Genomic DNA, 72,089 nt, shown 5'->3' with positions numbered 1-72,089 from the left:
CTGTTACCAAGGGTCCATCACCGCCTACCAGGGATGGGGTAGGGGACAGATGGTCCAAGGTCCCACCTTCCTTGGGAAATGTGTGTGTTTGAGTTTGTGAGGGTGTGTGTGTGTGTGCATGTATGTGTGTTGGAGTGTACATTTGGAGGAGTAAAGGGTGTGTGTACTAAGGGGGTGCAGTTAAAATTGGCAGGTAGGGCACTGAGGGGACATCTCCTGATTACTCACAGTGATGTCGCATCACCCTCCCCCCCAAGGGGCCCTAAATGTCTAAGGTGCAAATAAAACCGAGGGGGGGAGGGACTATTCCATGCGGCAACTATGGGAGGGGGACCACTGCCAAGTAGCTCCTCCCCCCAAGGTGCATCGCAGACTGAACCCCCCACCCCCTCACCCTGATATGAGATTATGTGAGGAAGGGGGTAAGTTGGGGACAGCTGGTAGACTGTCCCCCGGTGGTCAAACAGCTGTCCCCCAGCCCCCCCCAGCATAGGGCCCAGGTCCCCTCAGCCCAGGGGTCCCATCCCCGTAGGCGCCGACACCCCAGGCCCATTATCACCCACCCGACACAAAGAGAGAGGAGCCAGAAAGCTCCGGCTCTGGTCAGGCCTCGATGGGACCGAGGCAGCCATTTAGCCGGGGCGACCGCCGATTGCCTCAGCGGAGACCCCGACCCGTCAAACCTCCAAGGTCCCGTACCGATAGTGGACCCCTATTTTGTGATTTGTGTTTTTCGACAATATGGGAAAATTTAAAATAAATTTAACAATTTTCACAAAATTTTTAACACATGCCGCTAGCTTAAGTCTGCTACCACTGCTGGAGATTTGTTGATCTACTGTATGTCCTCGGGAAGAAGTCGCCATCTTGAATTGTCAAAAAAGCAACAACTCGTCATTGGGATTTTCATCGATCATCTTGTAAATTTTGGGCATCAATGGCAAGCCACTGTGGAATTTTTTTTACATGTTGTCGATTTTTAACGCCGTGAGTGTGGCGAGCTCACAAAGTGGCACAGTTATGACTCTTATGTTTTTCAATGTAATATAGTGAAAATTGAATGCATGCATCCGTGGCTGGAACTGAACATATTGAAAAACTCTGGATATGGACATATAAGGAAATGTGGGCGTGGTTAGCATAAAACCCTCTGTTGCTGAGTACATCCAAAAGTTTTCTTTGTCCGACTCATCTGAAACTGACGTTGATCTGTTCGTGATCAACAGGCGACCAAAACATAAAATGGTTCCCATGGTGATAAAATCAACAGAAAAGCCGCCATTTTTGAAAAAATGTGGATCAACTTGTCTCATGTAGCTATCACCAGTATGATCATCTCATCCAATGTGTTTTTCTGAATGAGTTGATACTGATCGCTATGCTAGCACTTTTAGCCAAGTGCATCTCAGTTAGCCCCACAGAAAGAGAATGGGGAGTTAGATGTGCTTAGTGGCTGTTCAGCAAGAGGAGTCGGGTCAAAGGTGGGTGGTGGGTACTGCGATGGTGCCTATACCCAGGCGGTGGTGGTGCGTAGAGGCGGGTGGCAAGGACGGGTGGCGCCTGTGGGCCATACTACACCGCTCATGGCTTTAACTTATAGTGCATTTGTGTGCATTTCTTTTTGGATCAGACTGAAGACAGAGGGAGAGTGGGGTAGCAGAGATGGGGGCAACAAAGGTGTAAGGGCGAAAAAGAGGAGAATGACTAAAGAAACACACAGGAAGGACATGATTACAAACAAAAAGAGGCAACAAGTTTCTGGAGGATTCTCATCATTGCTGCCAGGTGTAAATGTTAATCTAAAAGGGGCGTGGCCTGTCCACACACACTCCTAGGTTACAAACATACATGTTGTCTCCAAGCATCTTCGCGTACATACATGTCAACATGGACACAATACAACTTCAGTTCACACACACACATGCACACAAACACACACATGAACAGCATTTCATTCTGTCGTGTTCTCTTAGTGCACAGAGCCACACCTGTGCTCAGGTGAATGTTTGTGTTCTAATGTGGAAAGAAGAGAACACAGCTAAAGTGTGTGAGTGTTCTGCGCAGCAGCAGTCCGAACCATTTAGATACCCACACAGGGGCAGATAGAGGGATTCCACCCCCTGACCTGACGCAGCCTCCCAGACAAGAACCAGAAGGAGCACAGCCCCACGATGGCAAAGAGCAAGGGGGCAGAGAAGCATAGGGAGCAGAAGCCCCACCCCAGTCAGAGAATGTGTCCCCAACCACCCAAGGGACCCTGAACATTGGACGAAGGTTTGTGTTAGCGTGCCTTTGATTGCATGCATGAGCTGCTGTGTGTGCATCTATAAGTGTGCACATGTGTAGAATCAACACTAACAGTCCAGTCTCTGCTGCTCTTCCTCAGCTGGATCTGCAGACTCTTTCTGGTCTAGAAGGTCCAGCTGTGTTCTGGAAGCAGCAGCTTCTAACTAGCAGCAGAAAGTTCAGCTCCTGGAATCAGAACAGCTGAACTCCTTCTGTCCTCCTCCAGCTGCTCCTCTCCTCAGCCTGACCTCCTTTTCATGTCACCTCCTCCTCATCATCAACACCAACAGAGCAGACAGTCAAAGCGGACAAACAGCTTCTGTACTTACAGAGCAGACATTTTTCCTTCATCTTCCTCTCTGGTCTGATCTCTGCTTTCTGCTTCCTCACTCACACCACACACAAGCCCCGCCCCCTCCCTCACGTCACTGTCTTTAACCAGCAGCAGCGTCTGATGTCAACATTTGAGGCAGTATGGAAATGAAAACGTCGTCTGAAGCAAACAGAAACACCAACGTTCCTCCATCACCAACTTTCAGACCTTCATCCAGCTGGAAACCATCTTCTCCTCCAACAGCTGACTTTATGGGAGTGATACACACCTGCTGTTACCATGGAAACCCACATGGGAGTCAGGAGAAGCAGCTGCAGCTTAATGATTAGATACTAACAGTTCCTGAAGTGGATGATGGTGTTTTCTGTGTTCTGAGAATGGATGGTTCTCCTCTGACTTGGAGCTGAAGTCATGTGACCTTCAGAGCTGCTCTAGCTTCATCAATGACCATCCAAGCTCCTGATGTTCTACAGAACCGGTATTATAAAGCATATGAACCAACAAAGCCCAACAGAAGGAAGGAAGCAGAACCGAGTCAAAGCAGAATTGGATCAGAGCAGAACTAGAATGATTAGAATGAGGCAGACAGATGAAGGTTCTGACTGCAGACTCTCCTGAACAGGAAACTCTCTCTGGATGCAGTGATGGATCTGACCAGCAGAGGGAGATGTTTCATTTGGAACAGAACAGAACTTCCAGCTCTTTAGTTTAGTTTAGATAAGATAAGATAAGATAAGATAAGATAAGATAAAGATACTTTATCAATTCCAGCTTGGGAAATTGGGTTGTTGCAGCGACTGTGTACAGGCTCAATACAAACAAACAATTATTGTCAATCATGGAAACAATTTGTTCGGATAACAGCTCTGTGTTGCAGCTTTAACTGCAACAGATGAATGCAGGAGGAGCAGCTGCAGATCTGCAGGAACATGCATGTTCTTTAGAGATGAACAAAGGAGAGAGCAAGGAGCTCTGAGGAAGAGTTTTGACTTTGTTCAGTGGTCTGTAGCTGCAGAAAGCTGAGACAAACTGCTGCAGAAAGCTGAGACAAACTGCTGCTGAAAGCCTCTGCTGGCTGATGTTTGACAGACTGGAACTTCAGAGTCTGAAGAAGAATCTTCTGCTGCAGCCAGAGAGAAAAAGATGAACTCAGAAGATACAGAAATCACTTTATAAAAACAACAAGAGCTGAAAAGACAAACATTTCAATGTTATAAACATTTAATAAAGGATCATCTTATCATCTGAAGCTTCTGTTTTTACCCCAAAAACAAGATCAAACTTGTCTTAATGTGTTTCTGTTTCAGGAGGAGCTGACAGAAACTCAGCCCCGCCCTTCAGAGTAAAAGCCTCATTACCTGCTTTCCCTCCGTCTTAGACCAGGTGTGTCTGCAGGTTGGAGTCGTGAATTTTTGAGGCAGATTTAAATGATGGATGTAACTGAAAGGACGTTGTTCACCTGCAGCAGGTAAGAGTGACGACTTCCTGCTGTTATTGACAGATTCTGGATCAATGAGAAACGCTGCTGTTTAATTCCTTCTGTCTCCTGGTTGGTGGTTGATCTTTAGGTATCAGAAAGACCCCGTTAGGAAGGAGAACGAGTTCTACTAGTGAGGTCTGATGAGGCTGGTGTTTAGCCTACATAGCTTCAGGGGGACTTTAACCTCCTCGAACGTGTGAAGACGTGTTTGGATGAACAGGAACATGAAAGCTGCGTTCACACCAAACGCCATTGTGCGTCAGCTGCAGTTTCAATGTTATACCGTAAGCATAAGATGTCATAAATCACCAGGAGACACATCATAAACAACTGAGTTTTGGCTGTTAAAAAAGCCGTTCTTTAAAAAGCTGCACGTCTTGTCCCAAGACGGCCTAAATAGCAGCATTTTACCACGAGAAAAACACTCTCTGTGCTCTTTCTAAGACATGCCTCCACAACTTTTTTTTGTCACATACCGGCGTCAAAAATGCTGTTTATATTTGAACAAGGAGCCTAAAGTCTACAATTTTGAGTATATCTGCTGTGGAATAAGGGAAAAGACAAAATGATTTAAGTTTCTCCTGTGCAGGAACCGTTTGGAGCATACAGCAAATTCTTCATGTTTATCTTTTTCTTTTGCTGACTTTTTCCTTGTTGATGCTTTTGCATTTTCATTTCCCCAACTGTTACTGTGATTGCAACTATTTTGTTTATTTAAAGACAAATTATAATCATTAAAAGAAGTTGGTGATTAAAACCTTTACGATCAGTTTTTGTAAAGTCAATATTATTCATATTTATACATGCTTGTTGCCGTGTTTCTTACGATTATTTATATTTCTACACTTCAATCCTTTCTCTCTATTGTAACTAAACCACATAATTTTTTTAGTAAAACAGTATCAGAATACTAAAAATGTGACTTTCATTGAAAGATTGCATCTTAATGTTTTGTCATGTTTGTGGGCAGCTGAATATAAAATTCATTCCCATATTTAAATGGAAAAGTAACTGGAATAGTTAGTTGGCTGAGTAACTAATTTTAATATGCAGTAACTGAGTTACTAACTCAATTACTTTTTGGGCAATGTAACTAGTAACCCTAACTAATTACTTTTTATAGGATAAATACAGCATGTATATGTATAAAGAGTTTGTATGTGTTTGTATGGTCCTGTTTCTCACAGACAAAACCGAGTTAGTGCCGCTAAAACAAACTACTCTTTTCATTATTGTAATTTGTAATGTAAATTCGTTGTACATGTACAATGACAATAAAGATACTTCATATTTCATAAAAATACACTTTTTTTGGTGCCTGTCACAAGAACAGGCAGACGGCTGGATCCAAATGCGGCGGGTTTATTGGCTCAGCTCAACATCCACAAAGCTAAATCAGGGTCAGACAGGAGTCAATAACAGGCATGAGATCATCAGAGGAGATATGGTCAGAGTATGGTCAGGATCCAGACGAGATTCAGGGCAGACAGCAGCCAAACAGGGTCAGAGAAAAGATATGCAAATGAGAGTCAGGTGTGTGGCATCCAGTGCGCCGGGGTTGCTGGGAGATGAAGTGCACTCAGAACTCTGGAGACATCCACCAACAGGCTTCAACAGTGAGACATGGAAGGTTGGGGAGAGGCGGTAACATAGTTCAACTACAGATGGTAGGACACAGTGGTGATCTGTTTGATTATTTGGAACTGACCCACGTACTTTGGACTGAGGATGATACCCAGAGGTGAGACTCACGTTTCTATTCAGACCCTTGGACATCCAACGCCTCACGTGTTAGAGGCGTTCACCTTCATGATAAACTGATTGGCTGGGTCTGGGTGATGGAGGTTGAGGGCCTGAGTAAAATGCTTTTTCAGCATCCGGAATGCCTCAGCTGCCGCCAGAGTCCAGAGCAGACCCTTTTTAGCTCCCTTCATGAGAAACGTGAGAGGAGCCGCCACCATGCTGAAGCCACGGATGAAGCGCTAGTTAAGCTTAGCGAATCCAAGGAACCGCTGTGGTCGCCAGAGATCACTGCAGCACCGCCTCGACCTTGCCCTGTTCCATTGCCACGCCCCTGCACTGATTATATAACCCAGGATTGGGAGTGGAGCCGAGTTGCATGGGCTCATGATCTGAGCCAATGGCCCCTGGGATAAATGTTGAGATGGGCATGACGTTTGCTGAGGCTGGGTTGGACAACCGCCAGGTCCTTAGCAGGTTATCTAGTTTGATTGTGAGGGCAATGACTTGATCTCTACGGTAAGTCCCTAAGGTAAGCTGTCACTAGACGGCTGGATCCAAATGCAGCAGGTTTGTTAGCTCAGCTAAAAGTCCACAAAGCTAAATCAGGGTCAAGCAGACAGGAGTCAAAAACAGGCATGAGATAATCAGAGGAGAAACAGGATAGTCAGGATCCAGGCGAGATTCGGGGCAGGCACCAGGCATATAGAGTCAGAGGCTAACCGGGCTCAGGAAACTGAAGACCAGATCCAGATATTACACTCGGTAATGAGGGCATAGTGGCACAAATAATATTTCCCACCAATTGAGGCTCAGTGCAGTGCTTAATTAGACTGTGACTGATTGCACATGAAAGTCAGGTGTGTAGAATCCAGAAACTGCACACTGGGGTTGCTGGAAGATCAGAATACGAATCAGAATCCTTTATTGTCATTGTACATAATAATACAATGAAACTGTAGCAGACTTGTAGTGGAATGAAGCGGTAGAAGGTACCAGCAGCTCCTGGTTCACATTGTTCTTCCTGAGTCTTTTCAGGAAATACAGGCGCTGCTGGGCCTTCCTGCTGACGGCCATGGTGTTGATGGACCATGTGAGGTCAGCAGAGATGGTGGTGCCCAGGAGGGTGAAGCTGTGGACCCTCCCCACACAGTTTCCATTGATGTAGAGTGGGGGTGGGTCTGCTCTGTTCTTCCTGAAGTCCAGGAGATCTCCTTGGTCTTGGTGGTGTTCAGGATGAGGTGTGGACTCTGAGGACGGTCCCTACCAGCGACCAGAGGGAGAGACAGAGCTCTGACTTCTGACACTGCCATTAGGCCATTTAGCTGTAATGTGTAACTTTAAAAATATTACTATATTGAAACTATAACATTGTTATTTTTTTATTTATTTTTATTATTTAACATTTTTTATGTATTTTACTCTGACAGCAGTACATTCAAGTTCCTTTCAGAAGAAAAATGTGTCAAAGATCCTCCTAAAGCAATAAGTTTACCTGCACTTATAAAGAAATTCGTCATTTAATGACTTTGGTTCTGAACAGAAACTAGGTTCTGCTGTGCAGCAGAAGATAAAAACAGGTTTTAAACTGAATCTAATATAAACGGTTCTGACCGTGGATTGAATCATCATAAGTCATCTGACATGAGCATTTTGGAGGATTCATAAAACACGTGAGGCCTCTACATTTAGTGTCATGTCAGGAGGGGTTAAAAACAAGTTTATTTTACTAATATAAGATCATCTTATTAAAAAAACTTAAATGACAAAATGGAACCAATAAACCCATTATTTATGCACAAACAGGAATATCAGGATTCTTTGAAGCTGCATGCCAAAACTTCTGGTGAAATATTTTAACACAGCAACATTTTGAACAGAACAACTTAAACTCATGACTATAACGCCAGAACGTGTCTCTCTTCAGCTTGGAGGCTGAAAATTTGGACCTTTCAACATGACAAGGATCCAAAACACAAGACCACGTCCCCATGTCACTGGTTCCATCAGAATAAGGTGAAGGTTCTGGAGTGGAAGTGTAGCTGCTCCTTAGGTTCTTTAATCTGATCAGGAAAAAGCTACGCTTCAACTGTTGATCTCTAGGTAGTTTATTTTCACGTAACCAAACAACTCACCGTGAAAAACTAAAGAAAAACAAATTACACTTTCCAGAATACACAAATACATAAAGATTTAGAAAATAACAATATAATGAAACAATATTACCGTGTGCCCTCTGATCACATTTTAAGGAGTTGCTTTTCCATTTCAAAGTCTTTGCACCGTTCTGTGTTCCGTCTTCTTCCAGCTTGTTCGCTGCTTTATTTCTCATATCGCTAATGCTGCCCCATCAGACTCTTAGGCTGCATTTCCACTGCAGGTCTTGATGCCCAAATCCGATTTTCTGACTATATCTGATTGTTTTGACGACCCGCTTACATCATCTTTTAAACGTGAACCGTATTTGATTTTTGCATTTACACTATACAAGGCTGAAACTGTCAAACGTAGACGTTCTGAGGACTACGTAGCAGTATTTCCGCCTTCCGCGGACATCCTTCAGACGCACCACGGTTCGTCGAAACTTTCCCCGGGACTACCTTTGTCGTCATACCGGCAGCCGGATCACCGAAGGCAGTAGTGCTGCTATGCAGATCGGAGAAACTCTAAACCATCATATGAATTTGTTTTTCCGTTGTGTCCAGACATAATAAAGGCTGATGTAATTCCCACATGTTTACATCAAAGATGCTCACTGCGGCATTGCCCGCACTGAGTTTTGGCAGATACATTTAGAAGATGCGTGTTGGTCCAAACGGCAAACATTTAGCATGGCGAACCTCCCCCCTTTTTGTTGTGTTTCTCTTGTGTGACTGCGGTTGTCATGGAGGCAATGCAGCGACGGAAGGAGGCGTTGCCTTGGGTGCTCCTGGATGAGGCAGGAGAGGGGATGGAGCAGGAGAGGAAAAAGAAGGGCTGCTCGGCCGCCTTATGGTCTTTCTCTGAGTTCTGAATGAGGAAGTGTTTGCAGACGTTGTGCTGGACCAACAGTTTGATCCAAGCAAAGAAATAAACGGCTTCTAGCCTGTTCCAGACCAACGGTGTCCCGCTTCAGTAGTTACCGTTTGAGTCCCGACCTGGACCAGACCTGAAATAACAGCGGTTTCCGACTCCGGTCTGAAGCCTGAGGCTGAAAGGTAACAGCTGATGGGGCTCCAGCTGTCCTCCAACAGCAAATCAGCAGAAAAGCAACTTAATAAGTCATGTGATCTCAGTTGGTGTCCTAAGTTGACGTCACTGACATACGACTCGCATTTATTGGTGAATATCCGATTTGTCTGCTTACATGGCACACGCAAATGCACGTGTCCGATTCATATCCGCTTTATTTCCACATATGAGAGAGGCCTGAATCCGAACTGAGAAAAACGGAATCCATGCGCTTTTGTCCTGCTTACACGTTCACCTGTCATATCCCATCTGTGCCACATGAGAGGAAAAAATCGGACTGGGGTCACTTGAACCCTGCAGTAGAAATGGGGCCCATACAGTGGCGGTTTTTGAAATGGGCGAAGTGGGCGGTGGACGAGGGCGGCACTTCATAGGGGGCAGCATATTCCGTGCTCATAGCATTTCACATAATGTGCTACTAAATTCAAAGAGGCAGCTTTGAGCTTTTATTTTGATATATCAGACTCTTAACAATGTTTTCATCCTATTCCCTCTTCACACTTATGGTGCAAAAAAAAAAAAAAAAAAGGATGAAATAACTCAGAGAGAAACAACGTAAAACAGGCACATGAAAAGGAATTAGGCAGAACAAACACTTGTGCTCAACCCAATTTCGACCAAAGCAGTCAATGGGGATTATTTCCCACAATTCCTTGCTCTGACACAGCAGACCCGACGCGCACTTGACCACCGCCCTCTGCTGCAAGACACTTGCGGCCACACCTCTTTGCGGTAGTCTCTGGAACATAAGTCCAAAAACTCGAGAGGGGGGGGCAACTCGCCGGTGGCTGGCTGAATCACACTAACAGGTGATTGGGAGTCTTTTTCTATCTGACAATCAACTCTGGGCCGCAGCTGCGCCCCCCGTCATGGAGACGGAGCTCCAAATATTTTTGGAGTAATCCCAGTGATGAGTTCTAAGATTTAGTCTTTAATGTTTTATAAGACCTAAACATATTAATCACAGTAAGTTTTTTTTTAGATATAATCCCTCTGATGTGTTTCACAAAGACACACACAGGACGTCACACATTAAGAAATTATTGCTAAAAATGAAGCAGGAGTCCGGCTCTAAAAAAAAATGCTCTAAAAAATGATGAAAGAGCAAAAAAAACAGAAATATTTGATTTGTTATTTCTTATCATTATTATTTCCAGGCTTTCTTTGTTTTGTCCTGCAGCGTGTTCATATCTGTATAATTTTGACAGAATATATTTATATGGAGAGAAAAATATTACAAGTTATTTAGGTTTTAACTTGTGTTCCTGTTTTTATTCATATTTATGTTCAAAAAGTTCAGTTTAAAAGTTTTAAAGGTTTAGCTTTAGTGTCTTCAGTTAATGTTTATCTTTTTTCGGCCCAAAACCTTAAGCATGTTTTAACTTAGGCCCCTGTGTGACTGAGTTTGACCCCCCTGTAATACGAGTCTAAATAACTCATGCATTTTTTGAGTAAAATGGCTAAATAGAAGATAGGGAACACAACAGGATGTTGTTGTCAAATTTTGTATGTGTGCGGGGGGGGGGGGGGGGGGGGGGGGCGCCTGTGGGGTAACTCGCCCAGGGAGTAAGTTAGTGTAGAACCGCCACTGGGCCCATATGATAATAGAGGCATTCTATTCGATTCTACTCTATTCTATTCTATAATCAAACGCATGGACAGTCAATTTTTCAGTTCACCACAAGGGGTCAGCAATGAGACACAAAAAATGAACATATAGAACATTTACAAAATGAAAACATTTTTGTGACAGCTACATCTCAGATGACAAAGACACCCCAAGAATTGAAAGGAACTGGAGGTTTTCTGCAGAAAACAATGAACTGCTTTAGGTTAGAGAACATAAAGAACAGCATCCACTGCGACCACAAGACACTTCAGGCTGTAATTGAGACAAAAAGAGGAAATAGCAGGGACTAAGACTCAACGGGATGTCATCTTTTGACCAGGGTCATCTGGGAAGATTCTGTTGTCATCAGGATTTTAAAAGGAGGACCCTTCTGCTATCTACTATCGTCTTTGGCAGGGGTCTTGGTGGGGAGGTGACCGGATAAGCTGCCTCTTTCGACATGCGGGGTTACCTGTTTGGTTTAGCCACATTACCTATTGAATGCTATATTGAATGGTATGAAGCCAGTTGAAACGACTGTTGTTGTAATATTGGGCTAAATAACTAAAATTGAATTGAATAACACCCCCCCACACACACACAAACTTCTTAAATCAACCTCTACCTTCCTTAACCCCCTATTTTCTCCCCCCTTTCTTTGTACCCTTACCCTTATCTCCCACAAACAGGGAGATAAGGCTACCGCACCAGCCCTCCCATTTCCCTCTTTCGACCACCAATAGCTGCCCCCCCCCCCCCCGGCGACAGGCTGAGCGACAGAACTGAGGGCCAACCAGCGCCTCTGCCTGATGCGTTCAACTTTCTCTTTCTCTTTCGGCTTTTCCCATCAGGGGTCGCCACAGCGAATCATCGTTTTCCACCTCACTCTGTCATGGACATCTTCTACCCTAACATTAGCCAACTTCATGTCCTCTGTTAAGACATCCATATATCTCCTCTTTGGCCGTCCTCTTGCCCTCCTGCCAGGCAGCTCCATCTCCAACATCCTTCTACCAATATATCCACTATCCCTCCTCTGAACATGTCCAAACCATCTCAGTCTGGCTTCTCTGACTTTGTCGCTAACACAGGCAACATGAGCCGTCCCTCTGATGTACTCGTTCCTTATCCTGTCTAACCTGGTCACTCCTAAGGAGAACCTCAACATCTTCATCTCCGCTACCTCCATCTCAGCCTCTTGTCTCTGTCTCACTGCTACCGTCTCTAACCCATAGAGCAGAGCTGGTCTCACCACTGTCTTGTACACCTTTCCTTTGAGTCTTGCTGGCACTCTTCTGTCACACAACACTCCTGACACTTTCCTCCACCCGCTCCAACCTGCCTGCACTCGCTTCTTCACCTCTTTTCCACAATCCCCATCACACTGAACTGTTGACCCCAAGTACTTAAACTCCTGCACCTTCTTCACCTCAGCCCCCTGTAACCTAACGCTTCTACCTTGATCCCTCTCGTTCAGACACATGTATTCTGTCTTACTACGACTGACCTTCATGCCTCTTCTTTCCAGAGCAAACCTCCACCTCTCTAGCTGTTCCTCCACCTGCTCTCTACTCTCACTGCAAATTACAATGTCATCCGCAAACATCATTGTCCAGGGAGATTCCTGTCTTACCTCGTCTGTCAGCCTGTCCATCAGCATAGCAAACAAAAAAGGACTCAAAGCTGATCCTTGGTGTAGTCCCACCTCCACCTTGAACTCCTCTGTCTGACCTACAGCACATCTCACCACCGTCATACTTCTCTCATACATGTCCTGAACTACTCTGACATACTTCTCTGCCACTCCAGACGACCTCATACAGTACCACAGCTCCTCCCTCGGCACCCTGTCATACGCCTTCTCTAAATCTACGAACACACAATGCAGCTCCTTCTGACCTTCTCTGTACTTTTCCATCAACATTCTCAAAGCAAAAATGGCATCAGTGGTGCTCTTACGGGGCATGAAACCATACTGCTGCTCACAGATCTCCACCTTCTTCCTAAGCCTGGCTTCCACTACTCTTTCCCACAGCTTCATTGTGTGGCTCATCAACTTTATTCCTCTATAGTTGCTGCAGTTCTGCGTGTCACCCTTGTTCTTAAAGATTGGGACCAGAACGCTTCTCCTCCATTCCTCAGGCATCTTCTCACTCTCTAGAATCCTATTGAAAAAACTCGTTAGAAATTCCACTGCTGTCTCTCCTAGGCACTTCCATACCTCCACAGGTAGGTCATCCGGACCAACGGCCTTTCCGCTCTTCATCCTTTTCAGAGCCTTCCTAACCTCATCCTTTCCAATCTCTGCTACTTCCTGCTCCACAACAACCACATCTTCCTCCCTTCTTTCCCTGTCATTTTCCACGTTCATCAGCTCCTCAAAATACTCCTTCCATCTTTTCTGTACACTCTCTTGGGTTGTTAGCACCTTTCCATCTCTGTCCTTAATCACCCTTATCTGTTGCACGTCCTTCCCATCTCTGTCTCTCTGTCTGGCTAGCCTGTACAAGTCCTTTTCTCCTTCCTTTGTGTCTAACCTGTCATAGAGCTCATCGTAAGCTTTCTGTTTGGCCTTTGCCACCTCTCTCTTCACTCTACGCTGCGCTTCCTTGTACTCCTGTCTACCTTCTTCAGTCCAGAGTCAAACTCTGCCTCTGGACGCAGTCCTGTACTTCCTCTTTCCACCACCAAGTGTCTTTACCGTCTTTCCTCTTTCCAGATGACACACCTAGCACCTTCCTACCTGTTTCCCTGATAATCTCTGCTGTAGTTTCCCAGTCATCTGGAAGCTCATCCTGACCACCCAGGACCTGTCTCAACTTCTGCCTAAATTCCTCACAAGTTTCTTCATTCTGTAGCTTCCACCACTTGGTCTTCTTTTCTGTTTTCCCTCTCTTCTTCTTCCTGACCTCCAGAGTCATCTTACACACCACCATGCGGTGCTGTCTGGCTACACTCTCTCCTACCACCACTTTGCAGTCAATAACCTCTCTCAAATGACCTCGTCTACATAGGATGTAGTCCACCTGAGTACTCCTACCTCCACTTCTGTATGTCACTCTATGTTCCTCTCTCTTCTGGAAGTAAGTGTTGACTACAGCCATTTCCATCCTCTTTGCAAAGTCCACCACCATCTGTCCCTCCAGATTCCTTTCCTTCACACCAAACCTGCCCATCACCTCCTCATCACCTCTGTTGCCCTCACCAATATGCCCATTAAAGTCTGCTCCAATAACAACTCTCTCTCCTCTGGGGAAACTCTCGATGACCTCATCCAACTCACTCCAGAATCTCTCCTTCACTTCTAACTCACAGCCAACCTGTGGCGCATACCCACTGACTACATTCACCATCACCCCTTCAATTTCTAACTTTAGGCTCATCATCCTGTCTGAGACTCTTTTCACCTCTAGAACACTGTTTACAAACTCCCCCTTCAGAATCACACCTACCCCGTTTCTCTTCCTATCAACACCATGATAGAACAGTTTGTATCCTCCTCCAATACTACGTGCCTTGCTGCCCTTCCACCTTGTCTCCTGCACACACAGTACATCTACCTTCCTTCTCTCCATCATGTCTGCCAGCTCTCTGCCTTTCCCTGTCATTGTGCCAACGTTAAGAGTCCCTATTCTCAAACCTATGTTCCTGCCTTTTCCCTTCTCTCTCTGGCCACGGACCCTTCTGCCTCCCCTCTTTCTTCCACCAACAGTAGTCAAATTTCCACCGACACCCTGTAGGTTAACAGCATCGGTGGCGGTCGTTGTTAACCCGGGCCTCGACCGATCCGGTATGTCTAAAGTGTTGTGGATGATTCGCATGGTTATTTTGGCAATTTTTACGCCGGATGCCCTTCCTGACGCAACCCTCTCTATTTATCCGGGCTTGGGACCGGCACAGAAGTAACTGGCTTGCAACCCCTGCGGCTAGATTCTGCCTGATGCGTTCAACGAACCCTGGAATTTAGATTGCGACCCAAACATCGACCCAGTCCACCTCAGTCCGCTACAACGTGTGTCAGAAGATCCATAACCTCTATTTTAACAGAAAATCTGTCCAACACAACAGGTCTGATGTCTGCTCTGTTGCTGGACAAGTTAACAAAATATTGCTTCAAATATTGCTAGCATGTCCTCTCATTCGTATTTTTGTGAGAAAATAAGCACACAGAACAAGAAATTACGGAGAACGGCCAAGATGGCGTCTGCGTAGGTACGTACCTTCTGAGCTCCTGCAAAAGTTATCGGACATAACATCTATTTCATCCAAAAGACCAAGAAAACAGCTCAAAAATTTTCTGGAAGAGAAGGATCTTTTTATTTTTTATCTTGATGTTCAGTCGAAAAAGAAAGAGAATGCAAAAAAGCGAAAAAGCTGCAATACTGAAGACCACCACGTGTCATGACTACGCCAAATCGTCACCAACTTCGGACATGGAAGCTTTCCCTCCTCTTCCTAAAACTCCGAGTAAGCCCCCAGCTGCAAAAAAAGCTTTGCTGGCAGCTGGACAAAGCTCTTCTGATTCAAATGAAGTCATTGCTGTTTTATCTGAGCTGATAAACAAGCGAGCCGACTCATTGGAAATGCGTGCAGATTCATTGGAAAGGCTAATAAATGAAAACTCAAAGAAGATAGATGAAAACACACTGAAGATTGAAGGGATAAGGAGAAGCTTAGAATTCGCATGCAACGAAATAAAAGACACGCAAAAGTCTTTGAAAGATGTTGACCAACGTTTGAAGAATGAAGAGAAAACCGTGGCAACTCTTCAGGCCCAGATTCTGGAACTGGAGTCATATTCAAGGAGGTGGAACCTGAAACTCTTTGGTGTCACTGATGAAGATGTGAAAGCCAAGGTCACTGAGATATGTCAGAGCATCGTTGTAGAAGACTTGCAGCAGGTTTTTTCTGCCATTGATGTTACGCATCGCCTTGGGAAACCCAATCCAAGCAGCACACGGCCCAGAGCCATCATCATCCGGTTCTCCCAAAGATCCTACAGAGATGCAGCCTGGAGAGCCGCTAAAAACAGCTCCTTTCTTTGAGAGAAAAAGCTCCGCTTTGCCGAGGATCTTTCCACAGCTGTCAGAGAAGCCCGGCTGAAAGTGTGGCCCCTCATCCAAAAAGCCAGAGAGGAGGGAAAACGAGCTTACTTTGTGGGCAGCAGAGCCCTCATCAACGGTCAAAAGGTCAGGTCATCAGGTCACTGGTGGTCATGTGATACTCTGACATTGTTGCCAAATCACTAAAACTAAAACAGGATGGATCTGACTGAACTTCTAATTTACCGAGGCCCACTTGGAAACACAAAACCAGAATATACAGATGTGGGCTTAGTTCAGTTTTTCCTCTTTCGGGAATGTTTTGAATACCTTCAGTATTCACAAAATATTGTTGAGCTATTGTGTTTGACACATTTACTAATGTGCAGGTTAAGCTCAGAGGATACGTTTCTTTTCTTAGTATTTGAGAGGATTTTTTCTTGTTCTAAATATTTCATTGTCTATTGTTTCCCTCAACGCCAGCGGGTTAAGAAGTAATATCAAACAAGAAGCTATATTTTTATTTCTTAAGCAGCTGAATGCAGATCTTTTATTTTGTCAGGAATCTCATTCTGTTTGTTCTGATGTAAATGTCTGGAAAACACAGTGGGGGGTGGGGGGGGGACGGTTTATGGTTTTCTCATCATCTGAAAAATCAGCAGCAGTTTTAACCCTAAAACATAAATATAACGGGAATGTTCTGCTTACAGAATCTGATGCTAAAGGGCACTTTGTTGGGCAAGTTATTGATTACAATAATAATATCATAATTATTTTCAATATATACGGCTACAACTCGAACACAGAGAATAAACAACTATTTCTTATAATTGAGAGTACATTGAAAAAATGGCTTCAGAAATATCCAAACTCTGCAATTATTGTGGGGGGAGATTTTAATATGACTTTAAACCCTCAAATTGATCGGTGGCCCCCCTCGAATCATAATCGCAAAAATATATTTTTCAAATCTTTTATGGAACAGTTTAAACTGGTGGATATCTGGAGACTCAAACATCCTAATATACCATCTTTTACATGGAGTAATAAATCTAGAACAGCCCTCTCTCGATTAGACTTTTGGTTAATTTCTAGTGATTTACAAGATAAGGATATTTCAGTCAATGTCTTACCGTGTCCACTTAGTGACCATCAAGCTGTCCGTATAGATATTGTTATGTGTCCCTCACAAAATGTCAGTAAATCTCATTATTGGAAATTAAACAACTCGCTGCTCAAAATTACAGAAGTGCAAACAAAAATTAAAGATCTTCTTTCAACATTTTTTAATAAAGCCAAATTGGGAACTCTTTCTCAGTTAATTGGGAGTTGTTTAAATATGAATCAGCCAAGTTTTTAATATCATTTGGTGGCAATTTAGCTAAACTAAGAAAGCAACAAGAGCATGACATAATCACAGGCATCTCAGTACTATCACAAAAACCTCCAGACAGCTGTCAGATGAGCAGAAACTACAAATGATCAAACTACAGGAAGACTTGGATCAAGTTTATAAAAGAAAAGCAGAAGGAGCTTTTATTAGATCCAGAAAACAATGGCTTGAGCAAGGAGAACAAAACTCCTCTTATTTTTTTAAAATGGAGAAGCATCAAGGACAAATAAACACTATTAACGAGTTAAAAATTAATGACATAAATTGTAGTGATGCTAAAATAATCTCCAACTATTGTTCATCATTTTATAAGAATCTGTATTCATCACAATATTCAGAAATAGAGGCTGAAATCTTTTTGAATTCTTTAAACAGTACCAGAACAATTAAAGACTCTGAAAAAGAGCTTTGTGATGATCCAGTAAGTCTTGGAGAAGTCTGTGACTGCATTAAGGTGTTAAAACCAAATAAATCTCCAGGAACTGATGGATTAACTTCTGAATTTTATACTTTTTTCTACCAGCAGATGGCGCCCTTTTTACTGGAAGTTTACCCCTTGTGCTATCTTAGATGACCCCACCCTTACTTTTACGTGTTCTTCCTACCATGACAAAGGTGGATAAAGGTGGAAAGATTTCATGTAATCCATGGACACCAGTGAAGATCACAAATCATTGAAGAAAAAAAGTTCAGCGCACTGTCTAGTGGGTCTAGATGACCCAACTCCCAATGTTAAAGTGCCTATGATAGCACAAGGGTTACAATGAAAGTATTTCTAATGACACCCTACCCTGGAGTCTGACCCAAGGTCTTATTACCCTGATCCCAAAACCTCACAAAGATTTACTCTATATTGATAATTGGAGACCCATCTGTCTTCTTAATAATGATTATAAAATTTTAGCTTTAGTTTTTGCTAAAAGAATTAAATCTGTTCTTAACTCAGTAATAGATGAATCACAATCAGGTTTTTTACCCAACAGACAAATCACAAACAACATTCGTTTAGTTTAGACATACTCGATTACTCTTATCTAATTGCACATGACTCTTTTATGCTATTTCTGGACTTTTTTAAGGCCTTTGATACAGTAGAACATAACTTCCTGTATCGCTCCTTACAAAAATTTGGTTTTGGTGACTACTTCTGCAAAGTCATTAAAACTCTTTACAACAATGCCACCTGCTCTATTAAACTTAAACATGGTTCATCACCTAGGTTTGATATAAAACGTGGGATTAGACAGGGTTGTCCCATATCTCCATATCTATTTCTTCTTGTAGCTCAGCTTCTCTGTGACCACATTAGATCCAGTCCATTACGAGGGATCTCCATCGCTGGTAGATCTATTGTCGTAAGTCAGCTCGCCGATGATACGACTCTCTTTCTTAAAGACAGCTCACAAATTCCATTAGCAATACATATAATTAAGTCTTTTTCCAAAGCATCCGGTCTTTCATTAAATCTGAAAAAATGTGAACTTCTCCCAATTAAATCTTGTGATTCGGATTCACTCTTTAATATTCCTGTAAATACATCAGTCACGTATCTATGCATAATATCCTCTCAAACTGAAAATGATAGAGGTAATACCAACTTTTTTCCAGTTATTGATAAAATGAAAAAGAGGTTTAACCTCTGGCTCTTCTTGCGTGACCTTTCCATTAAAGGTTGAATTCTCCTCTCCAAGGCTGAAGGGCTCTCCAGAGTCATTTATGCCGCTCAGTCTCTTTATGTCAGTAACATCGTTAGCAAAACTGTTGATAAACTGCTATGCCACTTTGTCTGGAAAAACCGAACTCATCATATAAGGAAATCTGTTCTAATGAATGATTACACTAGTGGGGGTCTGAACTTCCTGGATTTCAGTACCCTAAATATGACTTTTAAAATTAATTGGATAAGAAAATTTTTGAAAAATCTGAACTCTCTGTGGAACTTCATTCCCAATTATATTTTCTCCCAGGTTGGTGGCCTCGACTTTTTCCTGCTTTGCACCTACAAAGCGTCCATCAAACTATCTTCATTTCATAAACAGATGTTACTTGCTTGGTCCATGATTTATAAACATAATTTTTCCCCTCACAGGTTTTCCATTTGGAACAATAGATATATTCTTTACAAAAACAAAACTATCTTTATCCAACAGTGGTTTGATAATAATATCAGACTAGTTAGTCAATTATTCAATCAACAAGGTCAACTTTACACTCACACCAAATTCTACCAGATCCCGGTTTCTATGAAGGACTTTTCGGTTGTTTTTGATGCCGTTTCCCTCAACCTCACCTATCTTTATAAAGGAACTCCTACTCCATCTTCTCCCCAACCACAGCTTCATGTGACGGACACTGCTGTCGGAAAACTCTGCTTCTCTGCTTTGACAAATCAAAACAAAACCATCCGAAGACTGTTCCAGCAGGAGCTAAAAACTGAATCCCCGGACAGAACTTTCTGAACTTCACTTCATGGTCATATGTGTTGGGAAAAGGTTTGGCTTCTGCCAAACAAATATTTTATAAACAACAAAGTGAAAGAGGTTTCGTTCAAGATCATTCATAGGTTTTATCCAACAAATCAGTATATGCAAAGGCTAAAAAGGGATATTGATAAAAACTGTTCTTTCTGTTCTCAGTCTGAGCAAACGTTGGTGCATATTTTTTGGACCTGCAAGTACACTGAAAAAATATGGGACAAAATGACAAATTTGATAAAAACTCAAATTTATCCACATTTTAATTTAACCTGGAAAAACATCTTATTTGGTTACATTAATTATGATAAGACATTTTTATCTCAATTTTATTTAATAAATCTTCTAATTTTATTAACCAAGTATTATATTCACAAATCTAAATTCAGCAATAAAGCTCCTAATTTTCTTGATTTACTAGCCCAAGTTAGATGTTACTTACATTCCATTTCCCCCAGTACAAACAAAAAAGCTATTAAAACGTATCACCTTGCTCAGCTGTATAATTTAGTGTAAGTTTATTTTTTTTGCTTGTATATCCCCTGGCGTTTATTTTGGACATTTGATGTACAGCTTATTGTTCCTTGTTCTTTTGCTGTATGTCACTTTTGTTCTGCATCAATTAAAAAAAAAAAAAAAAAAAAAAGAAAGAAATTACGTCATTTCCCGCAGCAGCCGGAAGTGACAAAGGCGTTAGGACCCAACGGTTTGATGCCAGGATGTCGGTCAGAGTTTTCTGCGTGTTTCTGTGCATCAGTGGATGTTTTCGTGGATCTTCAGCAGGTAAAACCCTTCAGATCTTTATACGAGAAGATCCGGCGATGTTAGCGAAGACTCGGACTGTGTGAAACGAAACGCGAATCCGGAAGCAGGAACTTCCGGATCCTCCTTACTTAATCCGTTATGTGACACGCTGGGTCAGGTCCGTGTTTGAGCAGTCTGTCCCGGGACAGATCGGCAGTCTGTTGCAGGGCCACACACTCACATTTACACACGCTCACTCCCTGAGACAATTTTTTATTAGATAAAGATACTTTATTGATCCCAGCTTGGGAAATTGGGTTGTTTCAGCGTCAGCGCGTTACGCTGAAGATACAAACAAGGCAAGGCAAGTTTATTTGTATAGCACAATTCGTACACAAAGTAATTCAAGGTGCTTCACAAAACAGAAAAATGCATTAAAATCACAATACATCATAGAAATAATCAACATAAAATTTACTTTAAAAGAAAAGAAAACATTTGAAAATTGATTTAAAAAGAAAGGAAGGAAAGAAAAGTGCAGATAGTACCTTTCAGTCATATACACGGCTAAACAGAAATGTTTTAAGTCTAGATTTGAACATGAACACAGAAGAGGCCTGTCTTACGACTTCAGGGAGGCTGTTCCAGATTTTAGCTGCAGAATATTGAAACGCTGATTCCCCTTGTTTAGTTCTGACTCTGGGAATCAACAGGAGGCCGGCCCCTGAGGTCCTCAGAGTACGAGATGGTTCATATGGCACTAACATGTCAGAGATGTACTTTGGTGCTCGGCCATGGAGACACTTGTACACAAGCAGAGCTGCTTTGAAGTCTATTCTTTGAGGTACAGGGAGCCAGTGCAAAGACCTGAGCACAGGACTAATGTGATCATACTTCCTGGTTCTGGTCAGGACTCCAGCAGCAGCATTCTGGATGTACTGAAGCTGTTTTACAGCTCGTTTGGAGAGGCCGGTGAGCAGGCCGTTACAGTAGTCTAACCTACTGGAGACAAATGCATGGATAAGTATCTCCAGGTCTCGCTTTGAGATTATGTTTTTAATTTTGGCAATGTTTTTCAGGTGGTAAAATGCCGTTGATGTTACTGACTTGATATGGCTGTTAAAGTTCAGGTCAGAGTCCATGATTACCCCTAGATTTCTGACTTGATTTGAGGGTTTAAGAGACAGAGAATGAAGGTAGCTGCTGACACTTTCTCTTTGTTTCTGTGGGCCAAAAACAATAACTTCGGTCTTGTCTGAGTTTAGCTGGAGAAAGTTGTTCTGCATCCATGCACTGATCTGTTGGAGGCAGTGGCTGAGTGAATCCACCGGCCCATATTCACCTGTTGTCAGTGACACATAGATCTGAGTATCATCTGCATAGTTGTGATAAGATATGTTATTACTGCGTATTAACTGCCCTAGTGGCAGCATGTAGAGGTTGAACAGAAGGGGTCACAGGATCGATCCCTGGGGCACACCACAAGTCAAGGCCATGTAGTCTGAGACACAACTCCCAATTTCAACAAAATATTTCCTGTCTTCCAGATAAGACTTGAGCCAACTTAGGGCAGATCCAGAGATGCCAACCCAGTCTTGGAGTCTGTGCAAAAGGATCCTATGATCAACAGTATCAAAGGCAGCACTCAGGTCTAGCAGGATTAAGACAGAGACTTTGCCATCATCAGTGTTCAGGCGGATGTCATTAAATGAAATGTTTAATAAGAGAAAGTCAGTGAGCTGTTGGTAGACAACTTTTTCAAGGACTTTTCCTAAAAATGGCAGATTAGAGATAGGTCTGTAATTATTCAGTACAGTGGGATCAAGACCGCTCTTCTTCAGGAGGGGTTTAATGACTGCAGTTTTTAAGGCCTCTGGAAATATTCCAGATTGAAGAGACATGTTAACTATTTGAATAATTGATGGCAACACACTGTTCAGGACAGACTTTAGAAATCTAGTGGGTAACACATCAAGGCAGCATGTAGACAAGCTCAGACGGGTGATGGTCTCTTGGACAGTTTGGTCAGTGACAGGTACAAAGTGAGTCAGCTTAGAGTGAGTAGGTGGCCGTTCGATAGTTATATGTGTTGTGGAGTTGATGGCTTTTTTAATGCCCTGAACTAGGGTTGGGCAATGTCCCCTTAAATTGGCCGTTGACGATGTTTGCTGTCAACCATCGGGATGGACGATGATATCGATGATATCGTCGGGGGGGTATTTTTACATTTTTCGTTCTTATATAATTGCTATTCGTTATTTTACTTTATTCATTTTATTTCCCAACTAATGATTCATCCGCGATGATCCAGTATAAACTGAGGGAAGTGACTTTAACAATAAAAGTAACAAACAAAATAGACAAGAAGTGGTCCGCTCCCGCACTTAACTAGTCAAGTGGACCGGCGGAGCGCGGACTTACAGCTTTGTGTTTGATGGGTGGGGGGGGGGGTGCTTTGTTACATGAGCGGTATGTGTGGGAGATTTAAGACTGCGATCTGTCCCGCAGCTCTAGGGGTACGAGGCTACGAGCTACCGAACTCAGAACTGGGTCTAAAAGTGTGTGTCTGACTGAGCACAGCTTGGATCATCAGCACACACACAGCTCTGTGGGGCTGTGTGAGCTTCAAAGCAGAAATGGCGCTCAGTCCTTAGAAAACATTCAAACAATCACGTGGATTTGTGTTTCCAGTCGTGTCCCGACTAAATAAAGGCTGATGTTATTCCCACATGTTTACGTGCAGCCAGGATGCAGCGCCACCCAAAGCTAATGTTGTTAGCATACTGCTAATCCTGGCTTCTTTCCGGCTTCGTTCAGAAAAAGCACTGACCACACGGATTAAAATTCAAATGATGAGCGAACAGGTGTTTCATACTAATCGTAACATTATTAAAAGTACGTTTAGAATATCGTCTCGCATATTACCGAGCTGACATGTCAATGTATATAGCCGCTCGGCGCTGTTTAACATGGTTTTGTATTGAATTGTTACATTCAATAAAGTTTGAAAAAAAAAATAGCCGTTCGGCGGAACTTATATCCTCTTCCGGTTTTTCAAACCCTACTGCGCATGTGCGAATGATTTATTCCAATCGAAAGTGTAACCTTAGTGAACATTTGTTTTATTCTGAAAACATTTTTCTGTGCCCATCTACACGGTTGGATTCTAATCAGACAATTGATCCCATCAAGATATTTTGCACATGTAACCGCGGCTTATGGTGTCGACTCGTAACGTGGCGGGGGCGTGGCATCACGATGGTGTCTCTCCATCGTGATGTCACTCACCCATCACGATGGACGATGGTATCGTCCATCGGCACAACCCTACCCTGAACCTTGTCATTAAAAAATACAGCAAACTCATTACATTTAGGTGTGCAAACCAGTTCTATTGGTAGCTGGGTTGGAGGGTTAGTTAATCTGTTTACTGTTGTGAACAGGACACGAGAGTTGCTGCCGCAACTTCCAATGATTTCAGAGAAGTACCTTTCCCTTGTTCTGCATAAGATCTGGTTGTAAGCGTACAACTCCCCCTTATACATTTCATAATGAACCTGGAGTTTTGACTTGCGCCACTTTCGCTCAGCTCTGCGGCACTGTTGTTTCTGTGCCCTGACTAGATCATCGTTCCTCAAACAACAGAGAACAGAACAATCAATCAGAAAGAAACATCAGTGAAAAACAGTTGTACTGCCTGACACCTCAGGAGAAAAACAGACAGACCTTAAATGAGTTTATCTATTGCACATGGATGATGAGTTCTAGAGTCCAATGGAGTGAGGTATGAAGGATCTCCTGCAGCGGTTGGTGTGACAGTGAAGCTGCCTTAACCTGTTGGAGAAGGAGCTCTGCTGACCATCCAGTACAGGATGGAGAGGATGCTCAGGATTATCCATGATGGATACCAGCTTATTCAAAGTCCTCCTCTGCATCACAGATTCAAATGAGTCCATCTTACATCTGATCAAGGAGCCAGCTCTTCTGATCAGTTTGTTCAGTCTATTGCTGTCCCTGGCAGATATGCTGCCCCCCCAGCAGACCACAGAGAAGAACAGAGTGCTGACCACAACAGACTGCTAGAACATCTCAAGCATCCTGCTGCACACGTTGAAGGACCTCAGCCTCCTCAGGAAGTGGAGTCTGCTGCTGGCCTTCTTATTCACAGCAGAGCTGTTGCTCTTCCAGCTCAGTCTGTGGTTGATGGTTACTACCAGGTACTTGTACTCCTCTACCTCTGCCACATCTCTGCCAAAGATGCTGAGAGGCTGGAAGCTGGTGGTTTCTTCCTGAAGTCCATCACCATCTCTCTGGTCTTTTCCACATTCAGCAGCAGGTGGTTTGCTCCAGACCACCTCATGAATTTATCCACCAGATCCCTGTACTCCTCCTCCTGCCCACCATTAATGCAGCCAACAACAGCAGAGTCATCACAGAACTTCTGAAGATGGCAAGACTCTGAGTTGTACTGGAAGCCACTGATGCACAAAGTGAACAGGAAGGGAGAGAGCACAGAGCCCTGTGGGGCCCCCACACTGCTCCTCACCACGTTAGACAGGACACCGCCCACCCGGACAAACTGCGGCCTGTCTGACAAGTAGTAAATGATCCAGGAGACCAAGGTTGCGTTCACACCCATCCGCTGCAGCTTCTCACCCAGTAATCAGGGCTGGATGGTGTTGAGCGCACTGGGGAAATCAAAGAATGTGACCCTCACAGTGTCCCCCCCTCCATCCAGGTAAGAGTGAGCACGTTGCAGCAGGTGAATAAAAGCATCCTCCACCCCCAGGCGTGGCTGGTAGGCAAACTGACACCACTGTCACCTTCACCTCTCCAGTTTCTTCTGATCACAGACTGATGTTTGTTTCTCCACAGACGTCTTTGGGCTTCTTGGAGGTACTTCCTGTTTGGAACAGCAGGGGGGCGGGGTCACTCAGTCCAGTTGTCATATACAGTCTGTGCTTCAGAATGACTGGGACCAATCACTGCACTCTAAAGTCATCTGTGTATAATGAAGAAATGCTGTCTGGATAGATTTATTCCTCTGGAGCTGAATTGAACCATTTTCTAGGGGGGATGGGTTGCTCCTGTTCTGCTGGACCAGGGACCCCAACCCTGTTCCTCCTGAGCTACTGCCTTGCTTGTTTTGTAGGTAACCAGCTTGAGTGCGTCCAGTTTCTGATTGGCTGAACACACCTGGTCCAGGTAATCAGCAGGGTTCTCTGCAGAACAGTAGCTCCTGAGGAACAGGGTCTAGAGACCACCATCCGTGGTCTCATCCACACTGTATAGGCTACTGAGGATCCAGAAAGTTCTGGATCTCCTCACATCCACCTCTGAGATGCTGAGAGGAGCTGAACGTTCTCTGTGTTCTTCTCCTGCAGGAATACAGAACATCACAAAGAAACCTGGAGATGACGTCACTCTGATGTGTGAAGATCCTGAAAAAAAGGAGATCTCACTTCTAGAGTGTAGAAGAAAAGATTCTGAGATTGTGTTTCTGTTCAAAGATGGACGACCAATTCCATCAGTTACAGATGAATCTTTCAGGAACCGAGTGTTTCTGAAGGACAGTCAGATGAAGGATGGAGATCTGTCTGTGGTTCTGAAGAACGTGACGATTAATGACTCTGGAACATACAAGTGTGGAGTTCTACATGGAAATGATCCATCAGGAGATCCTCTGATCCTGATCTGCACAATCCATCTGTCCGTGGTTCCTCCAGGTGATCCGTCTCCAGGTGACCCGTCTCCAGCTGACCCGTCTCCAGGTGAGCAGTGTTTGTGTTCCTGCTTGATGTCAGAGTAAAGGTCTCAGATCAGACGTGTTTTCTGAAGATGTTGTTGATGAGACTCTGCAGGAAGCAGCTGCTCTGATGAGGAAGAGGAGAGGATTCTGTTCTGCACTCATCATCCTCTCTCTCTCCTGCAGGACATGAGGATGGAGGCAGTCGTGGTCTTCTGGGTTTGATCGCTCTTCCAGTTCTGGCTGTTGTTCTGGTTCTTCTACTCTGGATCTACAAGAAGAAATCCAGACGTTTTTCTGGAGAATCATCAGACAAAAAGATTGACGATCTCTAAGTTTAACCTTTAACACCAGAGATGTCTCCTTTGACAGAAAATGACCCGTGACCCTAACATTATTGATGGTACCCCACATCCCATAAACCTCTAGAACAGGGGTCGGGAACCTATGGCTCGCGAGCCATTTATGGCTCTTTTGATGGTCACATGTGGCTCGCAGACAAATCTTTAATTATACTTTTTTTTTCATTAGACCAGTCCTTCTCGGGCGCGATGCGATGCCAGAGGCGCGCAGTAGTATCGGGAGAAAAATCAGCGCCAGCATTATCCGTTTACTATTATCTATTATTTCACAGAGTTTGTACCAACTGGAAACCTGTGAATGGCCGTGCCTAAAACTGCGCGTTTTCTCTCTGAGAAAGAGCGCACAGATGCGGGGACGGGATGTTAGAGGAAGAAAGCAGAGGGTGGGGCTGAGGTGTTGTGGGGACAGGCAGCAGGTGAATCGCGCTGGGATTGTAAAAACGTAAAACCCACTGCCCGTCACTCACTGCAGCGTGTGAGTGTGTGTTTGGCTCCAGGTCTGCATGTGAGCAGTCTGTCTCACATCTAAAGAACATTCAGACCTAAGATCACGTTTAACGGATGGAAGTCTCAACGCCTGCATGAAGCAGAAACTCACCACGTATCAACCAGACTAGACCATCAGCAAAACTACCACGAGAAATACTCATCATTTATTAGCAACAGCATAACAATGTTATTAAAAAGAATCCACAGACTTATTGTACTTTAAAAATGTTGAAATTACATCAAATGCACACATTCATTTGTATATTTAGTTTTAAACAAATTGTCGCGGACTGAGTTGGGTGGCTGTTGGGCCACGTTATAAGTTCTGGAGTTCAATGAACGCATCAAGCAGAGATCTGATTGGCTCTCAGTTCTGTCGCTCAGCTTGTTGTTAGGTAGTTTGGACCAATGGGGTTCAGCTATGGGCCGAATAAGGGAAATGGGAGGGCTGGAGCGGGAGCAGGGGAATATGAAGTTGGGAGAAGCGCTCTCTCTCGTCTCGGCGGGAGAGATCCAGGAGTTGCTGAATTAATTGAACGGCATTTGTTGCGGTCTACAGTAACCAGAATAAAGAACCTTAAAAGAGGTTAAGTCTCTGTGCCTCAGTGTGGGAAAGGGACTCTACATTATTGTATGTCTCTTTTCGACATTTAAAAATATGTGGCGTTTATGGCTCTCTTGGCCAAAAAGGTTCCCGACCCCTGACCCAGAGAAGTAAACAGCCCAACATTTCAGCGACTGCTACTAAACCGCTTTTTCAGTTAATGTATTCTGAATCTGCAGCTTCAGGAGAACAGCAACACTGGAGCTGAACCTCTGGGGTCAAAGGTCACAGCCTGAAGAAAACAGACGTTCAGGTCAAAGAAGTTCTGCAGAATCAAACATCTGCAGAGGAGATCATGAAGGAAACAAACTTTATTCACTTTGAGTTCATGAAGGAGAAATTCTGTTCTAAATGTACATTTAAACCAAATGAAGTATTATTTTATAAAATGTTGTAAAGTTTTTGTTCAAAGTGTGAAACTGTGGTTCTATTGCAGTGATGTTCTGCAGCAGATCTACTGGTTAGAACGTTAGAACATCGTCTAAACCTGATCAGTCACTTCCTCCTCAGTCAGGTCAAACCTTCAAGCCTTAAGAAAATAAATCTTTATTTGTCATTGTCATGCATACAATGACACTAAAGCAGAAGATGTGAGCGGGGTCAAAGGTCAAAGCCGCCCAGGAACTGCTCTACTAGAAAAACCCAAAGACTTCAGAGGAAAACTCTGCCTCCAGGCTTTTATTTTGAAATAAAATCTTTTATTTTGATGGTTTTGTACTCTGTGTTAAATGTTCTTTAGGTATTGTCAGTTTTCACCCAAGCATCATGTGGAAACGTTAACTTTCTGTGTTTCTGCTGAGATCTTTGAAGCTGAAGTGAGTTCAGTGACCTTCTGCAGGAACATCAGCTGATCATCGGCAGATGTTCCTGCTGAAGGCCTGCAGATGTTTAAAATAATACTCTGATGTCCCAAAAACTGCTTTCAGTCCAATAAAAATCTGCCTGAAGGAACCTCGTCCTCTGTCTGAGTCCATCTGTCTTAGAGCTGCTGATCTTCTGCTGCAGCCAGATGTTTTCATCAGCAGATCCAGATTTCTTCCTCTGAAGAAGACTCTGATCCGTCCTCAGCAGCTTCAGGTTGTGGGTTGAACCGTTTCCAGGTTTGGTCTCACAGCTTCCTCCTCTCAGAGTCTGCAGAACTCTGATGGAGCTTTGATCAGACGCTGACGTGAAGAACCAGGAGCTCCTGATGGATGTTCAGATGATGAAGGTTCAGCTAAATCTCTGCAGGAGGATGAAGAACTGTGGAGACCTCCTGATGAGGAGGTTCTCCTCAGAACCGTCTGTGTTCTGCAGGCTGCCTCTGTTCAGGTTCTGGCCTGTCAGTGTGATGAAGAGCAGCTGCAGGTCTGAGCAGGTCCTGCATTCTTCTCTGAGGCAGACGCGTCCTCTCTGCTGATTGGTCGACTCAGACATGTGACTCCAGCTTCATGTCTCCATTTCACATGACAGACAATCCCTCATCTTCATCACGGAGCACAGATGAAGAAGCAGACCCACCGTCTGACCCTCAGAGCTGCAGTCGTGTCTTCCTGCAGTCCAGGTTCTTCTTCAGAGTTCTGGTTTCATGGACGTAGAGAAGCAGATCATTGTTGTCAGGATTGTTCAGAGAACGTTCAGGAAGTTCTAGACTGCAGCAGGTCTGAACCCGTCACATTCCAAAGAGTTTCCAGAACTTCTGTCTGCTGCTGGACTTGTTCCAGCACGTTCTCCAGCAGGATCCTCTGTCCGTTCCCCTGCATGTCGGTTCCCTCCTGTCCGTCAATCATCAGCAGAGTTCTTGTTTCCTGAACCCACCAGAACCATGAAGCTCCGTCCTCTGCAGATCTCTGTGATGGTTCTGCTGTCCACCTACAGAACCGCTCCTCTTCATCCTGATGAAGCAGACGTTCTGTCTACGGTGAGTTCTGACAGATGGAACGGTTTGTTCCTGCTCTGCAGGTCTGTGGAAGTTTCTAGAGCAGATTCAGATTTTCCATCAGCAGCATTTCCTGATAAATTCAGATCATCTTTGTCACATGTTCATGCAGAGCATAGCATGCAGTGAAAAACACGTATGTGTGTGAGTGAGGAGACTGAGGCTGGATTCAGACTGAACACATGACATCCTCCTGAAGTGAACCAGAGTCTGATAATCCAGAACTAATCCTCAGTCTGAATACACCAAAGTGGATCCTGGTCTGGGACCAGAACCGCTCTCTGACCCGTCTTTGGTTCACTCTGAGATTCCTCAGTCTGAATACAACCTGACCTCAGTGGTCATGTGATGTAAACAGTAACATTTTCATCGTCCTCAGAGCTAAAAGACATTTTTGTTTCAGTTTCCTCCATCATCACTGAATCCTATTCAAGTTAAACAGTTAATTTAAAGTCAAACCGGCCAACAGGTGAACCAAGAAAAGGGTCTAAAAAGACAGGTAAATACATTTTAAATGCATCTCTGTTTGGACTACACCTTTCTGGACTTTGGGTTAAAGGTTATTTGCTGCTTTTGTCAGAAGCCACGAATGCAAAATGTAAAAAAGGAAAATTATGTGCTTCGTTTATTTGTTTTATTTATCAAAATTCCCTTCAGCAACCAAAACACTGACAAATGTATGATAATATTCTAAACAGATCCTAAAGCATCAGTGTTTGATAAAAACACGTTTTTACACGTGGTCCATGGAACAGAACAGCTTCTCATAGAGTCAGTGTTTACAGTTACAGGGTTTCTTCATCTTCATCCTTAGACGATGTTTCATGATTATTTCCCATCATCCTCATCACTGTGGATGATGGGAACATAAATAATGCAGACTCTAGAGGCCTGCAGTCGTCCGTCTCTCTGCCATAAAGGTTTATTCTCTCCGTAGAGAAAAAGCAGCTCGGTTTCATCTGTGGAACTGTGAGGAAGAGTCCGGTTCCTTCTGTCCTTTGATCTGGTCTCATCCAGATTGATGAGACGGTTCTGGTATTCTGGTTTGACCTTTGACATGTAAACAGCTGCAGACATCAGTGAACAGGTCTTCTTGTGGTTTGTCTCCCTCTACTGGTCAGTCCTAGAACTGCACCTTTCCTCTGTGAACCTGGGGAGGGACCGTTCTGTCATTCTGTTGTGTTTGATTGTCTGCAGGTCCTGTTGACTGTTTCTGCTGGAATCCTGTTGTTTCAGACGCGCTGAGTCACAACACCAAACCCAAACCCACGTGTGTGAGAGGTCAAAGGTGAAGGCGTCCACCGCCTGCCTGACGGCGTGCAAACCAAGGATGAAGGTGGACACTGGTCAGAAAAAGATGAAGTGAACAAAGACTTAGAGCTGCAGTGATCTGCTGTTGTTCTAACTCTAACAGTCTGTTGTGTTTCCATGGCGATGAGTGTCAACCTGCAGAGCAGCATTTTGATTGACACGGAGAACATCTCAGAGACGAAGACGTCTCCTCACAAAGAAACTCCAGGAGTATTCATGAGGACGTCAGACGGTTGTTTTCACTTTGAGAAGTGGGGAATTGTGGGTGTAACGCTCCTCACCATGAGTCAGGGGGCTGTTATCAGAATTAAGAAGCACACTGTTTCTGCACGTATTAACGAATGCAAGGTAGCTCGGTTGGTAAGGTGACAAGCTACCATGCAGGAAACCAGGGTTCAATTCCCTGAGGGGAATGAGCAATGGTACTGGGGGCAATTACCATATCAATGGCGAGCAGTTAACATCACCCAGTGAGGGTCCTTAGGCAAGACCCTTAACACTACTGCCTCCCGAGCGCGGTTTCGGCTGCAGCTCACCGCTCCCCAAGGGGATGGGTCAAATGCGGAGAAAGAATTTCCCTTCGTGGGATAAAATACAGTGTATAAAAAAAAAAAAAAAAAAAAAAAAAAAAACAACATCAATGTTGGAAAGGGGCAATAGAATCAGAACTAGAACTATCCATGAGTTTGCTTATTCCTCTCTGACAACGTTGAAGTCAGTTGATGTATTTGTCATGGATGTGTTGCAACAATAATTTCAACATACTGAGCCTCATTTCAAGTTAATTCACTTTTATACAACTGTAAAATCCATCAGAGAGCATTAAAAATAAATAATAAAAGATTCTGCCCCCGACACATAAGTGACCGACAATCATTTGCGCAGGTTACGCCCAATGCTGGAAAAAATGACTAAACATTTGATGTGCGTGCAGACTGTTACCCTCATGGTCAAAATGGCGAAATCCAGATTATAAAGAGAAACACAGGACGTTTCTGGAAGAACGGCAAGTCACCATGTTTATTATTATGAGCTTTTGGAAACAGTAAAACTGTTCATGGCAAAAAAAAGAACAAAACGAATCCCGGAGAAAATGAAAAACTCTTCCTGATCAACAAAAATTGTCTACTTTTTTAACAAGTTGAAGCTTTTCAAGGTGTACACACACCTGACTGAGCATGCCTGTGTGAATATTGCCCAACTAGCATTTCACTATATTGAGCAATTCTGCAGGCTGCAGCCGGGGCTTAGTCAAGTAGTCAAAGATGGGACAAAAGCCAGATTTGACACAAGGCACGCGAAGACATGTGTTTTGCAAACGCAAAAAACATTTTTGAAAGCAAAAAAAAAATGAGAATGTTAAAATAAAATATCAAAGCAGAAAAGAAATTACTGAAAAGCAAAGATTTATTATTTTCACTTGCAACTTAGAAAGTTTTGTGTGCAACATGGTGGCAGAAATATGACTCCACAGAAATCTAGCAGAACATTCTAGACCAGAACCTGCAGCTCTCTGGGGTTTGGTAGAGAACTGTCATGATCATAGATTGATGATGACTTTAACACTGTTGGAGGGGGCGTGTCTGCAGCCATGGAGGCGGACCAGAGTCTGTGATTGGATGGAAAGTTGGAAAGTCCCTGAACGAGGACGTGGTTCCCCTTTTTTTTTTTACTTTATTATTCAACACAATAGAACAAATGTGTATGACAGGAACAATAGTCATAACAACAACAATGTCAGGGGATGGTACATGTATTACAAAAAGATTACAGATGCTATGCATTGAAAATATTAAGAGACAGACAGTTTTCATAAATATGTATGGCCTTTTTGTTTAAACTATTAGAAATAGTATGTAAATAAGATTCTAATTCTTTAATTATTAAAGGGAAAAAAGTTGTGATGAAGAAAACTTTGATTTGTGAATATGAAATTTACCAAATATTATAAATATATTAATTGCCAATTTTATGTTTGATCTTGTATTTTTTTCGTGTAGGCCAAATATGATATGTTCAAATTTCATCTGAAATTGTGAATCTAATTTGTAATTTATAAAACGTGCACAATCTTTCCAAAGTTTTTTAGTAGTATTACAGTTCCAAAATAGGTGACTGATTGTTTCTGGGTAGGATCTGGTTCCCCTTATGAACACGGTTCACGTCGGCAGCATGCATGTATCTCCACCCCCACGTGCACGTGCACACTGCCACACTGCTCCCTGTCTGCCTCACCCCCCCCTCCTTACCTACAGTGTATTGATGGACAGATGTCTTCAGATTTTCACCTTTGATGTAACATTCGTCTTTCCAGCAGATCTGGTATAATTGTTACAGCTTAAATTAATAACTTAGTCAAATCAGTGCTTGTATCCCCCACCTTTTCACTTTCCTTCCTTTTACTCTCTTCCACTCTCCCCTCACATTCTTCCCCTCTCCCTCCACACACACACTAAATGTAACAAATAAATAAAAAATAATACGACAAAAAGGGGTTTATACAAATCTACACTCTAGTTTCTTGAAGCTATATAACATCTTTTTGTGATAGTCAAACCTGTCCAACACAAAAAGCCTTCAGCTCTGATCTGTTTGCTCAGCTGTTGGACAGAACAAGTTAAATAAAAAAAGAAAAAAGAAAAAAAAGGAAAGTCCCTGAATCTAACTCCTCATTGGTTCTTCTTCCTGTCAGTCTGCAGAACCAGAGAATCATTTCCTGAAAACCTTCAGCTGGACTCTTTAGTTCCAGAGTATTTCAAATGAATCTGAATGATCATTTTAAAGAATCAATGGTTTAATGATTCTAATCATGTTCATAATTTCATGATTTTCTGGTTTTTACTGTTTTCTTCTGCTTCTTTCTGTGTTTCCTGTTCCTCCTTTTATTTCTCTAAAGATCTTAATTTTTGCCAGAACACAAATGAAAAAAGGATTTTCTCCTCATTCTGTCTCTCCTGGATGAATGAAGGTTAAAGGAATAAAATGAACCTCTGAGGAACTGAAATGAATCACTGAGGAATTATTTATGCTGAACACCAGTAGATCCAGGGGCCTGTTTCAGAAAGGAGGTTAAGTGTAAACTCTGAGTGCATTAACCCTGAAATCAGGGAAACCCTGGGTTTTCCGTTTCAGAATGGGAGGTTTGTTAAACCAGAGTAATCAGAGTAAGTCAAACCCGTTTCTGAAAGAGAGGTAACTTTTACTCTGAGTCAGTGTCCATGGTTACTTACGCTGTGAACCTAACCTGGTCGGGAGCAGGTTTTATTCTCTAAACTCAAGGTTTCTGCCGGTCCCCTCCCCTTTTTAAAGACGAAGCGGTATTTTTCGCTTTAACCTTCATTGCCCACATTTCCGTCACACAGAGACGGTCAAAGTGACAAGAATGGCTTGTTCTTTTTTGGAGGACCCAATAGACGAGGAGGCTGCATTAATTCATAGAGAATTACATTTACGTCGTGCGAGGTTTTTGAGACCTAGACTGGATTTTTTGTCATTTCCCCATACGTTTTTGTTTGAGCGTTACCGTTTTTCGTTGCAGTCAATTACATATATACAATGAAAACAACATTATGTATTGCTATGTAGATGTTTCATATGTCAAATATTGTCAACAAAGCCTACATCCATGACATGCTCACATTTGACCTGATTGAATTATGTTTTTATACTTCATTTTTAGCTGCTGCCATGTTCTTTTAATTCCTGCAGGATTGCATCTACATGAAAATGAAATCAGGGACATTGGATTAGATTAATGTAACAATTACTTTTTGGAAACACAATTTGCTAGCACTGCTTACTTTCTTAATCCCATATAAACCTATACCACTTGATCAATACAAGGGTAGACAAAGGTTCACTTTTAAAAACACAATTGCATGTATTAATATTAAACTGACCAACGTTTGCAAGAGGGGAAGGTTAACAAGAAAGTCCTTTAAACATTACCGACGTTAAATGCATTTTCCCCCAGATTGGTTCTGTACACTATGCAGCATTTCATGCATTTACACCAGGAATAACACTTCAAAAGTACACCTAAATATCACCATATTTTATTTCACACCTTACGCTATTTAAAAAGTTATTACAGTCAATATTTTATATCAATGATTTAAATGCAAACTTAGGCATTAACTTGAGCAGCTATGTTTTCCACGCTAACTGTCTCTGTTTTGCAGATGCAGCGGTGTTGCTTTTCTTCTGGAATATGTGCTCATATTCACTGTAACTCTGTAGCAGCACGTCAAGTTCAGCTGGAGAAAAATACGCAGACCTCTTTTTTTCACGGTTGCCATGGTGACTCGTGATATCTGCACTCCATTGATAATGGCTTCTTATAGTCGCGGTGCGCACGCTTACCTCCGAATCAGTCCACTCAGAGTTGATTGACCTAACTCCGATCAGCTTCTCTGAAACAGAAAACTCAGAGTTGTTAATCTCTCGATTGACCAACTCAGAGTTCAAGTTTAACCTCAGAGTTGGTCGAACCTCCTTTCTGAAACAGGCCCCTGGTCTGTGTAAATCCCCGCTTCACTTCATTCAGTTTATTGATTTTACGTTGGTGAGGAAGATGCTGGGGGGCGGGGCTTGTTCAGGTTCTAGTGTCTCACCATCACATGCCTGACAGTCCTGTTTCTGCCTCCGGCCGCCTTCACCTCTGGTCCTCCACAGAGTCCTGTAGCCACCAGGATGTCCTGAGAACAGAAACAGGTGTCTGTAACTCCTGGATCGCTCCGTGATCCTAACTTTAGGAACTCATGGCGGCTAGAGATGTTGTTCACCCGGCAGAAAGAGCTCCAGACGATGACATCACCAACAAAAACAGCCAACAAAACATGGAAAGGGGGACTACTGGAAGAAGTAGATCAGTTATACTCAGTCAGATCGTTTTCATTCTATTCCTGATGACCTGATCAAGCGTCTTTAACCCTTGTGCTATCCTAGGCACTTTAACATTGGGAGTTGGGTCATCTAGACCCACTAGACAGAGCTCTGAACCTTTTTATTTATTTATTTTTTAATTAACAACAGGGGTTATGAATCTTCTGACAAACCAGAGGTATGTCTGAATAAACCCCTTTTGTAATTGAGGCCAAACTTTATTAATTTTAATCATATTTGAAAATCTTTGGTGTTGGACCGGACGGAAAAGGAAAGGAGGGAAGAAGAGAGAGAGATGTTAGAGAGAAGGGGGGGTAGGTGGGTGATGATAGAATGGGGGGGGGTAAAATCATGAAGCAGCATAAAGCAACAAGTTACTGGATATTTATAATCACGGCAAGGTTCAAATGTAACACAAATTTCCAAGGGCGGGGCCTGTTCACACACACTCAAATGTTATCAACACACCTGCTAGCTGCAAAAATGTCCACATGTCAACATGTACACAAAACAGATAGTGTTCACACGCATACCTATGCCTTTAAACCAACTAGTGTGAAATATTTCATTCATTCAATCATGCAAACTGTTAGTGCAAAGGTGAGCTAACACCTGTGCTCAGGTGAGTGTTTATGTTCTTCTAAAATGGATGGTGGAACGTGAAAAGAAGGAGGGAGAGTGCCCAGCCATCCCCACCCCAAGACCCCCACCGCAGCAGCAGCCGCAGCCAGAACCCCCCAACGCCACACGGCAGCAGATAGAGAACAACCGCCCCCTGAGGTGATCACATCCAACACCCAGTCCAGGGCCAGCAGGACCCCCACGGGGCCCCCAGAGCCAGAGAGCAGGGAGGCATGGGGGGTACAGAGAGTGTAAGCCCCAACCCAACCAGGAGAGCAGCCCCCCAGCCGCGCAGGGGGGGCCAACGCAGGGCCCCACCCGAGAGGGTGCCCACAGCCCCAGACAAGCACCTCATCACCACCCAGGATTTCTGGGCATCCCCCCACCCCAACCCCAGGTACTAACCAGAACCCCCCAAGGGAGACCCGCTCCGCGCTCCAGGCAGCCACCCACCCGGCCCACAGTTGGTCCAGGAAGGAGCAGGGCAGGGGCCAGCCGGCCCCGGCCAGGAGGAGAAAGACATCCAGGAGAAAAGGAGGCCCACCAGGGGTGTTGTAAACATGGCCCCACTAGGCTCCCCCACAGTTGGAAATTTGGCGAGGCCCAGCACTCAGGTGCAAGGACCAGAACCCTCACCACAGGGACATGGAAACCCCCGGCTCAGGTGTGATGTGATCCCCGGCTCTTGGTCTTGCTAGAAAGCTCAGGGATCCCCCTCCCTGCATGGAGAGAGGGCCGCCGGGCCCGGGAAACCAGCACCCAGGGGACACGGCCGCCGTTGCCAAGGGCCCAGTACCCCCTACCAGGGACTGGGTAGGGGACAGATGGTCCAAGGTCCCACCTTCCTTGTGAAATGTGTGTGTGTTTGTGAGGGTGTGTGTGTGCATGTGTTTATGTTGGAGTGTATATTTGGAGGAATAAAGGGTGCGTGTACTAAGGGGGTGCAGTTAAAATTGGCGGGTAGGGTGCTAAGAGGACATCTGCTGCTTGCTGGCAGTGATGTCCAAGCACCCCCCCTACCAAGGGCGGCGTGCATGTCTAAGGTGCAAATAAAACTGAGAGAGGGGGGGCTCATTCCATAAGGCAACCATGGGAGGGGGACCACTGCCAAGTAGCCCCCCCCCCAAGGTGCATCGCAGGCTGAACCCCCCCATCACCCTAATAAGAGATTATATGAGGAAGGGGGTAAGTTGTGGACAGCTGGTAGACTGTCCCCCGGTGGACAAACAGCTATCCCCCAGCATAGGGCCCAGGTTCCCTCATTCCAGGTGTCCCATCCCCCGAGGCGCTGACCCCCAAGGCCCCGCCACCACCTAACCCACACACAGAGAGAGGAGCCTGAAGCTGGGGCCAAAAAAAAAGGTTTGGCTGGTCCATTCTGTCACGTATGGGGTTGGTAAAGGACCCAAATGCAGAGATGGGAGGCAGGTGGTTCCAAAAACAAGGGGTTTATTTAAATAACTGGCACTGCTGAGGAGGGAAACCAAAAACCAACTGGCAGGGGAAACAGGCAGACAGTATTGACCAGCCCAGAGGAAGGCAGTGACAAGACATTTAAACTGACGAGACTGACAAGACACTCGTGAAGACGATCAGGGGAGAATGGGACAAGGGGAAGTGAAACTAAGACAGGCAGGACAAACCTTCAAAATAAAACAGGAAGCAAAAACTAAGCCATAAAGAACCCTATTCTCAACAAAAACCATGGCGTAGAATGTAATGCTTAGCCAGATGTTTTATTACTGATCTGCTGTCTTCCTTCTTGGTAGGCCACGCCTCTGGCCACCCAGTAAATGCATCCACCCACACCAACACATACCTGTAACCTCTGATGAGGTCACCATGTCTCTTTTCCATGTTGTCTAACATAACGCTTAGGTACATAAGTACTACTCTTCCTCCACCTTTTGCAACATCTTCTGTTCCAAAAACACCAAGAAAGAACAGACTATTACATATAATCTGGTGTGGCCAGCTCAGAGGCTGCAGCCAGGTCCTATTATAGTTCAATGAAAACAGTTTCAGTCTCTGAGTTCCAGTTCTTAGAGTGAGACACCACAGGTGATTTATGAGTCAGAGACAAGTCAGTACCTGACTGAGAAACAACTCCTTTGAAGAAATCTACCTGTCTGCTCACACCTGCAGTTTATGTTGGCTGACTTTAAACCCTGTGGTCGCTAGATGACTAAGACTGACGCCTGGGACTTCTAAACCTGCATCAACTGTTCATCCACAAACTGGATGAGAGTGATGTTGGCTGGAGGAGGACAGTCAGAAATACCTGAATGAAAATCCCTGGAGAGAATGAGAACCCCTGTGGTAAACATGTGTAACACATCTGCTGGCCTTCAAATATAAAGAAGAAGATGTCTCTACCCTCAGGGTGTAGAGGCAGACAGAAAAAGCATCAGTGAGGTCAATGCATGTAAACCAGGAGTGTGATTGGTCCAGATGGATCAGGACTACATAAGGACTAGGATCAGGAATTGTTGCAGCGCTCAAATCATCAGCCATTCTGTATTTACTGGTACCTTTTTTCTAGACAGATAAAATGGGCGTGTTCCAAAGGAACTGCATGTATTCCAGTATACCTGATTGCCAGAGGTCGAATATGATATAACTAATAAGAACTTTCATGTTTCACCGCCGTTTTCTTTCTCCTCTCTCCTCCTTTTCTCCTTCTCATAGTTACACCCACAGTATCCATTCATGCCCCTGCAGCAGAGTTCTGCTCAGGCACAGCCAAAGCCAACTCCTCTCTGTGCTCATCCTTCATCTTCCTTCAAGAAGTCACGTTCCAAAACAAACAACATTTCTGTTCCTATTATGGTTCATCAGAAATGTCAGGCTTATAAGGAGCATATTTGATCAAATGTCCAGGAATAGTCCCCCTCATCATATGTTCTGCACTTTCCATCCTCCTCTGCCTCTTTTCTCCTCTCCTTCCATCCTCCTCTGCCTCTTTTCTCCTCTCCTTCCATCCTCCTCTTCCCAACAATCCACTTTCTTCTTCTCTCTTACTTGCATCTTCCTGGTGTTTCTTATTTTCACCTTCTTTGTTCCATAATCACTGTCTTACAGGACTCTGCAAGAGTCCAGCAGGGAGGCACTGGGTCTCCTTTTTAGAGTCTTTGATATGACTCTGCATGGATTTTAACTCACGACCTTCCAGTCACAGGGCAGACACTCTACCACAAGGCCACTTCATTTCATATCAAAAGCCAGATGTGCAAATGGGAAAAAGGAAAAAGTCTGCATGAATTTTCCAACATTTTGCAACAGAGAGAGCCAGAGGCGTCTGCAGGAAAAATGCTTCGTTCTGCTCAGAGTTCCCTCCTCACATCAAGCAGGTTTTATTACCCGACATGTATGAATCAGAGTCATAGCATGTAATGACTCTGAGTTCATCCTTACAAGCACTGAGTTAAGAGACAACCTGTTCATGGTACCAATGACAGTTATGACCACAATGCTCAGACACAGACAGAAACACTGATCCAAGTTTCAGCACTGACTTCACAGAATGTTCATGATCCTAAAGGATCAAGTGAATGCATCATCAAAAAGTATGAAAGTAAAATAAAAGCATGATACTAAATTATGTAATCATGCTACAGAAGATAAACAGGTCTGCATTTAACAGTCATGTCCTCCAGATCTGGGGAACAGTGACGGTCAACAGTCTTTGAGTCAACACACCAGCTTCTGTTGACATGTATACAAACCCCCCTGCTTTATTCTAGCCAGAGTCCCCGCCCCTGTCATTGGGTGTACAGGGCGGCCTGCTAGCTCTATGGCTGTGTCTGGTATGGATGAGAGAAGCCAGGTCTCAGTGACAATCAAACAGTCCTTGAGGAGCCTGTTTGTCGTCTCTTACAGCTTCACTTCACGTATTTCATTTATTCATCCACAAATGTAAAGACTTATCAGAAGTGAATGAAAACAAGCTTCTCAGGTACAAAGTTCACACCCAGAAACAGGATTGTCAGGTAGTTGTGTTGGTGAGACACTAGAACCTGAACAGGCAGATAAATGTCCGAGAAGCCAGTGAGAGGGACACCAACGGCCTTCTCAGCTGTTTCTCCAATGTGCTGCAGAGTCTTCCATCAGGATGTGGTGCAGGCTCCGTACCACACGGTGATGCAGCTGGTCAGGATGCTCTCCATGGCCCCCCTGTAGAAGGTCTGCATGATGGGGGGAGGAGCTCTGGCCCTCTTCAGTTTGGGGAGGAAGTACAGGCGTTGTTGGGATTTTTTGGCCAGTGATGCAGTGTGCACCCCCAGGAACTTGGTGCAGCTCCCCCTTTCCACAGCAGCATTGATGATGAGTGGGAGTTCTCCTGAAGTCCACAACCATCTCCTTTGTCTTCTCCACATTCAGGTGGAGATTGTTGTCTTTGCACCACAGAGCAGCCTGCTCCCCTCACTCCTGGAGGGGGTCTCATCGCTGTTGTTGATGTTATGTAAAGGGAACAGTTTGTATAAGAATTTTCTTCATTCTGTTCTAATTGTTCAGGCCTAAAGAGGGGCTAATGTATTGTAGTGGCGGTCACGTCTGCTGGCAGCAGGGGATTGTGGGATGCGGTCCCCTGCTGAAAATAGGGCTAAGCATGGGTGTTTTACTTTTTGCCCAAATTTCTTTTCACCTGGTAGTTTTGTTGTTCCACCCTTTAGTTAATTCTTCCTGTTATATTTACTTTTTGTTGTTGCGCCATGAGTGAGGGAAGAGGAGAGGGGGATGGATCATGTGTGATGTCCCACATCAACGATGTGTCCAAAATAAATTGGCAGACAGTAGATTATGCAATCTGCTTCTCCCTCTCTGAGACTGGTCGGAGTCGTGAGGTATACGGGACACGAACAGCTCTCCAGCATAGCCAGTTGATTGATAACTCGCCTCTTGTTTTCCTGCTACGAGTAATGTACCAGCTGGGTCGTTACAGTGTGTTTGCTTGTAAATTGACATGACCAATAAAACATTTGTCTGACGGTGGATGCATCAGAATGGAGCAGAGCAAGGAATTTGTGGTCTGCTGACTGAAACATCTATTTACAAACTCAATCTTTTCAAACGGCATTTGATTAACTGCTACTGATTCATAATGAATTGAATGAAGAAATAATTAATTAAGTTAGATTAATTTAAATTAATCTATTTTCAATTAATTTCCATGTGTCCATCATCATCATCAGAAAATGTCCCAGAGAGGGTTGTGGAGGTGCCCAGGCACAGAGAGGACGAGGCAGGAGGTTCCAGATGCAGCAAAGTCTTTAATTGACTGAAAAACCAAAAACCACTGCTGAGCAGGCAAGACAACTAGAAACAGGGAAACAGCAGACTATGGAGCAGCACAGGAGGAGGGAAAGACAGGCCTTAAAATAGACAAACACAAACAAGACACAGGTGACAACCATGAGGGCATTAGGGGACCAAGAGTAAAACTTGATGCTACAGCAAAACAGGAAACCTGCCACAAGAACATCAAAAACACCATCAGAGTGGGTCTTTGAAGAAATAATGGCCTTTTGATTATTATTTTCTACAGTGATGTTTTCAGGGAGTAATGTTCTATTAGATATAGATCTACATTACAATCAGTTGTTCAAGTCCAAATGGTTTGTTTCTCTTTCTGTGGCTGACATGAACTCGCCACTCGGGTCTGAAAGTGGACTCCAAAAAGAAAAAAGTTGATCCAACTTAAATGAATCACTTCAATTGGAAACACGAAATTGAATTAAGTTTAAATGTAACGGTTTGAAGCCGTTTTCTTCCTGTAGATCCAGAGACCAACAACAGCAGCAGCAGCAAGAACTGCCAGAACAATCCCAATGATCCCTCCTGCAATCATTCCTTCTTTCCTCGTTCCTCCATCCTCCTCCTTTCCTTCTTTGTCTCCTACTCTTCCTCCTTGTTCTCCTGCAGGAGAGAGAGAGGATGATGAGTGCAGAACAGAATCCTCTCCTCTTCCTCATCAGAGCAGCTGCTTCCTGCAGAGTCTCATCAACAACATCTTCAGAAAACACGTCTGATCTGAGACCTTTACTCTGACATCAAGCAGGAACACAAACACTGATCACCTGGAGACGGATCACCTGAAGGAACCACGGACAGACGGACGGTGGAGATGGGAGGAGTCTGTAAATTAGATCTCTTGGTTCTTCTCTTTACAACTCTACACTTGTATGTTCCATTGTCTTTAATCGTCACGTTCTTCAGAACCACAGACAGATCTCCATCCTTCATCTGACTGTCCTTCAGAAACACTCGGTTCCTGAAAGATTCATGCTGAGCTGGTGGAAATGGTCGTCCATCTCTGAACAGAAAAACTGCCTCATCCCCAAGATCTTCTCTGCTCCATTCCAAAAGAATGAGACTGTCATTCTTTTCATCTTTACATGTCAGAATGACGTTCCCTCCAGGTTTAGCTGTGATGTTCAGACCTGCAGGAGAAGAACACAGAGATGAAGGAGGAAGACTGCAGCTCTTCTTCATCATTCCAGAACTTTCTGGATCCTCCTCCAGTTTCTCTGTAAAGGTTCTGTTGGTCCAGAATTCCTCCAGAACCTCTAACAGTCAGAACACAGAAAGAAGAAAAAGATTTTTCTGCTTCTTTGGTTCCTAAACTTCAGATGAAAAAGTTCCTAAAACTGTTGATGATCTTTGAGTTCTTCTGAGGAGAACCAGGTTCTACAGTTCTGGATCAGCTGCTGCAGAACTCTGAGGTTCTCTGTGATGGATCTGGACTGGGTCTGAGCTGGAGGACGTCTGAGAGCTTCATGTCTTTTCTGTAGGATCTTCAGAGATGAATTCTTCCCTGAAAGGCGGGAAAACCAGAATCTGTTCCAGCTAGAACCTTTCAGACTTCAGGAGAACTTCCTTCAGCTTGGAGAACAGCTCTGGATGAGCTGCAGCTCCTTCAGATCCAGAAGGAGGAGCGGTCAGACCTCCTCCCATCATTCTGCTGCTCTGAGGAAACATCTGGACCGGAATCACATCCTCCTTATGGACCAGCCATCAATCGTAGAGAATGTTTCCAAAATTTAACTGTTTTTACTGTTCTACACAATATGGGAAAAGAACCACTAGCTTAAGTCTACAATGACCTCTAGAGTTTGACCTTGGGGGGAGACCGCCATCTTTAATTTTCTAAAAAAGCAGCTTCAGTCCTAGATTTAGAAACAGATTTTGTATCAGGAACAAACTCTAGCGATTTTCCTTGATCATTTCAGATTTTCTTAGGAATCATTACAAAGTAATTTGGGGGAAAATGATCAGCATCTGGAATTTTGAGGTTCTCAAGACGGACTTTATCAACACCTGGAGACACTGAGGAGCACTGAGGAGCTTATCAATGACCTCAGTGACCTCAACTTGGGGATCATTAGGAAGCAATTGGGAAAAAAATGTTGCCATTAAAAGTTGAAGATTTTAAAGTCAAAGTTAAAGTCCCATCATCTGTCTGTCACACACCTGGGGGTTTGACATTTGTTCTCCACATTTGACTGGTGAGCTGCAGACACAGCTACGCATTTGGTGGTTCTACCCCCCAATCCAACCCTTAACCCTTGTGCTATCTTAGATGACCCCCCCCCCCTTCCATTGAGGTGTTCTCCCTACCATGACAAAGGTGGATAAAGGTGGAAAGATTTCATGTAATCCATGGACACCAGTGAAGATCACAAATCATTGAAGAAAAAAGGTTCAGAGCACTGTCTAGTGGGTCTAGATGACCCAACTACCAATGGTAAAGTGCCTAGGATAGACCAAGGGTTACAGCTGAGTGTCCAGCAGGGAGGCATTGGGTCCCATTTTTAAAGTCTTTGGTATGACTCGGCCTGGATTTGAACCCACGACCCTCCAGTCACAGGGTGGACACTCTTCCACAGGGCCACTGAGCTGGTGAACGCATGGTGAGCTCCCAAAATTGGTGTTGGAACTTACACATTTTTTAGCTGAATTATGTGACTACTCAACTCAACTCAACTCAACTTTATTTATATAGCACTTTCATACAACAGTAGTTGAGACAAAGTGCTGAACACAACAGTAAAAAACATTAAAACATGTTAAGGGGGGGGAAACACAGAGGGAGATAAAACTATAGAAAACAGTAAACAGTTAGAAAAACCGTGGTCTCATATTAGGTTAAAAGCCAGAGCATAAAAATGGGTTTTTAAATGGGTTTTAAAAATGGACAGTGAAGGGGCTTCTCTAATGGCCAGCGGCAAAGTATTCCACAGCTTTGGAGCGGCTACAGCAAAAGCTCTGTCCCCTCTGAGCTTCTGACTAAAACATAAAATGGTTGCTATGGAGATAACATTTTTTGCATCAATTTGTCACATGCAGCTTTTAGTAGCCTTTGTCAAAGGACGGCAGTGAGGGCAACAGTGGTGCATAGAGGCGGGTGAGGAAGGCGAGGGTGGGTAGTGGGCAGGTGGTTCCTGCGGGTCATTCAACGCCACCCCCGGCTTTAATTGGTTTCAGTTATTGTACCAAAGCTAGACCAAGTTGTTAAACCTATTTATGATTATTTAAAAGAAGAAATCAGGGCTGTCAACGTTAACACATCAACGCACACAATTAATAAATAAACATTTACTCAGTCATATTTATTTATTTTAAAGAAGCCATTACAGTGATATAGAACATTTAAGCTATGTGACCGGAGATTGTCTTTCAGGAAGGGGACTCAAAAAGAGCCACCTGGATGAAAGTGAACCTTTGTTTTTAAAGAGAAATACATTTCTATTGATTGTTGTGTTGTCATGACCAAATCCTTATGAAGTTATGGGTAGAAATAAAACAAAGGTTACACAGAGAGAAGCCCAGCTCTGCTGAAAGTGAAAGTATCTTCATGTTAGATTCTGTTGAAGTTTGTCTGGATGTAAATCAGCAGAACGTACCTTCAGAAGATCCACAGACGAGAAATAGAACCACATAGAACCATGGAGACAGAACAGCAGACATTGTTCTGAGGATGAAATCCCTGATTCTGTAGAACCTGAACTCACTTTAACGTCTGAATGTCGTTAACTGCACCTGAATGACAGCAAAATACCTGAATGGATGGTATATCTGTAGGCCACGCCCACTTCCATCAGATCACTCTTTATGTTTCTCTTTCACTTCTGTTCTAGATCAACTGTATGAAAATACTCCAGCTCATTCATCTGACATGAACATAGAAACACCAAGAACAGAGTTCTGATCCAGAGACTTCTGTCAGAATCCGAGGTTCTGATTAATAAAGACCAGCACCAACATTCAGGAAAGCACCATCAGTTCCTGTAAATTCAGACTTCCTCCTCACAGAAACCGGTTCTACTGCAGTTTCTGCTGTTCTGTTTTGTTTTTTTAAATTGAAAATACACTTGAGGTCTACAATTTGTGACAGTTGTATAAGGTGTTCAATAACTTACAATTATGACAAGTATAGAAAAAAGTAAACAACTTGTACAAACAACAAATATAAGATAAAATAATAATTATAACAATAATACAGAAAAATACAAACTTAAATAAAATATATTAAAATTAAAACTAAAATAAAAAGGGAGTTACATAGACATTGGAATGATTCTTAGCTTAGGGGTTATCAAGAAGCTGCAATTTACATTTGATACTTTAGAGTTCCATAACAGGTTTGTTTTCCATGAAGTTTACAGATGGAAAAAAGAGCAGAGTTCTTTATAAAATGTAAAAAAATATGGTTGGATTCTAAGGAATCCTTTTGATTCCTTAGAATCCAAATATGGTGACACAGCGTCAGCAGGTGACACAGCACTCATGGCGGTTTCTACGGTTTGTCAAAACTGCTGCTGTGACCAAATGAATGAAACTGTCACTAAGCTTAAGGACGAACTAGTAAAACTCGCTGATGCACTCACCGAGAAAGAGACTCTCCTCTCCAGCGCCTATCAACTCGCTGCTAAGCAGTCACAGGCGATCACCCGTTTGACGGTCGCCCAGGACACGCTTCCGTGGGACCCCGAATGTGTGGCCTTCCTCCTGCTCCACTCCGAGAGACCATCCATCCTGGGCTGAGGTTGTTGTTCGGGGTGCAAGAAGACCCCAGACGAGGCCGACACCACCATCAACGCCTCCCCAGCTCACCCTCTCCAATCGGTTCACCGTTCTGGGAAACGAAGACGTGGTCATGGCTGGAGCGGGCAGCGGACCAGGACCATCGTCTCCCGCCACATCGGCACGGTTGCCCAGAGGAGCGAAATGCTCTCCCACAGCTGCAAATGGCAACCACACTGGGGGCTCTGGTGCAGACAGCGCGGCCGCCGTTTCCTTCACCGGGGCCCAAGCGAGGAAGCGAACCCCGGAAGCAGCTCAGACCCAGCGCGCGGAGAAGCAGCTTCAGACAGGAGGGTAAAACTCCTCCGAGACACCGCGGTCAAGTGAGCCACCACATCTGTGGAAGTGCGGTCTCGCTAGCCGTCACTGACTTTTTGGATGCGTGTTTACATCCTAGTTTACGGTACAGACGCCTGTACAGACTGTTCTCAGAAATCAATGAGAGATATTGCAGCTCTATGTTGTCATTTGATGTGCAGATTTATTCATTTATATGACTTTATTTTAGATAACAATCTTAATGGCCTTAATGGAACTCTGGTCCACCAATCTCTCTGTCAGAGGCAACACCCCCCCCCCCTTTTAATTTCACAAATAAGGACAGAAAACAGAGGTGGTGGGACTGCTGTAATTTTATCTGCAGGTATTGGTTTTAAAGACATCATATTTAATGAATATCCTTCTTTTGGATATCAGGCCATTGTATTTAATAATCCTGTCATGTTGTGTTTGATAGTGCACAGACCTCCTAAATATAATTCATCTTTTATTTCTGATTTCTCTGATCTGCTTTCCTCAGTATACATGGATTTTAGAAAAATAATGGTTCTTGGGGATTTTAACCTACACATTGATGACCCTTCAGTAATGTACGTCCGTGATTTTGTGAATATTTTAACAGTTATGGACTTTGTTCAGCATGTGAACGTGCCCACCCACAACAGAGGTCACACTCTGGATCTTATCATTACTCACGCCCTTAAGGCCACAGTGACCTCTGTTGTGGATGTGGGCAGACCATTCATGTCTGTTTTTTAAGGTGCATGACTGCATGATTGAGAAACTCCCTGTGAGAACCATTGGATGGCGCCGTCTGGACCCTGAAGTAGCTGCAAACTTCATCTCACATTTGGAAAATCAGCAACCAACTTTTTCATATCCATCTATGGACTCATCAATTGAACATTTTAATAATAAACTCACAACAATTCTGGACAAAGTTGCCCTATTAAGGTTGCATACAGTTAAGGAGAAAGCTCCACCTCCCTGGAGAACAGAAGATATTAGGAAACTCAAAAGAATGACAAGGAGGGCAGAACGGCACTGGTGGAAAACAAAACACACCATACATCACCAAATCTTTAGAAACACCTTAATGCATTACAATAATTCCATTAAAAAGGCAAGGCAAGACTATTTCTCAAAGTTCATCGCAGAAAATCAGTCAAAGCCAAAAATCCTCTTTGCCACAATAGACAAAATAATAAACCCAACCTCTGGCCCACCATCCACCTTTGGCAGTAAAACCTGTGAGGAGTTTGCAGTCCACTTCACCACTAAGATTGATGACATTAGATCATCTATCATACAGGGAAGGAATCAACGACCCTGTGTTGACCTTTCTACTGTACGTCCTCCTATCAGTGAGAAAACACTCGACAGTTTTGTCTTGATTGATGCTGCAGCACTCAGAGAAGTGATGTCCCAAATGAAAACAAAAACGTGTTCTCTTGATCCTATCCCCACCTCACTTTTTAAGTCAGTTTTTACATCATGTGAGGAAGAGCTACTAAACATTTTGAACTGCTCTCTTCAGACTGGAGTCTTCCCTGCATCCCTAAAGACTGCTTTGGTGAGGCCCAGTCTGAAGAAGAGTGGTTTAGATGTGTCCAATTTAAATAACTACCGCCCGGTATCCAACCTGTCATTTTTAAGTAAAATTTTAGAAAAGCTTGTTTTTACTCAGCTGAATGATTTTATTAATGAAAATGACATTTTAGAAAAGTTTCAGTCTGGTTTTAGATCTCATCACTCAACAGAGATGGCACTTGTCAGGGTCTTAAATGATCTCAGGTCCAATGCGGACATGAAGAAAGTATGTTTTTTAGTCTTACTGGACCTGAGTTCAGCCTTTGACACAGTTGACCATTCAGTCCTTTTAAACAGACTTCACCACATGGTTGGAATTACTGGGACAGCTTTCAGTTGGTTTAAATCTTACCTCACAAGGCGGATGTTTCAATGCTGAGGCTGTGATCTCAGACCGCATGCAGTTTTCGGGCAACCCCCCCCAGGGGTTCCAGCGATGTCCAGGGCGTCAGTCGGCCGGCTCAGAAGCACCAAATGTGAAGAAACTGGATTCTCTAGAAAGGACTGTATTGTGTTAGTTCGTAACCCCGTCAGTTTCTTGCACACAGAAATAATGAATAATGACTCAGAGACAGTTACTTATCTTTTTTTAGGTTTACTCCGCACAAAGACCACAGATTTGTACGCAGGGTTACAGACAGATGAACACGGAGCATTCAAAGTCCGAACCAACGAGCTCAGAGATGGGTTTGGTATAAAAACCCTGCATTTGCATATTCCGTCAGATCGTCCGATGGACCTCGTGTGAAAAACACGCCCACAGGTTACTGCTGAAGAGAAGCTCCAAGGCTAAAGTGAAGATAAGTCTGAGGCCTGCTCAGCAGAAAACATGCACAGAAAAGAGGGAGGATGAGAATAAACTGTGAAAACAATAGCTTGGCTGTGCTGTCTTCAAATGTAATATAATTTTGAGATGACAATACATGCTCAGTGAATTAAGTTTAAACCATTAGTGTAATAAAAGTTAAAGACAGTTTCTAACTATTCTTCACAGTTTTCTAAAATAAACCCAAAAATAATGTCCTTAATAGAAAAGTCTGCTAAATGTGGGATCTTAAATTATTCCAAAATTATCTGCTTGGCCTCTTTGATAACGTTGCATCTAAAGATCAGGTCCCATTTCTGAAGCAGCTGGTTGGATACCTCGTCATTAAACAAGAGAATGAAGTCTTGATTCACCTATGAGAAAGAAAATATACCACCAACACATTCAGCACAAAACATCAAATAGTTCTCAACATACCACTGCATACTTACCAATCCTTTGGTATCCAGGAATCTTGGGAAGATCGACAGGATGTCAAGCGTTTTGTCTGAGTCATTGACGAGTTTTTGCCGATGCTGAAACGTCTCTCTCATCTTTCAAAAAATTAGCGTAGTGTCTGTGGCATAATTGACATAATTATAAGACATTGCCTCCTGACAAGCATCTCCATCCAGCTGCTGCTCTTCAACTACAACAGATCTCTGAAATTTAGGGCCCCCTGAAGAAAAAAAACACACTTTATAGAAATTACAAATTAGGCCCTAGTTGCTGATCAGATAGGTAAATGAAAAAAAAAGAATATAATTAACGTCAGTCCAAGAAAATGTTCAACCAATCTAGTTAGAGGAAAGTGGCTTTCTTATGTCAGACATACCAACTACGTTTGTGAAAGAGCTGACGGTATGCAAACCTAAAACCCTCTTTGTTCTCTTCTACTACACTAGCTGACATAAGATGACCAGTTTGCAGATGTATTACCTCCTCCTCGAGAAAGGCCAGTGAGGCTATTTGAAGTGGTAGATTCTCGTCGAATCTTTCTCTGGATTCTCTTAAGATCCCAAGAAATGTATCCTGTACCTGCTCAGTACCTGCAGTATCATAGAAGTGTTCCTGAAATGGAAATACATTAACACTTCGGGCATTGTCTGTCATTTTTAAGAATATCAGAAATCAAAATGCCCACCCAGAACCCAGCAACACAAAACATAAATACTATCTCAGCGAATATTACAATAATAATTATACATACGTAGCCTTTCTCAGAGTAAGGCTTTTTAAGGGATGGAAAAAGTGCAATAATCCCAAGAGCATATTCTTCTCTAACAGCTTTGGTGGGGAGATGTCTGGGAAGAGATTCAATTGGGATTACTATAGTAATAGCTAAACAGTTTGGATTCTTTTTTAAGTGAACTAAAACTGGACACATTTACCTGTGTTTATCAATCATGTGGGCCACTATTATATTGACCAGCTTTCTTCTGGTAGAATCTTTAAGAGTTTGTGATGTGTGAAATTCTTCCACGACCTCTTCACCACCTGAACTGGTTTCAAGTACAGCTTCGATCAACTTGGAGAAGACAAAAATTGTAATTAAATGGCAAATAACAAATGTTGACAGTTAAATATAATTGAGCTTTGTTACAACCTCAACCATATTATACAGTACAGAGTATTGAAACTTTTAAAACTCATGCAGCAGATTCCAGAATGATGTGTGTGAAACATGTAATATGCATAGTCAATTATGTAATCACCAACTCTGGTATATGTTAGGGTGAGCCTTCCATAAAAGAGCAAGAAATAATCTGAGGGGGAAAAAGCGAGTGGCCATGCTGACACTGCTAACATGACTGTCAAGACTTACCTCCTTCACTTAGGGTTTACCAGCTGAGACCCTCTGAAGCTGAAGAGAGACCCCAATTGACCTACAAGAGTTAGGTTATAAAATGTAGTTACCGTTACAATGTGGTGTAGAGATTGATTAAAGCAAGGTTGCTTTATGAAATTCAATTATAGTTAATTAACCCCCCCCCCCACACACACACACAAAAAAAGTGACAGCCCATATCTTTCCTAAAAGGACACAAAGATTGACTTATTCATAAACGCTAGCGTTAAATCATTCTCCCTAGCTTTAAATCAAACAATTAACATAAAAAATATTAAAAAAGAATGTGTATACATTTTGCTTGTAAAATGCATTTTGCAACACATCTAAAGAGTAAAATATAAAGACATTCCCATATTTAATGTAATCATCTAGATGACTTGATATCCAGCTATTACAAGCAGGAAAGGGTCTATCTCCAGCCTTAAACTTTTGCCGAGTGACACTGACAACGGTGAAAAATTCCTTCAGCAGCACAGGACAGTCACAGATGCAGCAATTTTGAGTATGTTTTTTTAAGACATAACACAACTGGTTAAAAGCCACAAACATTAGGTTTTTGACACGATTCAGGCATACATAAAAACTGGCTAAATAGTAAATAAATAAATAAATAAATGCAGGAAAAAAAGTTTTTAGCTAAAATGTAAAATAGCTCATCTAAAAACCCCGAAGCTGCATTTACACAGAAAGCGATTCGTGTCTCTGTGACCAAGCTTGCTGTCCCCTGCATTCAATTAGTTTGAAAGGAGAAAATGAAAGTAATAATAAAATTACAGGGGCCTTGACTCTCTACAGTGTTCAATGGGCTTGATTTGGCTACAATAACTCCAACACTGAACAAAATCTGAATCGCAATGAGTTAAAATAACACTTCAAGAGTGTCAGCTCGTTGTACTTTCTTGCACAGGGTTTCTGAGGCAGAAGCCCAGGGGCATTGACTCTCAATAGCAGGGGTGTCAAACTCATTTTCACTGAGGGCCACATCAGCAAAGAGGCTGTCCTCAAAGGGCCAGATATAACTTATACATGTAACTAAATGTAATGAAAAATAAACTTAACTTCTCCTTAATGTGAAATAACTCATTTATTTATGTATTTATTTATTATAACTTTTTAAAGTGACAATTACAGTTGCAAAGAAAACATTTGTTTGCTTGTTACTGTAGCATAAATCCTTTTAAATGTGATTCTGTCAGGTTAAGTTATATGGACAGTGTTTAAGTCCTAATGTATAGCTGCTCAATCTTATATTTCAAGTCCGATTCCCCCTAGATATGAATAAATAAACACCAATCTTTAGTTTTTATTTTAAGAAATTAAAAACTTTTATGCTCTTGCGGGCCACATGAAATGACATGGAGGGCCACATTTGGCCCCCGGGCCTTGAGTTTGACACATGTGCTCTATAGTGTTAAATTAGCTTAATTTGGGTAACACTGATAAATGACACCAACGCTGAACACCATTTGAATCGCAGTGTGTTAAAATAACACTTCAAGAGTAGAAATCAACTCTAGTTTGTTTAACCCCGAAATTTCAACTCTCCAGTTTTTGCTGTGTATAAACTGCCTGAAATACTCCCAAGGTCATTCGTTTGAATTCCTTCAGGAATAGCATGCATGACTATTGGAAAGTCTTTGGGGGTACCAGGAATGTTATAAGCGGTTAAAATAGGACATTAACTAGGTTTAGAAAATAAAATTTTGGGGGTAAAATTCCATAAGGAATTACAGGTTTACTAATGAATTTCTTAATCCAATTGATCTTAAAGGTGTAATTTAATATTATTTATTTTTTTAATTATTTTTTTCAGCATCAAATGGTTCAGTTAGTCAAAATGCTTCTAGTTTAAATAAGGAAAGACAGATTTTCTATTTCAGGAACTTTAAGCTTCTTTTCTGTTTTAGACTAGAACGTGGATTGATATTGATGTTTTCTTTTGTTATTGTTTGAAGATACAATTTTAGGTATACTTACAGAATTCTTATAGATACTAATCTTATTTATAGTCACCACGGCAAGTGGGGGGGGGGGGGGGAAACATTTTCTTTTTGCTAGGGGGGCCTTTGGAAAAAATAATTGAGAAGCACTGCCCTGTTGTTAAAGTAAAATATGTCCAACACAAGAGGCTTTCAGCTCTCATCTGTCTGCTCGGCTGTTGGACAGGACAGGTAAAAACAAAAGACGAAGGACTAGTCGCTGGGATGGGACAACTTTCACGTATCCGCTCATTCCTCCTGCTATCAACCCTGGTGGATAAATCGATCAGCTCCTCCAGCATGTCTGGCCATCCTTGAGGGCGCTGGAGAGACCCTGATGGAAAACATCCACCAAAACCTCATCAGTCCATCCACTGCTGGCTGCCATGGTCGGAAACTCCACCGAATGATCAGAAACACTGCATGCTCCTTGCTTGAATTGGAGCAGCTGGGAAGCGGCTGCATAGTGAGGCTTAAAAGGGTTGAAGACACGGAGACAGAAAATGACAGGAGGGTAGGAACTGGTGACAGTCCACAAGTGTGCCAGCAAAAGGCACTGAGAAACTAAGTCTGGTTTGTTGGGGAAGGAGAGGTGCCATGTTCCGGTCTGATGAGATGAACATGAAAGTCCTGAATGCTGGTAACACAAATCTGCACACCTCCTCAGCTGGAGGAAGAACTTCACAATCACTGTTTTGTCCTGCTGGGTCTGACATGGTCGGAGTGTAATGTCGTGGGGGTATCAGGATGACCCAGATGCAGGACCACAAGACAAGCCACTGTGAGAATCAAAAATGTTTAATAACAAAAAGCGCCACCCTAGGTGGGAAAAACACCAAAATCAGAACTCAAACCCAGATTACAAAATAATCAAGATGAGCTAGAACTAAGCAAGAGCTACACTCTGACACAGAGTGCAGAAACAGAACCACTTAAATATAGCTCAAACAATTTAACCTAAAGTGCAGGCAGCTGTAATGCCACTCTATGGAGAGCCATTAGAGAGAGGGTGGAGTCCTACAGTAGAGCCACAGCCAACCTGCACAGAGAAACACAAGAATGAGGAAGACGAAAACAGAACTGTCTGTCGGATCGTGACGTCGGATCCGAGCCTGTTGGGGACAAACAAGGTGCCAGGAGGACAGGAAACGGAATCGGGTTTCTCACCTTGGGCCTGTATTAGCTTAGTTTCAATGTCCCAAGTGAGGTTTCCCACAAAAAAGGAGTCAGGAATGATGGGAGATGCGGTGTTCTCGTCCGTGGTGCTGTATTTACGCGACAGGGCGTCGGGTTTGCCATTCTTGCTGCCCGGGCGGTAGGTGATGGAGAACTTAAATCTGTCAAAAAACAGACACCAGCGGGCCTGTCTGGAGTTTAGCCTTTTGGCAGAGCGTAAATAGGCCAGATTCTTGTGGTCAGTCCACACGATAAACGGTATTCCAGCCCCCTCCAACCAATGTCTCCACTCTTCCAGAGCGAGCTTGATGGCCAGTAATTCCCGGTTGCCGACGTCGTAATTTTGTTCTGCTGGGTTGAGTTTTCTTGAGAAAAAAGCACAAGTAGTTTGCCCGAGGGAGATTCTTGCTGGAATAACACAGCTCCAACCCCTGAGTCCGAGGCGTCGACCTCCACGATGAATTGTTTGTGGATATCAGGTTGTATGAGAATAGGTGCAGAGGTGAACAGTTCTTTAAATTTTCTGAACGCAGAGTCAGCGGCAGAGTTCCAAACATAGGGGACCTTGACAGAAGTAAGTTGAGTGAGTGGTGCGGCGATGCTACTGTAATTGCGTATGAACCTCCGGTAAAAGTTGGTGAACCCCAGAAACTGTTGCAAATTCTTGCGTAACTCAGGGACCTTCCATTCGGAGACAGCTTGAAGCTTAGATGGATCAGGTCGGATTTTGCCAGCCTCGAGAATATACCCCAGAAAGGAGACAGAGTTCATGTGAAATTCACACTTCTCGGCTTTCACAAAGAGTTTGTTTTCCAAAAATCGCTCGAGAACGAGCCTGACGTGGTGGCGATGTTCTGTGGGGTTGCTGGAGTAGACGAAAATATCATCTAAATAAATGAACACAAAACGACTAATCACGCAGGACGTCATTTACAAGACGTTGAAAAACGGCTGGGGCGTTGGTGAGGCCGAAGGGCATGACCAGGTATTCGAAATGCCCGAGAGGAGTATTAAAGATTATTAGAAATTATCCATTCGTCTGCCTCCCGGACCCTAACGAGATTGTAAGCATTACGGAGATCTAATTTGGAGAAAAATGTTGGCCCCCTGAATGGAATCAAAAAACAGAATTAATGAGAGGTATGGAGTACTTATCTTTTACAGTTATTTGATTAAGCTTGCGGTAATCAATACAGGGCCTGAGGGTCTTATCCTTCTTCTCCACAAAAAAGAACCCTGCCCCCACAGGAGAAGAAGATGGACGAATATGTCCGAAAGGAAAATGCTTCCTGAATGTTACTCTCCATTGAGAGTTTCTCAGGACCGGATAGATAAAATAATATACCCTTTAGGAAGAGAAGCACCGCTGAGAAGTTCTATGGCGCAATCATAGGGCCTGTGAGGGGGTAGAGCACAAGCCTTAGATTTACTGAACACAGATTTAAGATCGTGGTAGCACGACGGCACCTTAGACAGATCAATATTCTCTTTTTCGGGAGAATTAGTTATGGCTGTAGTGGGAAGAGCAGAGTGTAAACAGTTAGCCATGCAGTAAGTACTCCAATTAACAATCCGAGAACTAGACCAGTCAATTTGGAGGTTATGTAGGCGTAACCAGGAAAACCCTAGGATGACGGGGGTTTGGGGAGCGTTGGTAACAAAAAACTGGTGATATTCACGATGATTACCGGAAGTAATAAGCTGGAAAGGTTCGGTACGTAAAGTTATTTTGGAAAGTAATTTAACCCCCTAAACCAGCTGCTTTTACAGGGGTGTCTAAAGATTCGACGGGTAGCCCAAGTTGGCGAACGAGACTAGAATCGATGAGGTTGTGTGTTTGAGTGATTAGGGCATTGTGAGACAATATGACTGGCATCACCACAATAAAAACACAACCCCTCATTACGGCGCTTAAGCCTTTCTTCGGGTGAAAGCTTAGAATGCCCAATTTGCATGGGTTCTTCCGCAAAGGCGTTTGGGGTTTCGGCGCCAGCAGGTGGTTGATGGTGGAACAGAAGAGGGTGATGGAGCACCTCAGAGGCCGGTCGACAGGTAACAAAACTCCGTTCTGCTTGGCGTTCACCGATCCGTATGTCGGAGCGGAGTGCGGCGGTAACAAGTTCTTTGAAGTTATCTGCTTCCGGTTGTGTACATAAATGATCCTTGATCCTTTCGTTTAAGGAACAATAGAAAATCCCCTTGAGAGCAATATCTGGCCAGCCCACTTCGAACGCTAAAATGCAGAAGTCAATGATGTGGTCACTTACCGGACGGTTACGCTGCTTGAGGCTGAGTAACCGCCGGGTAGCTTCTTCCTGCTTGCGTGGCTGATCGAAAAAGAACCGTAATTCTCCGATGAAACGTTCGAAGGGGAGATGAGGGACAGGATTGGAGGCCAAAAAAGCTTGAGCCCACTGGAGCGCTTTACCGCGGAGCGAATTAACAGCCAAAGAGATTCTTCGTTGATCAGACTGATAGTACCTGGGTGATTGTTGAAATATTAGTCGACATTGTAGTAAAAGATCCAAGTCTAAAAAGAGTGCAGACGCTTTTTCCCCTGCTCCAGCCGCTTCCTGCTTTATTTGCTTTTTAATCATTTAATTAATCATTTTTAATTATTTTACTTCTTCCACAAATCCTGGAATATCAGACTGGTCATCCTTTTTTGTGACTTCCACCTATACAAATCAATATTTTTACGTCTGACAAGCCAGCGACATGTCCGGAGGAGGAAGAAAAACAAACTCCCACTGTGAACGCTGTCGGATCTACCAACAAGAAATAAAAGAGCTACAAACACGGATATTTACCTTGGAAACTGAAAATGGACTTCACAAGACCCTTCCAGTGACATCGGGTGGTAAGAAGCCTGCTCTTACCACAAACGAAAAGAATAACAGTGACATAGACCTGAGTGATGTTGTGTCTTTTCCGAAACTTTGTGCGGAGGAACTCTGTGTTAAGCCAAAGCGTAAAGATGACAGAAGATCCGAAATACAGCTCACAAACAGATTTTTACCCCTAACACAATGTGAAGTTAAAGAACAAAGTGAAATTGGACCACAGAATAGGAGTCATAATGTTGGCAACAAAGCACAGGCAGAAAGAAAATCTGTGCCAAACGTCAAGGTCAGAGATACGCTGCTGCTTGGAGATGGCGCTATCAGTGGAGTCAGCCACAGAAGAATGCAAACTTTATGTTGCCCAAGTTCTACTGTTCCAGTGATTACAGGACTCTTATCTAAAGTCTTGTACCAAGGAGTTAAACGAGTAATCATCCATGTAGGTGCTGTCGATATCAAAAAAGAACAATCTGAATGTCTGAAAAAAGACTTCATCAAGTTATTTGAATAGATTGATAAAGTAGAGGTTGAAGCATTCATCAGTGGACCTCTTCCTAACATCGATGGGGTGTCACTCAAGTTCAGCCGTCTGTTTCAGCTGAACAATTGGCTCTCCAGAGAGTGTGCTTCCAGAGGATTCCATTACATTGAGAACTTCAATACATTCTGGAAACGAAAGGACCTATTCATGGGAAGAGGCCCACACCTGAACAGAGGTGGAGCAAGAGACTAAGTGAAGAACCTCCTCCACGCTCTGGGGCATACAGGCCAAGGCCCTGAAAAGGCAGTAAGGAAGGACCGAGCCAGTGTCCCAGGACCCACAGCACAACGGCAACAACACTTACCTCCAACACCACCGTTCAATGACTTGGATCCGGCAGCACCAGCACCACAACCACCTCCATCTAAGGACTCAGCTGCACCAGCATCACAACAACCACCTCCATCTAAGGACTCACCTGCACCAGCACCACAACAACTACCGCCAGATTTGGCCCCAGAAATACCACCGTCTGACCAGCTGTGGGCGCCCCCTGCTACATCTACTCCCAGTGAAGACTCACTTTCCTTTTCGTCCCCCCCACTTTCACCCATGGCCCTACCTAGCCATTTTGATAGCCTCATTAAGTCAGGAATTAAGATGGCTCCCCTAACACCTGTGAGCCTCACACCACACAGGTGCTCTCCTACCCCTCCAGCGCCCCCTCCTCATCCTTCACCCAAAGTCCCTCCAACACGTCCTTCATCCAAAGCCCCTCCAACACGCCCCCTCCGTCGTTCACCCAAATCCCGTCCAGCTCCCGCTCCTCCTGGTCCATCACCCAAACTACCCTCAACTCGACCTCCCCTGCGCGCTTCTAGACGTGCTTTCCCCCAGAGCTAGGATAAAACGGGCCCCCAGTGTCCTAGGAAAGGTTATGTCAAACTGGGGCCCTGTGATGAACAGCTTCCTTCTGGTGCTATACCTGTAGTTGCACCACGTAGAATTCAAAAAAGGGCAGTTAGACTGTCCAATCACAGAAATCTAGTTGATATCCCTTGCAAGAAGGTTTTGACCAGTCCCAAGGAAACTAATCTCAAACTTCCTGCACTCAATGTCAGATCTTTATGCAACAAATCATTTTTAAACAATAATCTTACCTCTTCTTTTAATCTTGATTTTATGTTTTTAACTGAAACATGGCTTGACAAAAACACAGGAAACATCGTTTTAGTCGAATCAACTCCCCCCAACTACAAACATGAATCGGAAATACGAGAAAATAAAAAGGGTGGAGGCGTTTCTGCACTGTTTAGAGATAATATTGCAACCCGCAGACTATCATTTGGTGTGTTTTCATCATTTGAGTATGTGTCCTTTAAGATTGAGTTAAATCAAACTCCTCCCTTACTCTGCATAGTCATGTACAAACCTCCTCAGCACAGCCAAAGTTTCATTGATGATTTCACTGAAATGCTCTCAGTTGTGTGCACAGACTTTGATGGTCTAGTCATTACAGGTGATTTTAATGTTCATGTTGATAATGTCAATGACAGAAATGCAAAAGAGCTCAATGCTGTCCTTGAAACCTTTGATCTAATTCAGCATGTGAGTTGCCCCACCCACAACAGAGGGCACAGTCTGGACCTGCTCATCACATAGGGAGTTAATATTCACAATGTCAGTGTGGTTGATGTCGCCCTCTCTGATCATTTCTGTGTATTCTTTGACCTGTCTGTTGCTCCCAAACCACCGCCTGGCCCTGCAGTTGTCCAAAGGAGACAAATAAATGAGAGCACTAGGGCACAGTTTGTAGAAATGACCTTGAAAACGCCTCTGGTGCCAATGTTGATGAAATGCTGAATTCTGTTACTTCTAGCATCTTGAATGTTCTGGATGCCATTGCCCCTTTTCATTCATCTTCTTGACCGTTTATTCCCTTTCGGGGTCACGGGGTTGCCGGAGCCTATCCCGGCCTCTTGGGCGTAGGCAAGGGATGCCCTGGACTGGCCGCCAGTCTGTCGCAGGGTAGAATATCTTCAACCACACATCCATTCACTCTCACACTCACACTCACACCTAGGGACAATTTAGAGTTGCCAATTAACCTATGAAGCATGTTTTTGGACGGTGGGAGGAAGCCGGAGCCCCTATGAAGGTTAAATTGAGAAAACATAGACAGAAAGCTCCCTGGAGGAACGATGATCTAGTCAGGGCACAGAAACAACAGTGCCGCAGAGCTGAGCGAAAGTGGCGCAAGTCAAAACTCCAGGTTCATTATGGAATGTATAAGGCGGAGTTGTACGCTTACAACCAGATCTTATGCAGAACAAGGGAAAGGTACTTCTCTGAAATCATTGAAAGTTGCAGCAGCAACTCTCGTGTCATGTTCACAACAGTAAACAGATTAACTAACTCTCCAACCCAGCTACCAATAGAACTAGTTTGCACACCTAAATGTAATGAGTTTGCTGTATTTTTTAATGACAAGGTTCAGGGCATTAAAAAAGCCATCAACTCCACAACACATATAACTATCGAACGGCCACCTACTCACTCTAAGCTGACTCACTTTATACCTGTCACTGACCAAACTGTCCAAGAGACCATCACCCGTCTGAGCTCGTCTACATGCTGCCTTGATGTGTTACCCACTAGATTTCTAAAGTCTGTCCTGAACAGTGTGTTGCCATCAATTACTCAAATAGTTAACATGTCTCTTCAATCTGGAATATTTCCAGAGGCCTTAAAAACTGCAGTCATTAAACCTCTCCTGAAAAAGAGCGGTCTTGATCCCACTGTACTGAATAATTACAGACCTATCTCTAATCTGCCATTTTTAGGAAAAGTCCTTGAAAAAGTTGTCTACCAACAGCTCACTGACTTTCTCTTATTAAACATTTCATTTAATGACATCCGCCTGAACACTGATGATGGCAAAGTCTCTGTCTTAATCCTGCTAGACCTGAGTGCTGCCTTTGATACTGTTGATCATAGGATCCTTTTGCACAGACTCCAAGACTGGGTTGGCATCTCTGGATCTGCCCTAAGTTGGCTCAAGTCTTATCTAGAAGACAGGAAATATTTTGTTGAAATTGGGAGTTGTGTCTCAGACTACATGGCCTTGAATTGTGGTGTGCCCCAGGGATCGATCCTGGGACCCCTTCTGTTCAACCTCTACATGCTGCCACTAGGGCAGTTAATACGCAGTAATAACATATCTTATCACAACTATGCAGATGATACTCAGATCTATGTGTCACTGACAACAGGTGAATATGGGCCGGTGGATTCACTCAGCCACTGCCTCCAACAGATCAGTGCATGGATGCAGAACAACTTTCTCCAGCTAAACTCAAACAAGACCGAAGTTATTATTTTTGGCCCACAGAAACAAAGAGAAAGAGTCAGTAGCTACCTTCATTCTCTGTCTCTTAAACCCTCAAATCAAGTCAGAAATCTAGGGGTAATCATGAACTCTGACCTGAACTTTAACAGCCATATCAAGTCAGTAACATCAGCGGCATTTTACCATCTGAAAAACATTGCCAAAATCAAAAACATAGTGTCAAAACCAGACCTGGAGATACTTATTCATGCATTTGTCTCCAGTAGGTTAGACTACTGTAACGGCCTGCTCACCGGCCTCTCCAAATGAGCTGTAAAACAGCTTCAGTACATCCAGAATGCTGCTGCTCGAGTCCTGACCAGAACCAGGAAGTATGATCACATTAGTCCTGTGCTCAGGTCTCTGCACTGGCTCCCTGTACCTCAAAGAATAGACTTCAAAGCAGCTCTGCTTGTGTACAAGTCTCTCCATGGCCAAGCACCAAAGTACATCTCTGACATGTTAGTGCCATATGAACCATCTCGTACTTTGAGGACCTCAGGGGCCGGCCTCCTGTTGATTCCCAGAGTCAGAACTAAACAAGGGGAATCAGCGTTTCAATATTCTGCAGCTAAAATCTGGAACAGCCTCCCTGAAGTCGTAAGACAGGCCTCTTCTGTGTTCATGTTCAAATCTAGACTTAAAACATTTCTGTTTAGCCGTGTATATGACTGAAAGGTCCTATCTGCACTTTTCTTTCCTTTCCTTCCTTTATTTTTAAATTATTATTATTATTATTTACCAAGGCTGTGTCCCACCAAGGTGGGGTAGCCTAGACAAGGCACACAATTTTAGCTCCCTCTGTCTCTTCCCCAAACCCTCCTCCTTCAGTGCGTGAGTGCGTGTGTGCGTATGTGCGTGCGACTGGTCTGAGATCTGGTCTAAGCCACACCACACTGCACCAGGGTCAGCTGCACAGCCCAGTGTGGGCACCTCCACTGCAGGGCCTCAGCCAAGGCTGGTTTCCCCTTGCCGCTTCATCCCAAGACCAGACCTCTACCACACCCATCCATTCATCCATACACAAACTCTCTCCACCCATCCCTGTCCTGAGCAGCCTCTCTCCCCTGCACCACAGTCATCCCTCTTGCATTCAGCGCTCTTTTTACACCCTCTGTCCATCCCATTCGCGGTCTTCCTCTCATTCTCACTCCACTCACATCAGATTCATATACCTTTTTCATCAATCGCTCCCTTTCCATTCTTTCAACATGTCCAAACCATCCCAGTGCCTTTTGCTCTGCTCTTTCAGCCAACTCTCGCGTCACACCAGTTCTCTCTCGGATAACTTCATTTCTCATACGATCCATACGCGTCACACCACACATACTCCTCAAACATCTCATCTCAACTACATTCAGCTTCCTCTTTTCCGCCACTTTCAGACTCCATGTTTCAGCCCCATATAACGCTGCAGGCACCACCACACCCTCATACAATCTCCTTTTTGCATCCTTTCCCAGTGATCTACATTCAAACACTCTCTTCATTCCCCCCCATATCTTTCGTACTTCATTCATTCTAAACTCTACCTCTCCCCCCATTCCACCATCCACACAGACACACGACCCTAAATACTGAAAACACTCTACCTCTTCCAACAACTCCCCATTTAATGCCACATTCAATCTGCGTTCACCCTTTAACCTCGTACACCTCATCACCTTACTCTTTTCCACATTCACTCTCAACTTCCTTCTGTCGCACACCCTTCCAAACTCCTCAACCAGACGTCCCAAGTTCTCTTCTGAGTCAGCCACTAGTGCAGTATCATCTGCAAACAGCAGCTGATTCACACTCCATTCGCTGCCGTCAGTATTTATCATGCTCACACCCGTACCCGACACCCTTTCATTCACCTCTTTTACCACACCATCCATATACACGTTAAACAACCACGGAGACATCACGCATCCCTGACGCAGACCAACCCTCACAGGAAACCACTCACTCATGCTATTTCCCACTCTCACACACGCTCTACTGTGTCTATAGAAACTCTTCACACCTTCCAACAATCTACCATCAATACCATACATACTCAACACCACCCACAACGCCTCTCTATCAATCCTATCATACGCCGTCTCTAAATCCATGAATGCCCAAAACACCTCCCTCCCCTTAGCCAAAAACTTTTCACACACCTGTCTCACAACAAACACCTGATCCACACACCCTCTACCTCTCCTGAAACCACACTGCTCTTCACCAATCATACACTCAGTTCCCTCCACTACCCTATTAATCAGCACTCTCCCATATACTTTGCCTACAACACTCAACAGACTAATACCCCTAAAACTACCACATTCATACTTATCACCCTTACCCTTGTACAGGGGAACCACACACGCACTCATCCAATCAAGCGGCACCTGCCCATTTGCAAAACACACATTCAACAATCTCACTAACCACTCAATCACGATCGCTCCACCACACTTCAGGCATTCCCCAGCACACCCATCCACACCTGCAGCCTTTCCTACTTTCAACTTTCCCACAGCTTGCTCAACTTCCTCTCCTGTAATCAACGTTTCATTCAACTCTCCCAATACATTCAGTCTACTTTCCCTTCCATCCATCCCAATCACAGCATCCCGATCTTCCTCCACATTCAGCAGCCTCTCGAAATACTCTGCCCATCTTTTCCTTACTGCATTCCCCTCATTCAACATCCTTCCATCCTCTGTTTTCACTTTCTCCTCCCTCCCCGACACTCCCTTTCGCACCCTCTTCACCTCCTTCCAAAACATTTTCTTGTTCTCTCGAAAATTATCAGTCAACTGTCTGCCCCACCTTTCGTCCGCAGCCGCTCTTGCCTCACGCACAGCTCTCTTAGCATCCCTTTTCTTCTCCTTATAACACTCATATGACTCCCTGTCCTTTCTCTGCAGCCATACTTCGTACGCACATCTCTTCTCAGCTACAGCCAACCTTACATCCTCGCACCACCATTCACTTCCCTTTCTTAGACCACCCCCAACACGTCTCACACCACACACTTCCTCTGCACTTCCAACCACTGCACTTTTGAACTGTTGCCATTCTTCCTCCACTCCAACAACCATTTGCTCCTTCACCATATTCCACTTGCCACCTAATTCCTTCTGATACTCACACATTTTCTCTCTGTTCTTCAAAACACTCACTCTCAGAACTTTTCTTGCCTCCCCACTCTTTCTCGATCTCACCCATGGCATACCCACACGCAACCTTCCTTCCACCAAATAGTGATCAGACATACCTCCACACTCTCCCCTCCTCACATTTACATCTAGCAATCTACTACATGCAACCTTTGAAACCACCACATAATCCATCAGTGCTTTGTCAATCACTCTTCCACCACTCTGCCTCACCCACGTATACTTATGGATCTCTTTCTTTCTGAACCATGTATTCCCAATCACCATCTCTCTTTCAGTGCACATTCATATCAGTCTCTCACCATTATCATTCTTTCCAGGAACACCATGCCCGCCAACAACACCCTCAATTTTCTCATCACCCACTCTAGCATTCAGATCTCCCATCAGCACTACATTCACATTTGCTCCAAATCCTTGCAAGCACTCATCCAAGTCGTTCCAGAAGGTCACTCTCTCCTCTTCATTCCTCTCACTGCCAGGACCATATGCACTCACGAACACCCACAGCTCCTTCCGAAATTTCGCTTTCACCCATATCAGTCTTGGTGAAACCTCCTTCCATTCAACCACACATCGTCTCACCTCACAGCTCACCAGCAAAGCCACACCTTCTCTTGCTCTCCCGCTCTCTACACCAGACATTCTCCCACTCACACTTCCAAACACACACTCACCCTTCCCTTTCATCTTTGTCTCACTCAGTGCTAACACGCTCATTCCCCTCCTTTCAAACATCCTTCCAATCAGATCTCTTTTGCTTCCGTCTGTACTACACCCCCGCACATTCAACGACCCAATCTTAAGGGTTTGGGGAGGTAATCTCCCCTTCCCAACTCTACCCTGTCCGTAATTAGGAATGTAGTTACAGGGGAGAGGATTCCCAGTCCTCTCGCTCCGTCCCTTTTAGTCGCCTTTTACGACACGCAGGGAATACGTTGGTAGTATTCTTTACGACCCCCCCTAACCACAAAATAAATTTTCAAATTTTTTCTTTTCTTTTAAAGTAAATTTTACGTTGATTATTTCTATGATGTATTGTAATTTTAATGCATTTTTCTGTTTTGTAAAGCACCTTGAATTACTTTGTGTATGAATTGTGCTATACAAATAAACTTGCCTTGCCTTGCCTTGCCTAGGAATCCACTGCATGCCTCCACGTCGCCATAGTATGGTTCAGGCTCTGACCGGATGTTTTCTTCCGGAGAGGCGGATATGACGGCGGTGAGGTCACCGGAAGCAGGAGATGCAGCGGCGGCGGAGCTAGTGGCTTGGCTAGTAACTCCGGCTAGGGTTTGCGTGAGGTTATCCAACCGGCGAAATAACTCCTGTTGGGTATCGGACATTTGAGTGAGGGCGTCGGCTTGACGATAGAGCAACATACCTTGCTGGGATATGGCCAGGCGGAGTCCATCCGGGTCAGCTGGGTCGAGGTTTTGGCTAGTTCGTTCTGTCTTGGCTAGCGGACTGAGGCAGACCCAGATGCCGGAACCGGGAAGGATACTCGGCAGGCGATGAGGTAAGTTTAAAGGTTTTAATGAGACTGCACAGAGTTCCAGGTAAGGACGTGACGTAGGTGGTTGGGGGTTCTTGAGGGCGAACACCGTAATCCCGGGTAGGAAGCCAGAGGAGCGTCGGGACGAAATCCAGCGAGAGAGGTGAGTGGCAGCCCACGTGTACCAGATGAGGCCGGGATCCTGAGTAGTGAACAGACAAAGAAAGGTTAGGCAAAGAAACAGGAACATGAACGAGAGTCTTCATTAATAGGCCAGAGGAAGCACCGTGGAGTACAACGAACTAGCGTCGAGTACAGGTCCTGGTTCTTCTTAAGAGTCCACCTGCTGATGAGGATGAGGTGGCGCAGCTGGTGTCCGCAGGTGTACCTGATGAGGAGGAGGAGCCGGCTGGGGGTACTATGACACTGACACTGTTGTAACACTCTTCAATTTATCAGTAGCCGATGTTGCGGCTGTGTTGTATCACTGAGAGCTGGAGCAGATCTGAAGCAAATCAGAAGCTGAAGATCTACAGGCAGAGAAGTCCTGGATCTTGCCTGCTTTTATGCTGGACCGATTATGATGAGCTGCGGGTGTGACGAATTAAACTGAGAAGGGAGGAAAACCTGAGCTGGAATCTGGACCGTGACAGAACCTCCCCCTCAAGTGACAGCACCAGATGGCCCACTATGCTGGTTGGGATACGAGGATGTGGCAGACCAGAACCCAAGAACGTTCCTCGTAAACATATCTTTGTTGAAGAAATTTGAGGGTGCGATAAACGTCTTGATGACATGTGAGACGAGAGGAGTCAGCCCACTGGAGAACTTCTGAACAGAGATGAGCAGGTACGAACAGCAATCCATATGGACAGGAACTTGGACCCTGATGTGCTTGTGAGCCACCTTTCACACCTCCAACCAGATGAGATGAGGGAAGAGTAAACTCTGGTAAAGTTCCCATCTCTGACTCCTGCAACTGTCGTGAGAGAGCGTCTGGTTATGTGATCCAGGACGCTATGAAAGGGTGAAATTGAAACGTGTGAAGAACAAGGACCAGCGGGCTTGATGAGAGTTCAGGCTCCTCGCAGAACGAATATACTGCAGGTTTTTATGGTCAGTCCCCACCAGAAAAGGTTGTGATGCTCCTTCCTACCAGTGACGCCACTCCTCCAAAACTAGCTTGAATGCTAGTAGTTCATGGTTGCCTATATCATAATTCCTTTCTGCTGGAGACAGGCGACGAGAGAAGAAGGCACAAGGGTGTAACTTCTGCAAGCGATGGTAATAGGGCAATTACAATATCAATGTTGAGCAATTAACATCAAAGAGTGAGGGCCCTTAGGCAAGTCCCTTAACGCTACTGCCTACCACTGGTGTGTGAATGTGCATGAATTATCCCGGTGATGGTCAGAGGCGCAAACTGGCAGCCACGCCTCACGCTTCACCAAGAATGAAGAGTGAATGAATAATGGACACAGCGCTTTGAGCGTCTGGAAAAGCGCAGATACATCTAATCCATTAATATTATTATTACTATTACTATTTGTAGCACCCTCGAGGAATTAGCATGAGCACGAGGTGTTTAAAACAGGGTTTATTGGTCTTCACAACCCGTGAGAACTGGCAGCAAAATAAAAACACAAATATGCATCAAAAATAATTCTACAGCTTACAAAATATGAATCTTAAATTATACAAATAAAAGCACACAAACCTCGTGGGCTGACATCCACGAGGGGCTAATTACTCATTTGGCTTCAGCTTTCCTTTAACTTTCGGAGATCTTCACGTGGCTGCAGCAATGCACTGATAGCTGTGTGCGTAGTTAAATGTGTCCGTGTGGAACTTTAATTGAACTTTGTTCCACATGCTCTCACCACTAGATGGCGCAAATTAAAATATAATTTAAACAACAGAATAAACACAAATGTTTGGGACTGTTACACTATTATTATTATTATTATTGTTGTTATTCTGGTCAGACGACGAACACTAAGAAAGTCCAGCTCCAACCCCAAGCAGCAACCTTTGTAGCTGCTTGCGATTGGTAGGAACTGGCCAATCAAGGACAGCTGTGACCTTTGAAGGGTCCATCTCAATCTTGCCTTGGGACATAATGTCACCCAAGAACTCGCACTTTTCAACTTTGACAAAATGAGAGTTCTCAAGGAAATGCTGAAGGACTGACTGGACATGGTGGATATCTTCCTTAAGGTCTTTGGAGAAAACCAGGATGTTGTCCAGGTAGACAAAGACAAACTTGTTAATCATGTCCCTGAATAAATCATGGACCAAGGACTGGAAGACTGCTGGGGCGTTGGTTACAGCGGGGAAAATAAGTCTTGAACATGTCAACATTTCTCTCAAAAAACACATTTCTAAACGAGCTATTGACACAAAATTTTCACCAGATGTCGGCATCAACCCAAGTAATGCACACATAGAAAGAAATCCAAACATTTATGTCCATAAATGAAGTTATGTGTAATAAAGTGAAATGGAACAGGGAATAAGTATTGAACACGCTTACTGAAATTTATTTAATACTTGGTGATTCCAGCCTCAAGACGCCTCCTGTATGGAGAAACCAGTGGAATACATTGCTCAGGTGTGATTTTGGCCCATTCATCCACACAAACTGCCTTCAAATCTTCAAGGTTCCGGGGGTCTCTTCTGTGAACCCGGATCTTCAGTTCTTTCCAAAGATTTTCAATTGGATTCAAGTCTGGTGATTGACTGGGCCATTCTAGCACCTTTATTTTCTTTTTCTTCAACCAGTTGAGTGTTACCTTGGCTGTGTGCTTGGGATGGTTGTCTTGCTAAAAGATCCACCCTCTTTTCATCTTCAGCAGCCTAGCAGATGACAGCAGATTCTGATCAAGAATGTCTCCATACTTTTCTCCAGTCATTATTCCTTCAATGATATGAAGTCTACCAGTACCACATGCTGAAAAACAGCCCCACACCATGATGCTCCCACCTCCAGACTTGACTGTTGGTATGGTGTTTTGGGGGTGATGTGCGGTGCCATTTTTCCTCCAAACATGTTGTGTCCTATGACATCCGAAGAGTTCAATTTTGGTCTCATCTGACCAGAGTATCTTCTCCCAGAATGTCATGGGTTTATCCAAATGTTGTGTGGCAAACTCCAAACGAGCTGCAACATGCTTCTTCTTCAAAAATGGAGTCTTGCGTGGTGTGCGTGCATGGAGGCCATGCCGGTTGAGTGCATTACTTATTGTTTTCTTTGAAACAACTGTACCTGCTGATTCCAGGTCTTTCTGAAGCTTTCCACGAGTGCTCCTGGGCTGTTGGAGAACCCTTCTGATGATTGTTCTGACTCCTCTGTCTGAAATCTTGCGAGGAGCACCTGGCCGTGGCAGGTTTATGGTAATGCCGTGTTCTTTCCACTTCCGGATGATGGCCCCAATGGTACTCACTGGAACTTTCAGAAGTTTAGAAATGCGCCTGTAACTAATGCCTTCAGTGTGTTTTGCAACAATAATGTTGTGTAGGTCTTTGGACAGCTCTTTGCTTTTACCCATCATGCAATGCTTCTTGTCTAACACCTTGCTGGTGAGAAACCTTTTTAAAAGGCATCAATCAGGACTATACCAGCTGATATTACTTTGCACTAATAGGGGGCAGGTTAACCTTCTGAATACTGACAAACTCCAGCTGCTGTCTTGGCTTGCCAGACCTTTTTACCCCTCCTTTTCTTCATGTGTTCAATACTTATTCCCTGTGCCATTTCACTTTATTACACATAACTTCATTCATGGACATAAATGTTTGGATTTCTTTCTATGTGTGCATTACTTGGGTTGATGCCGACATCTGGTGAAAATGTCATGTCAATAGCTCGATTAGAAATGTGTTTTTTGAGAGAAATGTTGACGTGTTCAATACTTATTTTCCCCGCTGCAACCCAAAAGGCATTTCCAGGTTCTTATAGTGGCCTGATGGGGTGCTAAAAGCTGTCTTCCATTCGTCTCTTTCCCGGATCTGAACCAGATGGTAGGCATTGCACAGATCAAATTTTGTGAAGACTGCGGCTCCCTCAGCAACTCAAATGCAACTGAATGTTATAATTGATCATCTCATTGACTAAGAGGGACTTAGAGGAAATGGATTGAATGTTTAATAAACCACATTTAATTACATCATAATTCTGCTTGTGAGTACTGCTGTCTGTCACTGTAAGGTTTCTATGACGCGCTCCTTTCATTTGTCTTTCAGCACATAAGCTAAAACTGGGACCTGCTTGACTTTCCCTGCATGGGTTTTGCACCAGCACTAACCCTAAGGGAGGCTCAGAGGAGCGTTTTCCACTGCTGCTCTGCGCCCGGGTCTCGTCTCTGGGTTGTCAGGTTAACAAACTAAGGCTAGCAGAAATGTTTCTAGAAAGAAGAGCGGCACCGTCCAGAGTGGGATGGACGCCATCTCTCCGCATGAGACCGGGCTTCCCCCAAAACGCGCTCCAATTATCCACAAAACCAACGCCGTTTTCTGGGCACCATCTAGAAAGCCAGCGGTTAAATGATGAAAAGCGGCTGTACATTTCATCACTGACTAAGCTCGGCAGGGGACCCCAGAAAATTACAGTGTCGGACATCGTCTTAGCCAGTTTACACACCAAAGCTACGTTTAACTTAACCACCTCTGATTGTCACCGTCGGGCATCATTACCGCCTGCGTGAATCACGACTCGACGGAACCTGGACTTACTCTGAGCTAACATCCTAAGGTTCCCCTCGATGTCACCAACTCTGGCCCCCGGATAACACCTGACTGTAGCCGCTGGGAGCTCCACGTTTCTAACTTCAGAAGAGCCGATAACCAGAGTTGAGTGTTCAGCGGGTGTGTCGCTGAGGGGGGAGAACCTATTACTAACGTGGAGTCTCGGGTGCTCTAAGTTTTTGCGTTTAATCCTATGTTTCCTCCCAACCGGTGCAAACCCCTTTGTGTTTCCCGGCTGTTGGGAAGGCACTGGGGTGCTGACTGGGTTTGTGTGACCTCACAAAAAATAAAATACAAAAAATAAAAACATTATCACATCAGACAATCAAAACATTTCAGCAGGTCCACATGACCTGGCAGCTGTGGTCTCAAGCCCTCACAATCTATAACAGAACCAATGTGCATTTCAAAGGTGTGGATGATCCATTCATGAGTTTAGAAGTGAAAACTGTCGGAGCTAAACTTTAACCATCTATGTGAAAGATTCATTGAGCAGTCGGAAAGGAAAATTCTTGCTAAGGCCCCGTGCCCCTTTCGGCGGCCATCCCTAAGGATACTCATGCGTCATTGGATCTTTGGCACATTGGCGTTTACAAAAGTTTACAAAGAACAGGACATAAAGTAGTAAATAAAGAAAATGCACAAATACAAATTATTCTAAAAAATAAAAGATAACAAAGACAATAAAAATACCACTCCCTGTAAGAAAAAGGAACACCTGGAATTAAGGGGGGGAATTGAGAAATGTTAAAGCAGAACAAAATCACACAGACGATGAAAAGGAAAAAGAAAATTGTCAAACACAACAGCAAGCAATTTTGTAAAATGCAACAAAGTCCAAAAAGGTCATTCCGGGCCTCGAACATTCGCGTCCTCCTTCTGCATGTCCCACAAGCTCTGGCAAGCTTGGACCTGGCCTCCTATGGACTTCTCAGTAAGCCTGTTATTAGAGATGTGACACATCTGATACAACAGAACGGCTGCAAAAGGACTTGGGGTGTCCACTGCTGTGGTTCTGTTCTGCCAAGATGATTCTGCTGTGGGTCTAAGTTTTTGTTAGTGTTAGGGTCAGGAAATTAAAAAAATAAAAAACAATAAAACACAAAAGACAATGAGACAAGAATCAATTTACGCATGCGCTGGTAAGAGCAAATATGATGGAAAAGGTCCACCACATTTCTCTTCTCCAAGGTCTGCCTCCCCTCGTGCTGTTTTATGAAGAACACAAGTGGGGAAGATACAAATTCAAGAAAAAGAGAAAAGTTTATTAGGGGCTGTCGTCTAATGACCCAGTCGTAGAACCTACTCATCCTTGCTGTGGATGAGAGAAAATCAGATGAACAGACACACAAAGCTTTAAAAATTTTAAAATGGTCAATCTGCGTTCACATTTAAACATTCTTTCTAGATTAATACATTTAAACGCTGATAATAATGAAATAATAAGATATTGTCCTTCTTTTAATCATAAAGACCTCTTTTGTCTACCTCCCTCTCTTGGCCTGGGGCTAAGCTCCAGGACACAAACACATAAAACGAATTACATATAAAGCAAGAACATAAAAACAATAAACAGTTTGGTGCACCGGTAAGGTGAACAGGCGTCCTGTCCACGCTCCTGTAAAAGGCAAGGTCAAAATAAGAAATAATACAGCTGCAACAGAAGATCTTTAATTACTTGCAGGCAGAGTTCAGCAGTTGGTGCTGCTAACAGGAGATAATCAACCTACATCATGAAAACACAAACCTCTTATAGCATAATGTTCTGTCAGAGAGACTTTAAACATTGATTAAAAATGCCAGAAGGATTTTATGAACCCCTCTGTACTATAATGCGAATAATTGTCTGCTATTTTTATGTAATGAATGTAAAAGAAAACGTGTGCTAAGTCAATAGCAGCGAACAACACACCTTGTGGGGTTAAAGTTGACAGCATGCAATATGGATCAGGGAC

The 72,089-nt window shown here is 43.8% G+C and overlaps 2 protein-coding genes and 3 long non-coding RNA genes across 12 annotated transcripts in view; 2 read left to right on the top strand and 3 right to left on the bottom strand.

The window, feature by feature from the left end:
* LOC144987420 (Fc receptor-like B) overlaps positions 1-2,731 on the bottom strand; it is a 9,091-nt gene extending 6,360 nt beyond the window's left edge. For 2 of the 4 annotated variants that reach the window (XM_078936819.1, XM_078936818.1), the window contains exon 1: positions 2,616-2,730. In XM_078936819.1, coding sequence (XP_078792945.1) covers positions 2,616-2,637 — 22 coding nt within the window. In that variant the 5' untranslated portion in view covers positions 2,638-2,730. Of the gene's footprint in view, positions 1-2,615 lie in introns of all 4 variants that reach the window. The other 2 variants (XM_078936817.1, XM_078936820.1) reach the window with 2 other exon arrangements.
* Positions 2,732-3,897: 1,166 nt separating this feature from the next.
* On the top strand, positions 3,898-7,322 carry LOC144987440 (uncharacterized). Its single transcript, XR_013651328.1, has 2 exons — positions 3,898-4,088; positions 4,189-7,322. It is a non-coding gene; the product is annotated as an uncharacterized LOC144987440 (long non-coding RNA).
* Positions 7,323-16,353: 9,031 nt separating this feature from the next.
* Positions 16,354-28,485, top strand: LOC144987430 (butyrophilin subfamily 2 member A1-like). Of its 5 annotated transcripts, XR_013651312.1 has the most exons (4): positions 16,354-20,372; positions 24,355-24,550; positions 24,664-26,104; positions 26,266-28,485. XR_013651312.1 is itself a non-coding variant. In XM_078936840.1 (3 exons), the coding sequence occupies exons 1-3, from the start codon at positions 20,309-20,311 to the stop codon at positions 26,412-26,414; spliced, it is 570 nt and encodes a 189-aa protein (XP_078792966.1). In that variant the 5' UTR covers positions 16,379-20,308; the 3' UTR covers positions 26,415-28,485. The 5 variants fall into 5 exon arrangements, 2 of the variants coding, with proteins under 2 accessions (XP_078792966.1, XP_078792965.1); XR_013651310.1 differs by having other exon boundaries at positions 24,355-26,104; XM_078936840.1 differs by lacking the exon at positions 24,355-24,550 and having other exon boundaries at positions 16,379-20,372; positions 25,718-26,074.
* Positions 28,486-41,521: 13,036 nt separating this feature from the next.
* On the bottom strand, positions 41,522-45,399 carry LOC144987438 (uncharacterized). Its single transcript, XR_013651326.1, has 3 exons — positions 45,172-45,399; positions 42,346-42,708; positions 41,522-42,184 (listed from the first exon to the last, which is right to left on the bottom strand). It is a non-coding gene; the product is annotated as an uncharacterized LOC144987438 (long non-coding RNA).
* Positions 45,400-66,973: 21,574 nt separating this feature from the next.
* Positions 66,974-67,210, bottom strand: LOC144987405 (uncharacterized). The gene is made up of 2 exons (XR_013651287.1): positions 67,109-67,210; positions 66,974-67,014 (listed from the first exon to the last, which is right to left on the bottom strand). It is a non-coding gene; the product is annotated as an uncharacterized LOC144987405 (long non-coding RNA).
* Positions 67,211-72,089: the final 4,879 nt, after the last annotated feature.

This window comes from Oryzias latipes, chromosome 18, assembly GCF_053564925.1.
Source record: "Oryzias latipes strain Hd-rR chromosome 18, Olatipes_Hd-rR_3.1".
Classification (NCBI taxonomy): domain Eukaryota; kingdom Metazoa; phylum Chordata; class Actinopteri; order Beloniformes; family Adrianichthyidae; genus Oryzias; species Oryzias latipes.
This window is presented reverse-complemented; position numbering and strand designations above follow the sequence as displayed.

Excerpts from the sequence above, each read along its gene's own strand:
- LOC144987430 (XM_078936839.1), top strand. The coding sequence starts at position 20,309 with ATGTCGGTCAGAGTTTTCTGCGTGTTTCTGTGCATCAGTGGATGTTTT. Across the intron at positions 20,373-25,717 it reads TTTTCGTGGATCTTCAGCAG|GAATACAGAACATCACAAAG; the intron begins GTAAAACCCTTC and ends CTTCTCCTGCAG. Across the intron at positions 26,105-26,265 it reads TCCAGCTGACCCGTCTCCAG|GACATGAGGATGGAGGCAGT; the intron begins GTGAGCAGTGTT and ends TCTCTCCTGCAG.